Below are 72089 nucleotides of genomic sequence, written 5' to 3' on the forward strand. Positions count from 1 at the left end.
GCCCTTAAGTCTGAATCCTCCCAGGGTCTCTAGCACAGGGCAAACTAGGACCCTCGCACTTTGCCGAAGAAGGCCAGAAATAACTTTGGCAAAGCAAGGTAGTGAGAGACGGGTTTTTCTGGACCATAAGGAAGTTCAGTTAGGGAGACGTCCCTAATACTTATAACTCAGAAGGGAGCTTCTCTCTCAACAGTATTGCCAGGTTCACCACTAGCCTGCATACTGCTAAATTGCAAGTGATCAAGAAAAGTGCCTTTCATATGTTACCATGCTTGACAGCAATAATCTCTACCATGAGAGAAAAAAAAGCCTTGAGGAATCGCCCACTAAGGGAGGAAAATTAAGGGAACCCTCCCAACTTAAGATAGGCAAAAATAAATTTAAGGAGGCTTTTGGAGGATCCTAATAAATATTGAGATGTTTCAAAACTTATGACAGGTATTTGACCTCACCTGGAAAATTATGCTATTAACCATCTAGAGAACAGGCAGTTCCCAGAAACCATCTTAACTAGGATTTAAATAATAAGTAAGATGCCTAAAAAAAAAAAAAAAAAAAAAAAAAAAACTATTATGCAGCCTTCAGGAAAGTCCTGCTATTTTTATGGAGAAACTTAGGAAAGCAATAAGAAAACACACCACTCTGAATCCTTAATCCATAAAGGGCCACCTACTTTTAAAGTATAAATTTATCATTTAGTCAGCCCCAAATATTTAGAGGAAATTTCAAAATTGGCACATGGCCCTGATCAATCCTCAGATGATCTTCTCTAGCTTGCATCTTCCATTTTTAATAGACATAAAAAAAAAAGAAAAGGGAACATATAGGCAAGAAAAAAAAAGACTTATTAAAGATCATTCAAACTAATAGAAACTTTTAATGCCTTGCAATAGTCCATGCAATTTGCCCATTTTAGGAGTTAAAAAGCAAATTGCCTAGTCCAAGACCTTAGAATAATGAAGCAGTAATTTCCTCCACCCTGTAGTTCTTAATTCATACACTTTTATCTTGGATTCCAACTGCTGCTTGGTTTACTAAGTTAGATTTAAAAATGACTTTTCCTGTCTATGCTAGACTCTGAATGGCAATTTGTTTGCCTTTGAGGAACCAGATACTGTATCTTAACTAACCTAGACAGTATTGCCTCAGGAGTTAAATGGTCCTCACGTGTTCTGGACAAACCTTAGCTAAGGAATTAACAAAATTCAGAGATAAAACTTAACTTAGCAAAGTAGCTTCATTCTCAAAAGTAATGGAAAATAAGGTCTCATAATTTTCTTTGACATCCAACCTGTTCTGATGAAATGGCTAAAGTGCCTTAGGCACAAGGTTTCTGTTAAAACCTGTTAGATCCTTCCAGATCTCAGTCAAGGCTTACATTGAAATGTAAATAGAAAGCCTAAAGGCTCAGTAAAAGACCGGTCTCAAACCCAAGAAAAAAAAAAAAAAGGTAAAAAAGAGCCTTACCTAAACTCCAACAAAAGTGAGTTTTATGGTGCTTTACTAAAGTAATTAATGGCTGTATCATTTTTCCAGGACTCTTGTTTTTTTTTTAATTCTATATTTTTTTAGCTCATGATTTTTTGATCAGTTCTATTTTATTCAACTAGAGTTTTTGAACATCTGTTACATTGCAATGGAGATTCACCTATAAAGTTACAAGGCCTTTGATTTTGTGTTATTTGTATGTCGTGCTGTGTGGTGTCATGTTTTGTCTGTATCAAAACTGAGCGCTCTTAAAATTAAAATTTAAAAATGGATCCAAATACTTTTTATTCACATGATTTAAAGGTTCAATTCAAATTGGGTAAACTAATGAAAGTAAAAAGTCTTTGAAAATAACTCACAAGTCTCTAGGTGGTCAAGCAAATAAAATATTAATGTTAATAAAATATCTAATATCAATTGTTCCTAGGACTTTTCTTCAACAGGAAAGAGACAGCTAATACTGTTCAGGACACTTGTCTGCTTTCTTGGTTTTTACAGAATAAGTGAATTAGAGTTAACATATATGGGATTACTCAAATGTGTTTGTAGAGACATCTGATTAATTTGCAAAGTTAAAATGCTAATTGTTAAATAACATCAAGTACTCTTAACTCCTTAAATTACATGGGGTAACATACTTAAACATTATTGGTGTTTTCATAGGTTAGGTTGGTAAATAAAAGGGTTTAAACTTGCTTTGTGTCATCATTGCTAACCTAAAAACAAGGTTACTAAGAGTTATGTCCTAACAAGTGCAATTCTATATACAAAGGGTCCCAAAAGTTTCAACTGTGTTTCCATAAAAGTTGTTTCAGAATGTGAACAAAAAGGGGTCAATAGATAGAAAAAACAAAATAAAAGGTTCTAGGTATGGAAATATATTTAGTAAAAGGAAAAAGGAAATGTTTCTGGGTAAGAAAGTGCTTATGTAATGAAATACATGAGGGTCTAAGTAAGTGCTAAGAAAGTCTGTGTGTAAGTAAAGGGCAAGTTTCAACAAGTTTGCGTGTAACTAAGTTGGTTGTATGTATGTGAGACAGTTAAAGCTATTTAAGGTTTTTCCTAAGGTGAAATACTAATGTTCTGATATAAACCAAAGTTTAATCTATATGGTAAAAATAACATGGTAAAATGACAAGGATTTCTTAGAAACACTAATTTACTCTTAACTTTATGTCTATCAAGTTTTATTCTTTAGAACAATTAGTCTTAAAAATTGAGGTTTATACAATTATGGTTAAACAACTGTTAGAGTATTGTACTATGTTACAGAGTCTACATTTTTCTTTAAAAACTAAATTTGGTAAGATAAAAGTGTCAAGGTAATTGTGAAATAGTCACTAGTTGTATATTAAATGTGTTCATATTTTCCAGGTATGCAAGTTTTTAAAGCAGGGAATTTATCAAGCTGCTATTCTCCAGATTAAACTTGTCTGTAATGGTAATCTTAAACTTATAAAGAGTAAATTTTATTGAGGATTTATTTCTATCATTTAATGTTCTATTATGGGACATATTATCAGTAAGGTATATGTAAAATTGGTTACTTATTTAACTGAAATAAAAATTTAAATGTAAATATATATCTAAGAGTTAGTAACAGCCTGATTTGTTTAAAGGTTCATATTGTAGAAGGTAAAAGCATTTTGCTACACAAAAGAAAAGTTAAAAGCTCTCTCAGCCTTTCTTTGATTGATTCCTGTTTTGGATATAATGTTAGACTGTGTTAACTAATGTTTATATGGACTCAGAAATCAATATATATAAACTTCTTAAAATGACATTTAAGAAAAAGTATAATGCATTATAGCAAAAATGGGACAACAATGACTGAGATTGGGGTCCCTGACTTCATGACTGTAGCATGCCTGGTGCCTGGAAGTATTCCTGTGTAGGAGCACAAGATGCCTAACTGCTGTGGCAGTAACCTCCCTGGGGAGGCTCTGTACAGGAGTCCTATCAGCTCTTACATTGATATCAGGCACACAGCTCTTGGGCAGAAAGAAATTGTTTTGCTAGATAACCAGTGTTTCATCAGTTCCCTTCTCTAGTTCCTGCCCACCTTACAGTAACTTTGAACAGTGGACTTCTTTGAGAGCTACACAGAGTTCCTAACATTGCACTTTGCAGTTGTGGAAAAAAGTTATGTAGATGGTCTAGTCTCTGTAACTCTCCTGAAAACAAAGAATAATGCTTACATAGTCTTTTAACTTAATAATAAGACATGTATAAATGTTGCTAACATAACTCTTTAGATCTACATTTCCATCAGAGAACAGAGCTCCATCTGATCTCAGCTTAATCTTCAAAATCTGTGTTTATAAACCTTTATTTTCTAATACTCCTTTGACCCTCACTGAACTTGAAAATTTGGTCATGCTAGTCATGGCAAAAGGGGCAAAAATTAGTTGTAGGATTAGAACACTTAAGATCTGTAAAGAGTCACGCCTTACCTGAGATAAGGCTCTGCCTCCCACCTTACTGCATGTTAGAGTGACTCCAAAATAAGTCAGACTTCAGCTTATTTAAAGTTATATTCAAAAGATTGGTTTTTGTTGTAAAATTACTATGATCTCAAATAGGGGATATAATGAGGTTCTCAGTCAAAATTCAAGATAGCTGTTATACAAGCAGAATATATATTTTTACTCTTGCTAATTTCATTTTGTAAAACTGTTACCTGTTAATGTTTTGCAGAAGTAGTTGCTTCAGGAACACGCAACCTAGGTAACTTGTGATAATAAGCCATCACCTAACAGATAGTGGTAACAGATACCAGAACATATAGTGGTAACTTCCAGAACTAATGCAGACTCCAGTTAGATAAAAGGGTAAATAACCGTAAAGTTATAGACATTAAAGTTAAAGCCCAGTACTCTTACTTTATAACTGGTAAGACTGGCTTGCTGAATGGTTAAGATCAAACTTAGAAATTGGAATTAAATACAGAAGGCAAGATAGACCAGTATTTGGATCTTTTGCCCTCAGTCAGCCTGAACCCAGGGAATAAGAGGACTTCTCTAAGGAGTGCTGCAACTCTGGGTCACACAACCTCCTGATCAAGGAGATTGTTGAGACTAGAGGATGAAAAATCACTCAGTGCATCTGCTGCAGAGGAGAGTCATGGAAAAAGGGAGACATCCCTTAATGCTTCCAAAGAAAGTCACCTCATCAAGGAGACCCTGCCTAACCAGTGGCACTGGTGGAGCTAAGAAGCTGCCCTTAAGTTCTCTACAAGTGGCCCCTGTGGGAACTCAGCTGACTCTTTAACAAGAGAGGAACCAGGTCAATTTGACCAACTTGATCTTAGACACCCAGCAAAACAGTTAAAACCAAAATATAACCATTCTTGGGCATTTAAAAGAAATAATAATTAAATGTAACTTAAGATGTACACTTGTATTAGCCCACTAGAATAAAGACTGGAAGCTACAAATAAAAGAAAGATTCTTCAGCAAATGTGCCTAATAACTATCAAGAGAAACTGCCAGAGTCAGAAGTTTTTAGTCAGTTTAAGGCCTGCAGACCTTCCTAAGCTACACAGGTAAACTTAATCTATGTTTGCTCGTATGATTACCTAGCCCTAAGTAACAGAAGTATAGAGCTCTCTACTAAACACAGGTTATACCAATAAAGGGATATTTTACAAAATCAGATGACTTAAGTAGCTTAACTATATTTTCTGGGGACATCTATAACATTAAGAGTTAAATGTTGTGTTTACATTCCTGATAACCTGGACAATGTTAAAGTTCCCAAATAAAGGCCTTGTCCTCTCCAGCCTTTTGCTAGGCCTAGTTATGGGAACAATTTCTCAGTTCTTCCACCTCCTGGTGAGAGATTGACTTCTGTCATTTTCATGATACTCAGTGGCATGTTCCAGATGCTGCAACATTTACTTTGTACTAATCTCATTTCAGTACTCATGTCTTTGTGTTCTTCTATCATAGAAGCACCCACCCCCAGATGACTTTACAACCTGCTCTTCCCCAACCAGACTTCTACCTTGGACCCCTCGATTGACCCGATTTAAAAAAAAAAAAAAAAAAAAAAAAGAACTCCAAACTGCTTGCCCCTCACTGCCCCCTTTCAGCTTCGAAGCAGCCAGAACAACCGACGCCCCCTTTTCCTTAAAGCAGTTAGGAGTTCCTATAGCTAAAGGGGGGAATGAAGCCAGAATTAAGGACAGGTAGTTTGTGTAGAAATAGGGAATCGGGTCAATTCGAGGAAATGAAGCCATGAAGCCATCTGCCTTTGGAAGTTGGAGACTGTCTCTGAAAGAATGGAATGTCAAGGATCTCCGGAGCCCATTGATTACCAAATTTACCTGCCTTTATCAAGGAGTGCAAGCATGGAGCTGCTAATTAATGCCCCCTGGGCCCTTACCTGCCTGAATCACCTTGGCCCTCCCCCTGCCCATGGTTTCTCACTTAATGCAAAACCAGGCCTAGTCACGTAGGCAGGAAGAAGAAAAAAGTAAAAGAAAAAAAAAAAAACTGAAGAACAAAAGAAAAAATATCAGCCATGGCCCCCTTCTCCCTGCCGGGAGAAGTCTGTATTATTCCCTTTAAACAATCCAGACTATGGTCCTTACTTTAACCTATAAAAGATGTAGGGTGCGCTCACTTCTTGGAACTGAGGCAGGATGGACAAATGGATATAGGATTCTATCCATGATAAAGAAAAAGGGGGGAATGAAAGGCCCCAGCTCCATGCCTTGAACCCTGAGTCGGGGCTAAGCCCCGCTCCCGTCCTTGACAGATAAGGTCTCCAGGCAACCGCACATTCCTCGGACTAATATCTCTTAACCTTGGTAAGCACAGGGGCCCAGCAGTCCTGTTTGTTCTTGAGACAGTTAGCAGCACAGATACCACCCTGCTCTCAACAGCACGCCCTGCCCGGAGGCCGTTACACTGATAAACGGGAACTGAGAAAGAACAGGACGGTTGGGAAAGTAAAATAGCCAATAAGAAACCTGTTGCTTACCGCGCTCGAGAAACCTGCCCCCTCACCCTATAAAAACCCTGTGCCCCAAAGTCCGGTGTGCCAGTTCACCGAAGCTCCGGCTGAGGTTTTGCTGAGCACCCGCAGGCGCCTGTGTATCAATAAACAGCCTCTTGCTATTGCAGCCAGTGTCTTCGCGTGATCTTCCTTGGACAGGGGGATGGAGGGTCTTTCAAAAGAATGACAGGTGTTCTGAAAAATATGGATAATAATAATTCATTGTTTCTGAAAATTGGAAGGATTTAATTAGAGCTCAGTGTACATACTTTCAGCTAGACCCTCACAATATTTCAAAATCTGTCTTAAGAAATAGTAGATTTAAAAATTACTTTTCTAATGAGAATAAACTCCAAAGGAGCTTCAACATAGACACTAAGCTACGATTACTGAGAAACTCAAAGATACCTTCAGGAGAATCGTTTTACTTGATGAACTCAATAATGACATTAGTCGAGTCCAGTTTGCTTAAAGAAAAAGAAAAAAAGATAGGTCCAAAATCTTCCACAAATGCATTTTCATGAAAAGTTGTACTTCAAAAAATTAACAGAAGTATACACACCTGAACAGCATGAGGTTTTTCACCTCTTGATATTCTAAGAATGCCTTTTGGACACATTCATTACTAGGGAAATGGAAAAGAAAATCTATAAATGAATAATGAAAAGGGACAAGATTAATGGACACAAATAATCTTCCTACCCAGATACTGGAAATTATATTCCTGAGCATTTAGGGATAAGAAAAAGAAAACCATCATAATGTTCACTTGTCTTTTCACCTAAGGATGTCACAGGACTACTGCCCTGTTCCTTGAAATTTTCTAATGGGCAGAAAATACAGTATGGATGCAACCATTCATTTTTAATTTGTGAGATTAAGATAAGAAAGATTTCATGAGCAACTCCAATAGGTGCTTGTGGTAATGTGTGGTTATACTTGTTACATTCTGGAGTATGTAAAATTACTGTTAATTCCTCAAAATTCACAAGTCAAATATCAACAGTAGTTTTATATATTCAGGAATATGGGAAGCATAGCTGAATATATTTAATAAAAATAAAGCAGGTAAATTTATTACTTCCTGATTATTTGTATAAAACTAAGAAACATATAAAACATGACAGAGCATGAATAGCATATGTAACTTGAGTACTGCTATAGCTGTCTGAAGAAAATTAAATAGAAACCTGAAATAATGAACATTTCTATACTATATAAAACACTGGCAAATTTTCTAGGTTTCAAAATTAAAGGATGGCATATCCTAGGAAGACTTCCTTCTTTGCATTTTAGAAAACACAATTGTCAGGTTGAGTGTAGTGGTTACAGCTGTATATCTCTTCTAATGCTAATAAAAATCTCAATAAGAGTACCAATTTGCCCCCTGTCGACCCTATCCATAAGACCCATGTCCTCCTCATTCACTATATTTGTGGAACAGATAGGCACTTACCTAGACAGATGAGGGACACTTGTTGTACCTGAGAATAACTTGCATAGTTTTAAGGAAAAGGGTGCTGTGAGCTCATCTCTATGTGCAGCCTATAATTGTAGTGTCTTTAATAAGGTGAAAAGATCCCACTGGGGAGCACAGAACTAAGGAGTCCCCAATGGAATATTTCAATGGTCTGTTGATTGGATTCTGTTCTGGATAATAGCCATGTGAGGTGAGTGAAACACAAAACCTTCTCTAAGTTCCCTTGACAAAAATAGTATGTGCCAATCATGTAGACAAACCACCTTCTCTCACTTTGACCCGAAGTTCAAATTAGCTCATAACCATTACATATGTTTTGATGCCTAAATCCAGGGGTGAGAAATTACTAGTGCCTCCTGTGGCTCTGAAAGTTCTCTCTCTACAATATATGATGGGTGTCCTCTTTCCCAATCCATTTTCACATGGATCACCTAAATCTCTGATATTACTGTTGATATGCTCCATAATTTCCATATGGAAAATTTCTGGATTCAAGTTGTGCATCACATGGAAGTGCACAAGGAACAAAATAGAAAAACAGAGGCAGATCTGGAACTGAGGTTGAGGTAATGATGGGCAGATGGAACATACATGAAGCTTAGACAGAGTCTGAGCTAGATTCCATTCCAATAGGGAACGTGAGGGATCACCCTCATCCTCATTAATGGAGAAATTAAAGGCATACATTTATTCAGAAAGGAACAAAAACCATGTTTGTTTCCTAAGCAATTTGTACAGATTTATACAAAGATTTATGAGGTCTATTATAGAAATAAAGCCTGTGACCAAAAAGCCTTTGAGATGTAATGTAAAGTTATGTATTTGGTAATTTTCTATTCTTTTAATAAAAGAGTTCAATGCAATAAAGTTTCCCCTTAGAACTGCCTTCACAGTATTCCAGAGATTTTGATGTCATGTGGACATTTTCATTTACCTCTAAGTATTTGTTAATTAACTCCTGATTTCTTCTGATGTTCATTGGTCATTCAATAGCATATTATTTTTTCTCCAGATGTTAGTGTAGCTTCTATCTTTATTTTTTGTAGGGTTTTAATTTTATTCCACTGTGATCTGATAGAATGCAAGGTGTCATCCCTCTATTTTTGTATTTGCTTTGAGTTGCTTGTGGCCCAAGTAATGATCTATTTTAGAGAAGGGTCTGTGTGCTGCTGAGAAGAAAGTGTATTCAATCATAGATGGATAAAATATTCTACATATACCTGTTCGGTCTTTTATTGATTGTAATATTTAATTCTGTACTGTGTTATGGCTGTGGCAGACACTATACAGTTTCTCTCAGCTGGGGTGAGTGACCATTATCATTTCTTAGGTTGCCAGAGGGTGGAGGGTCCAGTTGATGGGCAATGGTTGCCAGGACAACAGTTCCCAGCTGAGTGTCTGCTGTTTAGTTTTTGTTGGAGTACCAATCCAGTGGTTAAAGAGATCTGTTATAGTCACCCAGGATTATTCTCTTGTGGTCAATTTTATTCTTGAATTTGAGAAAATGTTTATTTGATGAACATAGATGTTCCATTATTTACAACATAAATATTTGTGATTGTTACATCTTGTTGACGTATAATTCCTTTAAGCAGCATAAACTGTCCTTCATTGTCCCTCCTGATGAACTTTGGCTTGAAGTCTATTTTATCTGATAGGAGGATAGAAAACACTACTTACTAGAGTCATGTAAGTGATAAGTGTCTCTCACTCTCTCACCTATAGACTGTGACTTTCTTTGCCTATGAGGTGAAACTCTTGGAGAGAGCATATTGGTGGATTTGGAGTTTAATCCAATCTGCCAATCTGTGTCTTTTGCTTCATGAATTTAGACCATTTACATTCAAAGTTATTGAGATATTATTTGTATTTCCATCATTTTGTTTTATTTCTGGTTGTTCATTTGAATTAGTTTCACTTTAATTTTTCTATTCATTTAGTGTAGTTACACCCTTTGATTGTTTTCACTTATATTTTTCACGTCTTCATCATATTTTATTGAAGGATTTTTATGCAGGTTTTCTAGTTTTGAGGTTTATTTAAATTTTGTTTAACATGGAAGGTTTTGATTTCATCATCAGTACTGAGGTTTTGTTTTGCTGGGTTCAGTATTCTTGGCTGGCAGTCATTTTCTTTCAGAGTTCTATATATATTATTCCAAAACATTCTAGTTTTCAGGGTCTTGGTTGAAAAATCAGCTGAGATACAGATTGAATTCCCTCTCAATGTCTCCTGTCATTTTTTTCTTGGAAGCCTTTAAAATTCTATCATTTTTTATGTTAGTTATTTTCATAATAATGTGCCTTGGTGTGGGTGTGGTGTCATTTTGTACATATGGGATCCTGGTTGCCCCTTGTATATGATTTTCCATTTCATTCTTCAATTTTGCAAAATTTTCTGATATTATTTCATTGAAAAATTGTGCATGGCTTTGATTTGTATCTCCATGCCTTCATCTATCCCATTAAAACTTGAATCTGATCTTTTATGTTTTCCCATATTTCTTGGAAGTTCTGTTCATGCCTCTAACATGTTTTCTTCATTGTTGACTTTAGTTTTAAGATCATATATTTTGTCTTCATGGCCTGAACATCTGTCTTCCACAGGATGTAATCTTTTGGTCATGCTTTCCATTTAATTTTTGTATTGGTTTGTTGATTTCATCATTTTGAATATTTCTGCTTGATTTTTTCAGAATTTCTATCTTTTTATTTAAGTGAGCTTTTGTGTCTTATTTTCTCTCTGGTATCACTTTTTACATCATCATTTACCTTACAGAATAGTTCATGTACATTCTAAATTTATTCACTGACATTTCTTCCACTGTAGTGTCAATGGATTCTATTATTAGAGCATCTTGGTTTGTTTGGGATGATATTCCTTTGCTTTTGAACATTGTTTTTTTGTCTACCCATCTCACAGTATGGATATAATGCACTACAATTTCTACCCTGTAGACTTGTAGTGGTCCTGGAAATTTTTAGTACCTTGCCATCAAGGGTTAGAAAAATAATATAAGCAACCAATGTATACAATATACAGACATAAACCAAGTAACTTCTGATATGACATCTACAGATTTCTTGCAATAAAGAGATGATATGTTGATTTACTGCCTATGATGAAAACAGGAAGTTTTCAAAAGGGTTTACAATTTCAAATGGCCAACAAGAAGACAATGGAATGGGTGTAGGGTGTGATAATTATGACAAAGGGGGAGTGAAATTAGAAATAAAAAATTAAAGGACTTGTAAAAGAGGGAACAATAAAGATTAGTTATTAGCAGGAGACAAGGGAGAAAGAATCAAGAAAAACATGTGAGAGAAATATATATATATATATATATATATGTGTGTGTGTGTGTGTGTGTTTGTGTGTGTGTGTGTGCATGTGTATGTGTGTGTGTATGTAACTATATAGTAGAAATGTAAAAATTAAAAATGTTAAGAAAAAAGTAAAAAGAATACAAAAAACCTGAAATATACTAATCAGACATTATAGTCCTCAAAAAACTTGTCATTGAAAAATAAATGGCTTCAAAAATGGTAAAAACATGAGAAAAAAAAGAAAAACTAAAAAGAAAAATCTCAATGAAAAATTGAACAATTTTTTTCTGCTAAAAAAATCAAAAGATTCTCACCTTCTTTTCTCAGCAGTGTTATGTGGAGTTGTCTGGGGTATGATGTTTACTCCACCCTCAGGGTGGAGTTCCTAGTGTGTGGTTATCCTGGAGGTGGCAGTTCTGGAGGTGGCAGTCCTGGAGGTGGAAGTCCTGGAGGAGGAAGTCCTGGAGGTGGAAGTCCTGGAGGAGGAAGTCCTGGAGGTGGAAGTCCTGGTGGTGGAAGTCCTGGTGGTAGAACTCCTGGAGGTGTAAGTCCTGGAGCTCTAGTGTAGACTTAGGATGGCTCCAGCCTCTTTGATGAAAGCCAATTGGTCTGGAAATTTTAAATTAGCACACTTTCAATGACCAGCAGTTTCTGGTCCCTACTGTAGGACTGCACCCCAGGAATCTCCCTTGGGTTACACTCATGTGTTGTAGGAGCCAAGTCTTAGTCCACTATTTGACTGTCAACCCAAAATTCCTGGTTTTAAGTTGAGTCTCCAAATTTAATATCTCCTGCTCCTGCACTTTGAAGTTCCCAGTCTGGAACATCTCTCCCAGCAAGTCTTGCAAGCAGCTGGATTGGATGAGGGAGGGGGGAGCCAAGTGGGTCTCCAGAACCAGTATTTGTCTGTGTAAGCCAATGTCCATGCTTGGTTTTCTCCTGGTAACTTAGGCAGAATCACTGTCATGCTGAATGGATTTTCCAGACTTGTTTATTGGGTCAGAAATGGGTATTCCAGAAATCAGCTTCCTCAGTTGTCAGTCCCCCTCCTGCAGGTACAAAATGATTCCTTTCTCTAACCTCTGCATGCTGCTTGAAGAGATGTGATTTCTTTCCCATGTAAGAATATTGTGCAGTGCACCTTACAATTTAGTTCTGCAGTGTCTCTGATCTCTAAACTCTCTGTACCCAGGCATGCTTCAGTTCTCCCCTACATGTGAGTTCCTTTAGTTAGCTTATCACTTTACTGCATACCAAGCAAAAACATTCACAATTTAAACACTATGGGAAGCAAACTACCCTCAAAAAGACAGGACTTTTCATAGAGATGGACATAAATCACAGGGAAATTAACACTAACTAGGTGCAGTGGTACATACCTATGATCCCAGCAGCTTTAGAGACTGAGGCAAGAGGATTGCAATTTCAAGACCAGCCTCAGCAATTTAGTGGGAGACTAAGAATCTTAGTGAGGCCCTATCTTTGAATAAAATATAAAAAGTTCTGTGGACTTGATTTAGTTGTTAAGCCCTCCTGTGATCAATCCCTGTTAACAAAATAATAGTAGTAATAATAATGACAAAATAACAGCAACAGTAATAATAGCAGAAGCAGGAGCATCCTTTGGTTTCTCATTACCATATGTTTAAACCTCACCTCTGCTGCATTCATCTTCTGTATCCTGAAGTAAAGATGGACAGATGAGATATGGGAGGTGGGACTGGTCCTGCTTCATGTGGGTTTGGGAGTGAGGAAAAAATCATGCAGCAAACTCTACTTTGTGGAAAGGTTCTAATGGGAAATAATGAAGAGCACTAGGGAGAAACAACTGCTTCATCATGGAGGATATGACCATCACCACAAATTGCCACACTGTGTGCAGAGCCACTGTGAAATATACATGCTACAGAAATATGGAGGAGAAAACCCTGGACAAGATTTGGGCAAAGAAAAGCAGATATTTCTGAAAAATCTTACTGATACTAATTTATCATTTCCTTAATTAGAAGGATTTAAGTACAGCTTATGGTTCACACTTCCACCTAGACCATAATATTTTAACTTCTCTCTTTAGAAAGAGTAGGAGAAAAATTACCTTTCTAACAACATAAAGCAACTCCAAAGAAGCTTCATCAGAGGCACTAATTTGTCATTACTGGTAAACCCAAACATGCATGCAGGAGAATCTGTTTCCCTGATGAACTTAATAAAGACTTGAGTCAAGTCTTTTTTTCTGCAAGGAAAAGATGGACATAAAATAAAGGAAACCTGAGTACACATACCTGAACAGATTGAGGTTCTACTTCTCTAAATATTCTTCCTAAGAAACTGCCTTTCACACAAATTCATTATTAGGGAAATGGAAATTAAATTTTTTAAATGAATAATGAAAAGAGATAAGATTACTGGACACAAATATTTTTCTTGTCCAACTATTGAAAATTATATTCCCAGGTCTTTTGGGGCAAGGTAAAGGAAACCACAATCAGATTCACTACTGTTTTCATTTAGAGGTCCCACAGGACCCTCTTACTTGAAATTTGATAATGGGCAGATCATACACTATGGATGACACCATTCATTTTAATTTGTGAGAATAAATGTAGGAAAGGAAAGATTTCATGTAAAGGACATTAAATTTGTGTTCTAATATGAGATTACACCCATTACATACTGGATTGTGTAAAATTATTTTGTAATTCCTCAATATTTAGAAGTCACATATCAATAGCACTTCTATTCGTTCAGGAAGATGAGGGAAGGGGGGTTGATTATATTTAGTAGAAAGCAGACAGGGAAACTCATTACTTTCCTGATTATTTGGATAGGATTAAATAGCATATAAAACAAGAGAGAGAGTATAGATAGCATATGGAACTTGAGTATAGCTATAGCTGTCTGATGGAAATTAAATAGGAAACTGAAATAACTGATATTTGTGATGGAAAACACTGACTAATATTCTATGACTCAAAATTAATGTATAGCATATCCTAGGAAGATTTCCTTCATTGCATTTTACAGAGCATAGGTGTCTTATTGTGCTTCATGATTAGAGCTGGATGTCTTTTCTACACCTATTAGAAACCTCACTAGGAGACCCACTTTTCTTCCTTCCCACTTCTTCCTAGAAGCCCCATGACCTCATTCACAACATCTGTGGAATAGAGGAACACTTACATGGATGGATGCTGGACACTTGGTGCACCTATAAATAACCTGCAAAGTTTTAAGGAAATGGTGCTGTGAGATAATCTCTCTGCAGAACATAACTTTAATGTCTCTAGTAAGGTAACAGGACCCCACTGGGGAACACAGAACTGTGGAGTCCCCAAAGAAACTTTCAGGTGCACTTTGATGGCTTTCTCTTCACTATTTTCTGTAAGTTCCCTTGATAAAAAAATAAAAGTGTTACCCAGAACTCTTTTTCTTCCCCACTGCATTGACTAAAGAGAGAGTCTCTTTCCACTTAAATTTGTTTAGAAAATTTCAGGGAAGCTCCTGAGTGGCCCTAGTTGTATCTAACTTACCATACAAGTTTGCGAGAACATAGCAGAAATTGAGCTCCTTAGAATTGAGAACACTCTCTGTTCCTTGCTTATGCCGGTTAGTACCAGTCACATCTAATGATCAGAAGTGAATCATCTCCTTAGGCAGGTAATGACATTAGAAAAATTGAGACACATTGTGGAGCCCTCAGAAAACAGCAAATGTCTACTGTTCCTCCTATCAGCAAGTCTATGCTTCACAATGTTAGTCAGAACTTACTTACATTATTGTATATCAATGCATCTGTTTACCTGGATTATCTTGATTTATTCCAACCAGAATTTTGTCAGGTAAACAAAAATACCGTATTCTCTTTTTACATCTAACATGGTAGAAATAGGATGGCATGTCCCATCATGTCTGGAAGGGTGGGCTTTTTAGGAAACCATCTCTCCAAGAATGAATGTAGTAAATTTGCTTTGGAGCACATGTTCCTTAGTGTTTATGGAATCAGTAGTTATGGAAAAGGGATAAATAGTTGTTATTTGATGTATGAATATGCTTGTGGACTTCAGATGTTGGTTTCCCCTCTAAATATTTTGCTACTTTGATCTCAAAGAGAATGAAATATATAAGATGGACTTGTTTGTACTATGTATAGGAAAATCTCACAGGTAAATATCCTTAAAAAAACAACATTGTTGTATGTCATAAACTCTCAGTAGAAAGTAAGATATATTCATTGTTGAAGGCCAGTACTAAGGCAGGGTGTGGTGGAGGTTAGAAAAAGCCCAGAGCCCCTTCTGTTTTTTTTAATTAATAGACTTTATTTTTCTTTAAGAAACCGTTGTGTATTTATCAAAAAGTGCAGCGCTGGTAGTGAGTTCAGGTAAGCCCATCCCCCACATTCTTCCCTTAATTATCTACATCTCAATTTACGATGGTGCATTTGACATAAACATGGAATCAATGCAATTATATTATATTGGAGTACCATTATTTGCTAAATGACTTTTGGGCAATTTTTAAATTTTGAGAAGTGTTAATGTTGAACTTCTTCATTGTGAAATCGTACAGAATAGATTCACAACACCTAATGACCCCATTTTTTACCTCCTCATCCTCTCCCACTCCCCCTGACTTCCTGGCAACTTTTAAGGTTTTTATGGACTGTTGTTTTGACTTCTTAAATGTCACATTCTTTTGTTTTAATTTATTTTTATTGTAAACAAATGGGATAAATGTTGTTTCTGTTTGTACATGGAGTAAGAGCATACAATTTGCATAACCATGCATTTGCATAGGGTAAGGATGCTTGATTCATTGTTATTTTTTACTTCCCCCAACCCTCCCACACCTCTTTTCCCTTTATACAGTCCTTCCTTCCTCCATTCTTGCCCCCCTCCCACCCCCCATTATGTGTCATCATCCGCTTATCAGTAAGATCATTTGTCTTGGATTTTTGATATTGGCTTAACTCACTTAGCATGATATTCTCCAATTTTATCCATTTGCCTGCAAATGCCATAATTTTATCATTCTTTATGGCTGAGTAATATTCCATTGTATATATATATATATATATATATATATATATATATATATACATACATATACACCACAGTTTCTTTATCCATTCATTATTTGAAGGACATCTAGGTTGGTTCCACAGTCTGGCTATTGTGAATTGAGCAGCTATGAACATTGATGTGGCTGTATCTTTGTAGTATGCTGATTTTAAGTCCTTTGGGTATAGGCCAAGGAGTAGGATACCTGAGTCAAATGGTGGGTCCATTCCAAGGTTTCTAAGGCATCTCCACACTGCTTTCCAGAGTGGCTGCACTAATTTACATACCCACCAGCAATGTATGAGTGTACCTTTTTCCCCAAATCCTCGCCAACACCTGTTGTTGATTGTATTCTTGATAATCACCATTCTAATTGGTGTCAGATGGAATCTTAGGGTGGTTTTGATTTGCATTTCTCTTATTACTAGAGATGTTGAACATTTTTCCAAATGTTTGTTGATTGCTTGTAGATCTTCTTCTATGAAACATCTGTTCATATCCTTAGCCCATTTGTTGATTGGATTATTTCTATTCTTCGTGTAGAGTTTTATGAGTTCTTTATATATTCTGGAAATTAGTGCTCTATCGGAAGTATGAGTGGCAAAGATATTCTCCCACTTTGTAGGTTCTCTCTGATAGCTTCCTTTGCTGAGAGAAATCTATTTAGTTTGAGACTATCCCAGTTATTGATTCTTGCTTTTATTTCTTGTGCTATGGGTGTCTGGTTAAGGAAGTCTGATACTAAGCCAACAATTTGAAGATTTGGTCCTACTTTTTCTTCTATAAGATGCAGAGTCTCTGGTCTGATTTCAAGGTCCTCGATCCATTGTGAGTTGATTTTTGTGCAGAGCGAGAGATAGGAGTTTAGTTTTATTCTGTTGCATATGGATTTCCAGTTTTCCCAGCACCATTTGTTGAAGAGGCTATATTTTCTCCATTGCATAGTTTTGGCTCCTTTGTCTAGTATGAGAAAATTGTATTTATTTGGCTTTGTGTCCTTGTCCTCTATTCTGTACCATTGATCTACCTGTCTATTGTGGTGCCAATACCATGCCGTTTTTGTTACTATTGCTCTGTACTATAGTTGAAGTTCTTGTATTGCGGTACCCCCTGTTTCATTCGTCCTGCTAAGGATTGCTTTAGCTATTCTGGGTTTCTTATTCTTCCAGATTAATTTCATGATTGCTTGCTCTATTTCTGTAAGGTACATCACTGGGATTTTAATTGGAATTGCATTGAACCTGTATAGCACTTTTGGTAGTATGGCCATTTTGACAATATTAATTCTGCCTATCCAAGAACATGGGAGATCTTTCCATCTTCTAAGGTCTTCCTCAATTTCTTTCTTCAATGTTTTGTAGTTTTCATTGTAGAGATCTTTTATCTCTTTGGTTAGATTGATTCCCAAGTATTAAATTTTTTTGAGGCTATTGCAAATGGAGTTGTTTTCCTCATTTCCCTTTCAGATGTTTCATCACTTGTGTGTAAAAATGCTTAGATTTATGCATGCTGATTTTATAGCCTGCTACTTTGCTGAATTCATTGATGAGGTCTAGAAGTTTTCTGGAGGATTTTTTCTATCCTCTAAATATTGAATCATGTCATCAGCAAATAGTGACAGTTTAAGTTCCTCTTTTCCTATTTATATCCCTTTAATTTCTTTTGTGTGTCCAATTGCTCTGGCTATAATTTTGAGGACAATGTTGAGTAGAAGTGGTGAAAGAGGACATCCCTGTCTTGTTCCCATTTATAAATGGAATGGTTTTAGTTTTTCTCCATTAAGAATGATGTTGGTCATGGGTTTAGCATAAATAGCTTTTACAATGTTCAGGTATGTTCCTACTATCCCTATTTTTCTAGTGTTTTGAGCATGAAGGGGTGTTTTATTTTGTTGAACACTTTTTCTGCATCAAATTAAATAACCATATGTTTCTTATTCTTAAGTCTATTGACATGATGGATTACATTTATTGATTTATGTATATTAAACCATCCTTGCATTCTAGGGATGAACCCCACTTGATCATGGTGCACAATTTTCTTAATATGTTTTTGGATACAGTTTGCAAATATTTTGTTAAGAATCTTTCCATCTATATTCATCAAGGATATTGGTCTAAAATTTTCTTTCTTTGGTGTGTCTTTTCCTGGTTTGTGTATGAGGGTGATAATAGCTTCATAGAATGAGTTTGGTAGGGTATCCGTTTTTTCTATATCCTGGAATACTTTGAGAAGTATTGGAATGAGTTCTTCTTTTAAGGTCTTATAGAACTTGAATGAGAATCCATGTGGTCCTGGGCTTTTCTTGGTTGGTAGCTTTTTAATGGCTTCTTCTATTTCATTGCTTGATATTGACCTGTTTATATTGTGTATGTCCTCCTCATTCACTTTGGGAGGAGCATATGTCTCTAGAAAATTGTCAATGTCTTTGGTAGTTTCTATATTCTTGGAACAGATTTTCAAAGTAGCTTCTCATTATGTTATGTATATCGGTGGTGTCTGTTGTGATTTTTTTTTTACATTACAAATTTTAGTACTTTGAGTTTTCTCTCTCCTCATTTTAGTGTGACTAAGTGTTTGTCTATTTTGTTGACTTTTTCAAAGAACCAACTTTTTGTTTTGTCAATTTTTTGAATTGTTTCTTTTGTCTCAATTTCATTGATTTCAGCTCTGATTTTAATTATTTTCTGCCTTCTACTATTTTTAATGTTATTCTGTTCCTCTTTTTCTAGTGCTTTGAGCTGTAATGTTAGGTCATTTAGTTGTTGACTTTTCATTTTTTTCTGGAATGTGCTGCATTTCAGAAAATGCAGCATGCAATGAAATTTCCTCTTAATACCGCTTTCCTAGTGTCCCAGAGATTTTGATATGTTGTATGGTCGTTCTCATTGACCTCTAAGAATTTTTTTATCTCCTCCCTGATGTTTTCTGTTATCCATGTTTCATTCAATAGCATATTATTTAGTCTCCAGGTGTTGGAGTAATTTCTGTTCTTTATTTTGTCATTGATTTGGACTCTCATTTCATTATGATCTTATGGAACACAAGGCAGTATCTCTATCTTTTTGCATTTCCTGAGGACTTTGTGGCATAACATATGGTCTATTTTTGTGAAGTTCCATGTGCTGCTGAGAAGAAAGTGAATCCACTCCTTGATGGATGGAATATTCTATATATGTCTATTAAGTCTCGGTTATTGATTGTGTTACTGAGTTCTAAGGTTTCTTTGGTAATTTTTTGTTTGGAAGATCTATCTAGTTGTGACAGTGGTGTGTTAAAATCAACAAGAATTATTGTGTTGTGGTCTATGTGATTCCTGAAACTGAGAAGAATTTGTCTGATGTACAGGGATGCAGCATTGTTTGGGGCACAAATATTTACTATCATTATGTCTTCCTGATTTATGGTTCCCTTAGGCAGTATGAAATTTCCTTCTTTATCACTTCTGACTAACTTTGGTTTAAAGTCCATTTTATTTGATATAAGGTTGGAAACCCCCAATTTTTTACTGAGTCCATGTGCATTGTAGGTTTTTTTCATCCTTTCACCTTTAGTCTGTGCATGTCTTTTTCTATGAGATGAGTCTCTTGAAGGCAGCCTATTGTTGGGTCTTTCTTTTTAATCCATTCTGTCAGTCTCTGTCTTTTGATTGATGACCTTAGGCCATTAACGTTCAGGGTTATTATTTTATTATTGAGATATGTTTTGTTTTCCCAATCATTTGGGCTTGTTTTTGGTTCTTAAGTTGGCTTGGTTTCTCCTTTGAGTGTTTTTTCTCTAAGGTAGTTCCTCCCTTTGCTGACCTACACTGTTGTTTTTCATTTCTTCCTCATGGAATATTTTGTTGAGAACATTCTGTAGTGCAGACTTTCTATTTGTAAATTCTTTTAATTTTGTATATCATGGAAGGATTTTATTTCATCTTCTGAAGGTTATTTTTGCTGGGTAAAGGATTCATGGTTGTCAACTATGTTCTTTCAGAGCTTGAAATATGTTGTTCCATGCCCTTCTAGCTTTTAGAGTCTGGGTTGAGAAGTCAGCTGCTATCCATATTGGTCTCCCCCATATGTAATCTGATGCTTTTCTCTCGCTGCCTTCAAATCTTATCTATCTTGAATGTTAGGCATTTTCATTATAATGTGCTTTGGTGTGGATCTGTTGTGATTTTGTGCATTTGGTGTTCTGTAAGCCTCTTGTATTTGATTTTCCATTTCATTCTTCTGGTTTGGGAAATTTTCTGATATTATTTCATTGAATAGGTTGTTCATTCCTTTGGTTTGTATCTCTGTGCCTTCCTCAATCCCAATAATTCTTAAATTTGGTCTTTTCACGATGTCCCATGGTTCTTGGAGATTCTGTTCATGATTTCTACCATCTTCTCTGTTTGGGCAACTTTATTTTCAAGATTAAATATTTTGTCTTCATTGTCTGAGATTCTGTCTTCCAAGTGGTCTAGTCTTTTGGTAATGCTTTCCATTAAGTTTTTTATTTGGTTTATTGTTTCCTTCATTTCAAGGAGATCTGTTTATTTGTTTGTTTGTTTGTTTTTTGAGAATCTCTACCTCTTTGTCAAAATGATCTTTTGCTTCCTGCAGTTGCTCTGTCGGCTTGTTGGTATTATCACTCAGTGCCTGCATTTGCTCTCTTATCTCATCCTTTGCTTCATAAATCATCTTAATTATGTACAATCTGAAGTCCTTTTCTGACATTTCTTCTAACATACTGTCATTGGATTCTATTAATATAGAACCTAGATTTGTTTGGATCATTGTCTTCCCTTATTTTTTCTTATTATTTATGTATCTTCCCCTCTAGCAGTGCAGATCTGGGGTATTGCAGATTCCCCCCTATAGTCTTATAGTGGCCCTATAGGTTTCCAAAACCTTTTCTTTAAAGGGAGATCAGTATTAGCAGTGCCCAATTCAGACACTATGCAATCCTAGACCAAATAGCCCCTATGAGGACAATAACAAAATTGTCATAATAAACAGAATGAGTTCAAATATTATCTTCAGTAAAACAAACAGATTTGCAATAAGGTCTGCAGTTTCTAGTGGAAGACAAAGAGGATGCAGAGGGATGTAGAATTTGGCTGTTAATGGGATAAGAAAAGAATATACAGAAGTTCTAGATTAAAGAAAGGGTGAGAGTGTAATTAAAAGAAATTGGATGTTAGCATGCAACAAAGTGAGAAAGAGACTCTGAGAGAACAATTAAACAAAAGGAAAAGAGAGCAAGAAAAGCAAAGAAATAAAAACTGAAAGTATTTCAATAGGGAGAAAAAAGAAAATCTATAGGATAACAGTAATATTGTAATAAAACCTCCCAGTCTTTAGTAGCCTGATGCATGAGAGGTACCTGACATTGAGCTTCTCATCTCCAGCAGAGGTCTCAGGATGTGATTTGCCTCACTTAAAGATAAGAGCTCCAGCTTCCAGGATAACCCAAGATGGCCACTCTGGCTTCCAAATGTTTGGCAACTGGGGAGCTGCAGCTCAGGGTGTGGACATGGTCAGCTGGAGATCCTGGAGGCAGGAGATGGTTGGTCAGGCAGCGGTCCTGGATATCGGGTGTGTTTGGTGTGTTTGTGGGATCCTGGAGGCTGGGTGCAGTCAGTCTGGGTTCCCGGTGATAAGGCGCCGTTAGTTGGTCTGGGGATCCTGGTGGCCAGGAGCAGTCAGTCGATGTGAGGGCCCCAGAGGCAGGGAGTGATGGATCAGGCTGTGGGATCCTGGAGATTGGGCTCAATCAGTCCAGCCAGGGATTCTATGGGGCCTGGCTGTTGTCTCAAAATGGCGGCAGGCAAGTGTAATCAAACCTGTTACTGTGACTGAGAACTTCCAGGCAACAGCAGGCAGCTGGTGCTCCACTGGTGGTTGGTGATCAGTTTGCTGACTGTTGTCTGATGATCGGGAGGTGAACCTCATGCGGTGGGTGATGGATAGGTGTAAGGCAGGTGATAGACAGGTGAGAGGCAGGCAAATGGTGCATGATAGGTGCCTGACAGTGAGCAATCTGCACTCAAAAGGCATCAATATGCCAATCAACTGCAGGTCATCACAGCAGAAAAATGGGGTAAACAGCAGGGGATCGATAAGCAGCAAACACTGTCTCACCAAGAACAGATATCCTCTGCTTGAAACCGGAGTTACAGAGCAACATGGAACACAGTCTCCCTCTAGTCCACCATCTTGGATCCCCCTGAATGTCACATTCTTGGTATCACAGAGATGTGACATTTTCAGATAAGCTGTTTCCTTAAGCAATATGATTTAGGGTGCCTCCCTGTATTTTCTGTTTGTTATCCCATTTCTCTTCTATTGCTGGATGACCCTCCAAGGAATGACTGTGTCAATACTTTCATTAATAATATGTAAATAACTCCTGAGTCTCTCTCGGTCACTTCTGGTTCTTGTCAGTCATGAATGAATAATGTATCAGCATTTGAGTGTAAGATTTTCATGGACATATGTTTCAGCTCCACTGAATTTATATGCAGTAATGTGATTGCCAGACCATAAGAATGAGTGTCTTCAGTTTTGTAAGAAACTTCCAAGCCATCTTCCATGATGGCCATACAGTTTTGTGACCTCACCTTCAATTTATGGGGGATTCAGGTGTTCATTGTCCTTGTCAGCACTTGGGGTTGTCAGGTTTTATCCTTTGTCAATTTCAACACATATGCTCAATTCAGAGTTCCCTAATGGCATGTGGTGTTGAGCATGTTTTCCTATGCTTATTGGCCATTTGCGTATCTTCTTTGTTGAGGTGTATTATTTCCTTTCAACAATTTCTTTTGTAGGGGAAGAATACCAGCAATTGAATGCAGGGACACTCAAACACTGAGTCCATCCCTATTTATATTTTTATTTTTTCTTTAGAGATAGGGTCTTATTGAGTTGCTTTGAACCTTGCCATTTCTGAGGCTGGCTTTGAATTTGTGATCATTCTGTCTCAGCCTCACAAGCTCCTGAGATTACAGGTGTGTGCCATTGCACCTGGCCACTCATTTATTGTTAAAAACAACTTTATTCAGATAAAACTGATATGCAATGAACTGCACATATTTAATGAACAGTTTTCCAAATTTTGACAGAAGTACTCACCTATGAAGCCATCACCACACTGAAGATTGGGGACATTGAGATCACACCTAAAATACGCCTGTTGTCTCTTTGTCACACCTTTCTCTTGCCTCATCTTCTGTGCAGGAAAACTGCTGACTGCCTCTTTGTCATAGTCTAATCAGCAGCATGGGCTTCAGCAAAGCAGTAATCAGAGCCCTGGTTTGCATGGTTGGTGAACTTGGATGGAAAATTTTGTCTCTCTGCCTTAGTTTAGTCATCTGTAAATCAGATTTCTTCCAACCAGGTCACAAAACCACTAGGAAGACTAGGGTCTAAGTTCATAAAGAATGTAGAAAAAATCATGACAAATAATACGTTCTCTATTACTAGAATCCAGTATTACCAGTCATTCATTGAGTTGGATATCCACAGAACATTAGGGAGTGTGAAGTTCCACAGGATTTTTCTCTAACCTAGAACTGGTATCCCCTTCAATTGAGTAGATTTTCAGAGTTTACTCTGCATGTGTTTGAGGATAAATTTCCATAATAATGGCCATTTTAAAAGTGCAATCTAGTGACATTTATAATGTCATAACTTCCTTTATCTTGTTCTAAATATTTTTAATTACCACAAAATAAACCATGTGTCCATTAGAAAACCACTTAAATTCATGCCTTCCCAGGTCATGATAAAAATGACTTCCTCTCATTTGAACTTTAATATTCAGAATATTTGACATGAGTATAATTGTACAATAAGTGTACAATTTTTGTACAGCCACTTTTGTTTACTTAGGTGAATATTTTTCAAATGTATCCATGTTGTAGCTTGTATCAACATTTCATTCCTTCTTTTGGCAGTATATGCTACCACACACACACACACACACACACACACACACATCATATTTTTTACCCATTCATCTGATGATGGATATTTGGGCTGTTTTAACCCCTTTGCTAGCATAAATAATGCTGCTATGAACATTCTTGTGCAAGTGTTTGAGTATCTGTTTTCATTTCATATGGATACCTAGCTAGGAGTGGAATGGACATGTCATATAGTAATTCTATATTTAACATTTTAAAGAATTATCAAACTATTTTGTCTAACTACTGTATCATTTGAAGCTTCCCAGAAATATACAAAGATTTAAATTTCTCTATAATCCTTCCCTACTGTAATTCTTTTCTTTCTTTCTTTCTTTCTTTTTTGCCATCCTAGTGGCTATGAAGTGAAGTTTTGATTTTTCTTATTTATTTATTTTTGGTGAAGTGAATTAAATTCAGCATGGTCTAGTATTGAACTTTATCCGTTGGCCCTTTTCACTTTTTTTTTTTTTTTTTTTTTTTTTTTTGGTACTGGGGATCAAACTCAAGGCCTTGTGCTTACGAGGCAAGCACTCTACCAGCTGAGCTATCTCCCCAGCCCCCTTTTCACTTTTTATTGAGATAGGGTCACATTAAGCTTTGCAGGGTGGCCTCAAATTTGTCATCTACCCATCACACACTCCCAAGTAGTGGGGACTACAGGTGAGCACCACTATATCCAACTGCTATATTTTTCACAAAGAGTACAATATTAATATTTTTAGACAAAAGAGAGTGTACCTGTAGTAGAACTTCACTGAAATCATTGTTAAGAAACACAGTGCATGGAAAGAAACTAATCTCAGAATAAAGATGAGAGATACCAAAAAAACAAAACAAAATGAAACAAAACAAAAATGAAACTGAAGAATTTATAAGGATGCAAAAGAAGACATTGACAGATATTAGGCAAAATTACCCAGAGGATTCTGCTAAACAGATTACTTTGTTATGACAGGATATTTGGAAACTGACTTAGTATTTTTCAGAGGCATAATTCTGCAAAACATTAAAATTGTTCTAGTGAGTGGAAAAATGCTTAGATAAATTTTCTCACATGCTGACATTTCTTACCCCATATGGTTTGAATAATTTTTATTTTTTGTGTATCAGCACCGATTATCACAAAAGGACTGACTGTGGCATAGCCATTGGCCACAAGCATCTAGATACATAGAAAGTTGTGGTCATTTCTCCATGTTATGCCTTTGACCAATGAAATGATGATGTCTACACAGTACAGAAAGGCAAAGCAGCAGATCAACTGCAGAATGTTGTGAGTGGCCCTCTGTTCTGGGGAGCTATTTGTGGAGAACCTAAAACTGTGAAGAGACATAGACTGCTGTTTATGTCTGTACAAAAAAATGACCATGTAACCACTTGAAAGAACCATAAGGCCCACAAAGAAGACATCTCTACATGCCATGAGGGTGATCAGGACTTTCCTCTGCATGAAGCTAATGGGCAGAAAGGAACAGTGTTCAGTGATAAAAAGAAGGCCCGCCTGGGTCCTATTGGGTGTGGCCAGTGAAGAAAAACTGGTCACTGTAGGTGGACATGATGAGGACCCATAATAAGAGAAATAACCCTAGAATACTATTTGTGGATTTAGATTTGAAGTTGGCCAACCAGGAGCCACTGGGGCTGATGGTGACAGCCTGAAGCACACTCAGGACACAGGTCATGCAGATGGAGAGCTCCCTCATGACCTTGTACAGATAGAGAAGTACTCTGCATTTCAAGTCACTTGTGATGTCCTGTGCTTCCCAGACATCTTTAGATATCAGAAGTTCAGTAGTGAGGAGCAAGAGGATGTGTGTCAGAGCCAAATGGGTGATGGGGAGGTCAGTGAGCCTGGGCTTGAGACCCATAAGGAAAACTGCAATCTGGAGGAAAAGCAGGGTCATGTTTGCTGAGATCCCAATGCCAGCCTGGGGATAAAAGATCTTTTTTACATCAATATCTCTGACATGTTGGTTCATATTTCCAGAGATGTTGAAGCAAATAATATTTCTGGAAAGAAAAAGGGCAGAACTTGTTAGCAGCAGAATTTTCATTGAGATGCTTCTAGTCATCTCACTCTTTACAATCTCTAGAGTCATCATTTTACCAAAATAGCTTTGTGGTTCTTATTCCCCATTTTAATTTGAACTGAAAAGCTTAGAGTGTAGCACAGTGGTAGAGTGCTTGCCTAGAATGCACAAAGCCCTGAGTTTCTTTGCGAACACTGAGAAAAAATCCACTAAAGTTTTACAAAAAATTCAACTCACGCATCACTCCTGTGACTAATGAATTTTTTTCAATCTCACATTCACCACCTGGAGACTTACATATCATGCCCTTCTCTGTGAGTCTATGAAACCAATTATTCATTTTTTATACCAGAATTTACCTTATTTAATGACAGTTTATGTTTACTTTTCTGCCTTTCCTCAGACTTCCTAAGGGTGGATATGCCACCTTATTTGTGTTTGGCTCTGCAGTATGCCATGCATAATGGTTGAATAAAACATGTTTACCAAGCCTGTTGATGTCAATTTTGGACCAATATAAACAAGAATCTTCCAGGTACACTCTCTCAAAAGCCCATTCTCATGATTTACTTAAAAAGTGTAGGATGCTGAGGAATTCAGTAATATCCTAGACCCATGCAGCCTTTGTTTAAGGCAGGGTCCACCACCTGTGAGCATAGTCAACTCTTCTAACTGCTTTGACTGAAATAACATTTTGAGAATAAGAATAATTAGACTACATTGGGAAAAATAAGGAAAGCCTTTAGAAAGTTCTTGATATGCTGAAATCATTTTTTTTTCATTTAAAGTTCAACAAATTGTCACTTCTAACATTTTATTTTAAAATTATGATGGAATGGGGGCGATCCAAGATGGCGGCCTAGAGGGAGACTGCACCTCCGGTCGCTCCACAACCCAGGAGTTAAGAAGGGGAGGCATTGAGAGACTCGGACTGAAGTGGAGCCACGGGTGAGTCTGCCCACTGGGTAAAGCTCGGCCCGGGTGGCAGGCCCAGATAGAGGTGGCTTATCGGAGCCGGGCAGGGCAGCTAGAGTCATCCACAGGCAGTCCTGCGCACTCCGGCGGTGGGCCCCGCCCACACAGCCAGCTTCTCCAGGTTCTCAGAACGGAACTGGCCCCCTAGTGAGAGCCTGTCTGAACAGAGCACGCTCCGAGTCCCGGAGCCCCTGCAGTGCAGTGTACTCCTGCAAAGAACCAGCGGAGAGCCTCGATCTGCAGTCAGCCTCAGGGATAAGGGCAGGGCAGCCGGAGACCTCTTCAGGCGGCTCTGCCCACTCCGGCTGCGGGCTCTCTTCACGGGGCGATCCAAGATGGCGGCCTAGAGGGAGACTGCACCTCCGGTCGTTCCACAACCCAGGAGTTAAGAAGGGGAGGCATTGAGAGACTCGGACTGAAGTGGAGCCACGGGTGAGTCTGCCCACTGGGTAAAGCTCGGCCCGGGTGGCAGGCCCAGATAGAGGTGGCTTAGCAGAGCCGGGCAGGGCAGCTTGAGTCTTCCCAAGGTAGTCTTCCACACTCCGGCAGTGGGCTCTTCCCACACGGCCAGCTACACGGTGCAGGCCCACAGTGAGAGCATTTCCGCACAGAGCCAGTTCCAAAACGTGGAACCAGTAGGGGGCTAGGGGCAGTATTCTTCGAATGAGCTGCTTTATCAGATTCCTCCAAGACATCAGGCTACTGAAGGCTGGGAGGTGATACACTGGAAATCTACTGGGACACTATAAGCCAATAGTGGAAAACTGCAACATCTCAGGGTCCCACTGACAACTGACCATTATGAGAAAACAAGGGAAGAAAATGTCCCAAACAAACCTAGATACTACATCAATAAAACCCAATGACAGCACAGCAGAAGAAATGTCAGAAAGGGAGTTCAGAATGTACGTAATTAAAACGATCAGGGAAGCTAATGAGGAGATGAAAGAGCAAATGCAGGCATTGAAGGAGGAGATGAAAGAGCAAATGCAGGCATTAAATGATCGCACCAATCAACAGTTAAAAGACCAAATACGGGAAGCAAGAGATCATTTCAATAAAGAGTTAGAGATACTGAAAAAAAACCAAACTGAAATCCTTGAAATGAAGGAAACAATAAACCAAGTTAAAAACTCCATAGAAAGCATAACCAATAGGATAGAACACCTGGAAGACAGAACCTCAGACATTGAAGACAAAATATTTAACCTTGAAAACAAAGTGGAACAAACAGAGAAGATGGTAAGAAATCATGAACAGAATCTCCAAGAACTATGGGATATCATGAAAAGGCCAAATTTGAGAATTATTGGGATTGAGGAAGGCTTAGAGAAACAAACCAAAGGAATGAACAATCTATTCAATGAAATAATAACAGAAAATTTCCCAAATCTGAAGAACGAAATGGAAAACCAAGTACAAGAGGCTTATAGAACTCCAAACATACAAAATTACAACAGACCCACACCAAGGCACATTATTATGAAAATACCTAACATACAAAATAAAGACAGAATTTTAAAGGCCGCGAGAGAAAAGAATCAAATTACATTCAGAGGGAAACCAATAAGAATATCAGCAGATTTTTCAATCCAGACCCTAAAAGCTAGAAGGGCCTGGAACAACATATACCAAGCCCTGAAAGAAAATGGATGCCAACCAAGAATCTTATACCCAGCAAAACTTACCTTCAAATTTGACGATGAAATAAGATCCTTCCATGATAAACAAAAGCTAAAGGAATTTACAAAAAGAAAGCCAGCATTACAGAACATTCTCAGCAAAATATTCCATGAGGAAGAGATGAAAAACAACGATGCAAATCAGCAACAGGAGGCGCTAGCCTAAAGGAATAGCCAAATAAAGGAGAAACCAAATCATGTCAAAAACAAATATGAGTCAATTGACTGGGAATACAAATCATATCACAATAATAACCCTGAATGTTAATGGCCTGAATTCATCAATCAAAAGACACAGACTGGCAGATTGGATTAAAAAGAAAAATCCAACAATATGCTGCCTGCAAGAGACACATCTCATAGAAAAAGACACCCATAGACTAAAGGTGAAAGGATGGGGAAAAACATACCATGCACACGGACACAGCAAAAAAGCTGGAGTATCCATCCTCATCTCAGATAATGTGAACTTCAAACCAAAACTAGTCAGAAGGGATAAAGAAGGACATTACATGCTGCTTAAGGGAAGCATAAATCAGCAAGACATAACAATCATAAATATCTATGCCCCGAACATTGGCTCATCCACGTACGTCAAACAAATCCTTCTCAATTCCAGAAATCAAATAGACCACAACACAATAATACTAGGCGATTTTAACACACCTCTCTCATCACTGGATAGATCGTCCAAACAAAAATTGAATAAAGAAACTATAGATCTCAACAACACAATCAGCAATTTAGACTTAACGGACATATATAGAATATACCATCCAAAAAAGAATGAATACACTTTCTTCTCAGCAGCACATGGATCCTTCTCTAAAATAGACCATATTTTATGCCACAAAGCTACTGTTAGTAAATACAAGAAGATAGAGATACTACCTTGTACTCTATCAGATCATAATGGATTGAAATTAGAAATAAATGACAGAATAAAAAACAGAAACTTCTCCAATACCTGGAGACTAAATAATACACTATTATATGATGAATGGATAACAGAAGACATCAGGAGGGAAATAAAAAAATTCTTAGAAGTAAACGAGAACAAAGACATATCATATCAAAATCTCTGGGACACTATGAAAGCAGTACTTAGAGGAAGATTTATTTCATGGGGTGCATTCAAAAAAAGAAGTAGAAATCAACAAATAAACGAGTTAACACTACAGCTCAAAGCACTAGAAAAAGAAGAGCAGACCAATACCAAAAGTAGTAGAAGACAGGAAATAGTTAAAATCAGAGCCGAAATCAACGAAATCGAAACAAAAGAAACAATCGGAAAAATTAATAAAATAAATAGTTGGTTCTTTGAAAAAATAAATAAAATTGATAAACCCTTAGCCACACTAACAAAGAGAAAGAGGGAGAAAACTCAAATTACTAAAATTCGGAATGAACAAGGAAACATCACAACAGACACGAGTGAAATACAAAACATAATTAGAAGCTATTTCGAAAATCTATACTCCAACAAAACAGAAAACCTTGAAGACATCAACAAATTTCTAGAGACATATGAACTACCTAAACTGAACGAGGAGGACATACACAACTTAAATAAACCAATTTCAAGCAATGAAATAGAAGAGGTCATCAAAAGCCTACCAACAAAGAAAAGTCCAGGACCAGATGGGTTCTCAGCCGAGTTCTATAAAACCTTTAAAGAAGAGCTCATTCCAATACTCCTCAAACTATTCCATGAGATAGAAGAGGAGGGAACCCTACCAAACTCGTTCTATGAAGCCAATATCACCCTGATACCTAAACCAGACAGAGACACATCAAGGAAAGAAAATTTCAGACCAATATCCTTAATGAACATCGATGCAAAAATTCTCAACAAAATTTTAGCAAATCGCATACAAATATATATTAAAAAGATAGTGCACCACGATCAAGTGGGTTTTATCCCAGGGATGCAAGGTTGGTTCAACATTCGGAAATCAATAAATGTCATTCACCATATCAACAGACTTAAAGTTAAGAATCACATGATTATTTCAATAGATGCAGAAAAAGCATTTGATAAAATACAGCATCCCTTCATGCTCAAAACACTAGAAAAAATTGGGGTAATGGGAACATTCCTAAACATTATAAAGGCCATCTACGCTAAGCCCATGGCTAATATCATTCTAAATGGTGAAAAACTGAAAGCGTTCCCCCTAAAAACTGGAACAAGGCAGGGATGCCCTCTTTCACCGCTTCTATTCAACATCGTCCTTGAGACTCTAGCCAGAGCAATTAGACAAACCAAAGAAATTAAAGGGATACGAATAGGAAAAGAAGAACTCAAACTATCCCTGTTCGCTGATGACATGATTATATATTTAGAGGAACCTGGAAATTCCACCAGAAAACTTTTAGAACTCATAAGTGAATTCAGTAAAGTAGCAGGTTACAAGATCAATGCTCATAAATCCAACGCATTTTTATACATAAGTGATAAATCTTCAGAAAGAGAAATTAGGAAAACTACTCCATTCACAATAGCATCGAAAAAAATAAAATACTTGGGAATCAATCTCACAAAAGAGGTGAAAGACCTCTACAATGAGAACTACAGAACACTAAAGAAAGAAATTCAAGAAAACCTTAGAAGATGGAAAGATCTCCCATGTTCCTGGATAGGCAGAATTAATATCGTCAAAATGGCTATACTACCTAAAGTTCTATACAGATTCAATGCAATTCCAATTAAAATCCCAATGATGTACCTCGCAGAAATAGAGCAAGCAATTATGAAATTCATCTGGAAGAATAAAAAACCTAGAATAGCTAAAGCAATCCTCAGTAGCAAGAGCGAAGCAGGGGGTATTGCAATACCAGATCTTGAACTCTACTACAAAGCAATAGTAACAAAAACGGCATGGTATTGGTACCAAAATAGACAGGTAGATCAATGGTACAGAATAGAGGACATGGACACAAACCCAAATAAATACAATTTTCTCATACTAGACAAAGGTTCCAACAATATGCAATGGAGAAAAGATAGCCTCTTCAACAAATGGTGCTGGGAAAACTGGAAAACTATATGCAATAGAATGAAACTAAACCCCTATCTCTCACCCTACACAAAACTCAACTCAAAATGGATCAAGGACCTCGGAATCAGACCAGAGACCCTGCATCTTATAGAAGAAAAAGTAGGTCCAAATCTTCAACTTGTTGGCTCAGGATCAGATTTCCTTAACAGGACTCCCATAGCACAAGAAATAAAAGCAAGAATCAACAACTGGGATAGATTCAAACTAAAAAGCTTTCTCTCAGCAAAGGAAACTATCAGAAATGTGAAGAGAGAGCCTACAGAGTGGGAGAATATCTTTGCCAACCATACCTCAGATAGAGCGCTAATTTCCAGAATCTATAAAGAACTCAAAAAACTCTACACGAAGAATACAAATAATCCAATCAACAAATGGGCTAAGGAAATGAACAGACACTTCACAGAAGAAGATGTACAAGTAATCACCAGATATATGAAAAAATGTTCAACATCCCTAGTAATAAGGGAAATGCAAATCAAAACTACCCTAAGATTTCATCTCACCCCAATTAGAATGGCGATTATCAAGAATACAAGCAACAATAGGTGTTGGCGAGGATGTGGTGAAAAAGGAACACTCATACATTGCTGGTGGGGTTGCAAATTAGTGCAACCACTCTGGAAAGCAGTGTGGAGATTCCTCAGAAAGCTTGGAATGGAAACACCATTTGACCCAGCTATCCCACTCCTTGGCCTATACCCAAAGGACTTAAAATCAGCATACTACAGAGATACAGCCACATCAATGTTCATTGCTGCTCAATTCACCATAGCCAGATTGTGGAACCAACCTAGATGCCCTTCAGTTGATGAATGGATAAAGAAACTGTGGCATATTTATACAATGGAATATTACTCCGCAATGAAGAATGATAAAATTATGGCATTTGTAGGCAAATGGTCGAAATTGGAGAATATCATGCTAAGTGAGATAAGCCAATCTCAAAAAACTAAAGGACGAATGATCTCGCTGATAAGCGGATGAGGACATATAATGGGGGGTGGGAGGGGCTAGCATTAGGTTTAGGGTTAGGTTTAGAGTTAGGCTAAGGAGAGCAGTAAGAATGAAGGAAAGAAGGACTGTGTAGAGGGAAAAGAGGGGTGGGAGGGGTGGGAGGGGTGGGAGGGGTGGGGGGGAGGGGAAAAATATAATAAACATCATTACCCTATGTAAACGTAAAAAAAATAAAATAAAAAAAAATTAAAAAAAAAAAAAAAAAAAAAAAAAAAAAAAAAAAAAAAAAAAAAAAAAAAAAAAAATTATGATGGAATGATCTGTCATGGAGGAAAATATAAAATATCAAGTGCTGGTTATACTTGTGATAGGAAATAAAAGATTCAGTTTGTTGCTATTTTTACTACACAGGTAAACCTTCAATATCTTTTATACTTAATGACAATATTTCAAGGTTTTTATGAAAGAAGCATTGCTCAGAAATGATATAATGGAAACTGGCAATTCAGGTGTTGGAAGCAGGACCTGTCACAATCAACGTGTCACACTGTAGCAAGCTTCCACCTCCATTTCCAAGAAAATAAAAAGGGACTTTCCTCCAAGAATAACATTAAAAGCACTTGGAAATTTTCTCAGATACTTACTCTTCTTAGCATAATGCCAGAATATTCCTTAGTTGTGACAACCCTGGGAGCATATTCATTCAGGCCCTAGTCTCCTTATGGCTCTGAAGTAGGTACCTAAGTCTTTGAATATCCTTCAGAAAATCCGTTCATGTGTCCCAAGCTCAGGTCATTCTGCTTCTGATACCTAGATGTCAATATCTGGGAACCAGGTCAAGAAACATCTCATTTATCATGATTTAGTTACCATATTCTTCTTCAAAATCATTAATTCTCTGAGCATATGCTTAACTTACTTTCATAAACACTGAGAGATGAAGTCTGTGATCATCTAGTGAGTAGATTGAAACTGAACCTGGAAAATACTTTTGTGAAGAAAATTTTCAATTGAGAACATCAGCATTTGAAACTTGGGAGTTAGGAATAGCTAACATACTTCACATCATAAAGTATATCTGATGAAAGATAAAGTACTGTTTCTCTAGTGTATTATAAACTACTTCTATGACAAAACATAATGTGAAAGTGAAGGAATGTGTAGTTTTAGTTCCAGGGGCATTGGTTATTTAACCATGAGCCAATAATCCTCAGTATTTATGGAATGATGAGTTATGAAAAAGTTTGGTGTTAATTTCTCTGTCTTTGCTCAGTGGTTATATATTGATAAGGAGGAACTCAGAAGCTAATTGATCACCTGAGACAAGATGGAAATTACAGCAATATGTACATATGAAGGAATAGTGTTTAATGACATCAGAAGATGTAAAATATCACCAGATAAATGAGGTGTGTGTTCATCTATAGCAATATCACTATGCCAACCTATGAAAATTGCACTATATTTACTTTTATCATGTATTTATTCTATTCTACATCTATTTGCATCAGTAGGATAGTTTTAAAGCCTAGAATATGTATAAATTCAAAATCAAATCTCTGTTGTAGTGAAGAGGAAAATAAATTCATTCAAATTTGTGAAGACAGAACATATCATTAAATTCATTTCAGTACACACTATATATGTAATTTGATGTTGCGATTTAAAATAAGATTATCAGCTAGAATTTTTAATAGGTATATGTTTGAGTGCATAAATTGCCAAAAGAAAATTTTAACATGCTAAGCTCTAGCTATTTATGGAAGCCTAGATATTAATGACCTTCTGATTTATTATTACTGTGAGTCATTTTGCTGGAAAAGTCCTGTAAGATAACATAATTATGTATTATAATAGTATGGTGATATAAATCATTGCAATAATATAGGAAAATAATACTATAAAAATTCTATTGTAGTTCAAATAAGCTCTGTAGCACACTGGGAATAAATACCTGTGATCTGCATATAAGGTACTAAGTCAAACTTCTAAATGCCATCCTCCAGCAGCTATGGAGAAGAATCGTCTGCTTTGTCTTCCATCACCATTTGAGCTGAGGCTTTCAAGATGATCTGATATATTGCAGACAGTTTTAGGTAATCTCTCAGTAGAGTGGTAATCATGGTGTTACAGCTGAAGTCTGACAGTACCTGTCTTGTAGGCAGAGAGGGAGTCCCCAGTGGAAAAGAGAAGTCTTTTTCCATTCTCACACAATGATAAACAAGGGCCATCTGGATAAAAACTTTTTGATTGAACATTCCATTTTACAAGGTATGTGAACCTGAGTTTTTAATTGGGTACCAGCATCACAACAAATCAACTGATGGCCTCACATATATTCCAAATGGGTAGGACCTATCATAAAATAAAGTGAAGTAAGAAAGCTATTTAATGTTTTGGTGGATGTATGTATATTTAGAAAATATATTTCTGTGGTCTGTCTACTGAAAATAGTTTAAAGTAATGACACCCTTATCAATTTGTGCAGCTCATGGTGAAGTTTCAGTTTTAATTGCCTTGGTAGTGAGAAAATATGGAGGTGAACTGGGACAACTAGTCCTGGAATGAATGGAAGGAAGGGAGTGAATAAGTGTTGCAGAAGATAGATTAAATAAAGGAAGTTAGGAAGGAAGGAAGCATGGAAGGAAGGATAGAAGGAAGGAATTTATGATTAATGGTATTTCTGTAATTGGACTTGAAGACTTGTTAAAGAGGCCTCCTATCTGCATGAGCCAATTTTCTCTACATTAATGTCATTTTAACTTCCTTCAACAACTGTGAGTCCTCAGTTAATCTTCCATTTTTGTACATTTTTTCAGTTCTTTCAAGTCAAGCATAAATTTACAGCAGATCTGTACTCTTCATTGAACATAAATCCACCATGAACACTATATGGGTCATGGCTCTTCCTGGAGATAATTTCTTTAGCTTCTGTGTATCATATCTTACCCAAGAGCATGTGCTATGAGAACCATGAATATCAGTCCCTCAGGACTTTCCCATATTAGTACCTGCAAAGGGAACATCTTGACTGTTATCTTTGACTGAGGAATGCAGGGGAAGCTCATGACTACCCCTGGTTGTGTGCACCTATTTTGAGGACACAGAGAAACTGAGATGGCCAGAATTGATTCATAGGCCCTGATCCCACTTCCGATTGACAGTGTCAGTCACACCCAAGCCAATAAATAGATTACCTTCAGGGGAAGTGTTATGTTATTAGAAAACTGGAGAAACAATGTGAGGCTACCCAAATAGCCAAATACCAGTTACTGTTATTATCAAAAACCTGTTCATAATATCAGACAAAATTATTTGTTTTTAATGTGTCCCAGCAACTTTGTTTACATGAATTATCTTGCTGAATTTCTATCAAAATTTGTCAAGTATCTAAAAGAACAGTATTTTCATTTCATATGTTACATGGTGGAATTGAGGTGGATGTGTTTTCATGTTATAAAAGGAACTGGACCCAGGGGCACTTAACCACTGAGTCACATCCTCAGTCAGTTTTTATATTTTATTTAAAGACAGGGCTTGGCTCAATTGCTTAGGGCCTCATTAAATTAGTGAGACTGGTTTTGAACTCAAGATTCTCCTGCCTCAGGCTTGCAAGCTGCTGAGTTTTCAGGTGTTGACACCACACCTGGCTCTGAGATGGACTTTTCAAAAAACCAATTCAAATCATATCCTCTTCAGTATGAATATAGTAAAATGACACAGGATTAAATGTTCCTGAGTGCTTCAGGGAGTACTGGCTATAGTAAGGGAGGTGACTTTTCATTCATGTTTGAGTGAAGGTTGAATCAACTTCCTTGGGCACATAAGATACTGGTTTCCTCTACAGGACCTTTACTTCATTCTTCTCTGTAAAGAGATTGAAAATTGTAGCAAGGTTTTGGTTTACCTACTGGTAGGAAAGTGTGAGAAATAAGCTGAAGTACTCAATTCCAAAGGATGAACTAAGAGACACAAAGTATTGCATAAAAGGGAGACTGTCACTTATAGTCTTGTAATATTGTGTATCTAGGTGAGCAGGCCCACCCAATGCAGAAACTATCAACCTTTATTTTCTAGTGCCCTTTCCCCTTCACCTCCTATTTTTCAAGAGGTTGTGAATCTGTAACATTCAGGTTTTAACTGCTGGCAATCATTTGTTCTATTTTTCTTTGGCTGATATTCTTATATAAGCGATTTTACAATTTAAGCTAAAATTTTGTACTTTAAAAATGGATTAATGGACTTTTTATTTCTCACAAAAAGTCCACCAAAACCTCATAGGGAAATGGAGATAAAAGAAAACAAGTTTGTTGTGGGTCATTAATTCTTAGGACCAAGGCACTTTTGTCACTGTGTGAGGGCCATCCAGGCACAACTTATGGCTGAGGTCTGAGAACAGCTGAGTGTGTTCTGTTTGTTGTAGTACATAAGCATTGCTTTTCTGAAACAGGGTTACATTTACAGTTTAATTTAGCATGTAGAAGAGAGTTCCCATGTGCTTACTCCCTACAAAGTTATTCCTTTTGTTTACATCTTGTATATCTGTGTGAGGTTTGTTATCAGTAGAGAATCAATAAAACAATACCAAGATATTATTACTAACTGAATTACTTGTGTATTTTTGAAAGTATTGACAGATGTATAGTTTTGAGTATCCACCATTATACTACCTAGCAAATTGAGAATGTGAAAGATCCCTGTTCTTCACCTCTTCACTGTCTTGTTTTGCCCCTGGATCTCTGGCAATACTTTATTGCCTATTGTTTGGACTTTTCCAGAATGTCACGTAGTTGAAGACACACAGGGTGGCATTTCAAACTACCTCTTCCTTCAGCAGCATGCATTAAAGCTGCCTCCATGTCCTCTCATGTGTGTTAGCCCATTGACTTTGATAGGTTTGAACCAATTTACAATCCTATTAACACTGTAAAAATGTTTCTTCACATCCTCTCCAGCATTTATTGTGAATTTTATTCTTTCAAATTCTTTGTCCTTTTTAGTTACACATGACAGTAGAATGTATTTTGATTTATATATACACGGAGAATAACTTTCCATTTTTTTGCTTTTACATGGTGTGCAGCTACATTGGTCACATATTCATATGTGAATATACAAAATTATATCCATTTCATTCTACTATCATTCCCATTCCCATTGCACTCCCTTTCCCCATGGACCCTATTCAGTCCAGTGAACCTCAAAGCATCCATTACCCATGCCACCTATTCTGAGTCAGCATCCTCATATCAGAGAGGATATTTGGCTTTTGGTGTTTTGGGACTGGCTTATTTCATTTAGCACAATCGTCTCCAGTTCCATCCATTTTTGGCAACTGTTATAATTTCATTTTTTATGTCTGGGTAGTGCTCCATTGTGTATATGTACTACATTTTCTTCATCCATGTGTCTGTTGAAGGGCACCTGAGGTATTATGAATTGAGCTGCTATAAATAATGAAGAGCCTGCATCATATAGTATACTGATTTTAAGTCTTCGTGGATATGCCAAGAATGACTGTGTCAAATGTTTGTTCCATTAAGTTTTCTATGAAATCTCCATACTGCTTTTAGAGTGCTTGCAGTGATTTGCAGTCCTACCGCTCAGCAATGTATAAATACCTTTCCCCAGCATCTGTTCCAACATTTATCATTACTTGTATGCTTGAGAATTGCCATTCTGACTGGAGTGAGATGAAATTTCAGTGCAGCTTTAATATGTATTTCTCTAATAATGTTGACCATTTTTCCTTGTATTTGTTGACTGATCATATTTCTTCTGTGAAGTGTCTGTTCAGTTCCTTTGCCCATTTATTGGTTTGTTTATTTATTTATTTATTCATTTTTTTAGTGTTAAGTGTTTGGAATTCTTTATAGATCCTGGAGAGATTAGTGCTCTATCTGAGGTACCAGTGGAAAAGATTTTCTCCCATTCGGTAGGCTCTCATCACCTTACAGATTGTTTCCTTTACTAGAAGAAGACTTTTGGCTTGAATTTATCCCATTTATTGATTCTTGATTTCATCGTTTGTGCTTTAGGAGTTTTGATAAGGAAATCAGGTCCTGAGCTGTCATGATAAAGATTTGGAACTCCTTTTTGCTGTATTAGGTGCAGGGTCTGTGATCTAATTCCTAGGTCATTAATCCACTTTGAGTTGGGTTTTGAGAAGGGTGAGAGATAGGAGTTTAATTTTATTTTGCTGCATATGGATTTACAGTTTTTCCAACACCAAATGTTGAAGAAGCTACCTTTTCTCCAATGTGTGCTTTGGTGCTTCTGTCTAGTATAACATAAGTGTATTTATGTGGGTCTTTCTGTGTGACTTCTATTGTGTCTACATGTCTGTTTTGTTGCCAATGTAATGCTGTTTTGTTTTTGTTTTTGTTTTTTTATTATCACTCTGTAGTATAGTTTAAATTCTGGTATTGTGATGCTTACTACTTAACTTCCTTGCTAAGGATTTCTTTGATTATTGTACTTCTCTTATATTTTGAAATAATTTCACAATTGCTTTTTCTATTTCTATGAAGACTGTCATTAGGATTTTAATAGGAATTGCACTAAATATATAATGCTTTTGGTAGGATGTCCATTTTGACAATGTAATTCTGCCTATCCAGGAGCATGGGAGATCTTAACATTTTCAAATGTCTTCTTCAATTTCTTTTTTTAGTGTTTTTTAGTTTTCATTGTAGAGGTCTTTCACTACTTTTGTTAGATCAATTCTAATTTTTTTGAGGTTTCTGTAAGTGGGGTAGTTTTGCTGATTTCTCTCAGTGGATTCATGACTGATGTACACAAATGCATTTGACTTATGGGTGTTAATTTTATATCCTGCTACATTGCTGAATTCATTTCTTAGTTCTAGAAGTTTTCTGGTGGAATTTGTTGAATCTTCTCATCATTAAATCATGTCATCAACAAATAGTGGTAGTTTGAGTCCTTCTTTTCCTATTCTTATCCCTTTAACTTAGTTCTTCTAATTGCTCGTAAGAGTTTCAAGGATGATATTGAATAAAAGTGAAACAGGGTATACTTATTATGTTCCAGTTGTTAGAAAGGATACTTTCAATTTTTCTCCATTTGGAATGATGTTGATCTTGGGTTTAGCATATATCATTTTTATAGTACTGAGGTATATTCCTACTATTGCTAATTTTTCTAGTGTTTTGAGCATAAAGGGGTGGTGTATTTTGTCATCTGTTGAGATGATCATATGATTTTTGTCTTTAAGTCTATTGATGTGATGGATTATGTTTACTGATTTCCATATGCTGAACCAACCTTGCGTTCCTGGGATGAACCCAATTTTATCATGGTGCACTATCTTTTTAATATGTTTTTGCATATGATTGTCAGAATGTATTGAGAATTTTTGCATTTGAATTCATCAGGGATATTGGTGTGTAGTTTTCTTGAGGTGTCTTTGTATGATCTTCATATCATGGAGAAACTACCCTCATAGAATGACTTTGGAAAGTATTGCTTCTTTTCTATATCATGGAAATTTTTGAGAAATGTTGTTGTAATGTCGTATTTTATAATTTATTTATTTTGATTCATTGTAAACAAATGGGGTAAAACTTGTTTCTCTGGATGTACATGAAGTAGAGTCATACCATTTGTGTAATCATACATGTACATAGGGTAATGATGTTCAACTAAATCTGTTATTTTCCCCTTCTGCCCAACCCTCCCACCACTCTTTCCTCTATACAATCTCTCCTTCTTCCATTATTGCCTTCCTCCCACTCCCATTATATATCAACGTCCACTTATAAGAGAGCTTATTTGTCCTTTTGGATTTGGGGATTGGCTTATCTCACTCAGCCTGATATTCTCCAACTTTATCCATTGGCCTGCAAATACCATAATTTTATTCTTCTTATGATGGAGTAATATTCTATTGTGTATATATAACACAGTTTCTTTATCTGTTCATCAATTGAAGGGCATCTAGGTTTGTTACACAATCTAGCTATTGTGAATTGAGCAGCTATGAACATTGATGTGGCTGCATCAGTGTAGTATGCTCCTTTTAAGTCCTTTGGGTATAGGCCAAGGAGTGGGATAGCTGTTTCAAATGGTGGTTCCATTCCAAGTTTCTAAGGAATCTCCATTGTGCTTTCCAGAGTGGCTGTACTAATTTGCAACCCCACCAACAATGTTTGACTGTACCTTTTTCTCCACATCCCTGTCAACACCTATTGTTGCCTGTATTCTTGATAATTGCCATTCCAATTGTGGTGAGATGGAATCTTAGGGTAGTTTTGATTTGTATTTCTCTTATTACTAGAGATGTTGAACATTTTTCATATATCTGTTGATTGCTTGTAGATATTCTTCTGTGAAATATCTGTTCATTTCCTTAGCCCATTTGTTGATTGGGTTATTTGTACTCTTGGTGGAAAGTTTTTTGTGATCTTTGTAGATTCTGGAAATTAGTGCTCTATCTGAAGTATGTGTGGCAAACATTTTCTTCCACTTTGTAGGCTCTCTGTTCACATTGCTGACATTTCCTTTCCTGAGAAAAAGTTTTTAGTTTGAATCTATCCCAATTATTTATTCCTGCTTTTATTTCTTGAGCTTTGGATGTCATGTTAAGGAAGTCTGATCCTAAGCTGACATGATGAAGAATTGGACCTACTTTTTCTTCTATAGCTTGTGTGATCTCTGGTCTGATTCCAGGGTCCTTGATCCATGTTAAGCTGAGTTTTGTGCAGGGTGAGAGATAGGGGTTTGCTTTCATTTTACTGCAGTTTTCCCAGCACCATTTGTTCAACTGGCTACCTTTTTTCCATTGTAAGTTTTTGGCACCTTTGTCTAGTATGAGAACACTGTATTTTTTGGGGTTTGTGTCTGTGTCCTCTATTCTGTACCATTGATCTACCTGTCTATTTTGGTGCCAATATCATGACGTTTTGATCCTATTGCTCTGTAGTGTAGTTGAATGTCTGGTATTGTGATGCCCCCTGCTTCACTTTTCCTCGTAGGGATTGCTTTAGCTATTCTGGGTCTCTTATTTTCCAAATGAATTTCATGATTGCTTGCTCTATTTCTGTGAGATGTGTCATTGGAATTTTAATTGGAATTGCATTGAATCTGTATAGAACTTTTGGTAGTATGGCCATTTTGACAATATTAATTCTGCCTATCCAAGAACATGGGAGATCTTTCCATTTTCTAAAATTTTCTCTTTAGTGTTCTGTAGTTCTCTTTTAGACGTCTTTACCTCCTTCATTAGATTGATTCCAAAGAATTTTATTTATTTTTTGAGACTATTTTTAATGGGGTAGTTTCCTTACTTTCTCTTTCTCAGGATTCATCACTTATGAAGAAAAATGCATTAGATTTATGAGTTTTGATTTTATATCCTGCTACTTTACTGAATTATTTATGAGTTCTAGATGTTTTCTGATGAAAATTTCCATCTCCTCTAAATATAGAATAATGTCATCAGCAAATAGGGATATTTTGAGTTCTTATTTTTCTTTTTTTATCCCTTTAATTTCTTTGGTATGTCTAATTGCTCTGGCTAGAGATTCAAAGATGATGTTGAATTGATGTGGTAAAAAAGGGCATTCCAACCTTTTTCCAGTTTATAGGGAAAATGCTTTCAGTGTTTCAACATTTAGAAATGATGTTGGCCATGGGTTTAGCATAGATAGCTTTAACAATGTTGATGAATGTTCCTACTATTCCTGTTTTTTCTAGTGTTTTGATCATGAAGTGGTGCTGCATTTTATCAAATTCTTTTTCTGCATCTATCAAAATAATCATGTGATTCTGTTTTTTTTTCTTTCTGTGAGATGAATCTGTTGAAAGTAGCATATTGTTCAGTCTGTCTTTTTAATTCAATCTTCCAGTCTATATCTTTTAACTGATGGGTTCAGGCCATTAACATTCAGGATTATTATTGAGATATGATTATGTATTCCTGGTATTTTGACTTACTTTTGTTTTTTAACATGATTGGTTTCTCCTTTATTTGAGTATTCCTTTAAGGTAGTTCCTCACTTTGCTGATTTACATGGCTGTTTTTTATCTCTTCCTCATGGACTATTTTGCTGAGAATGTTCTGCAGTGCCAGCTTTCTATTTGTAAGTTCTTATAGCTTTTGTTTATCATGGAAGGATTTTATCATAAAATCTGGAGGTAAGTTTTGCCAGATATATGATTCTTGATTGGTGTCTAATTTCTGACAGAGCTTGAAAAATGCTCTTCCAGGCCCTTTTAAAAAAGCTTTTAGGGTCTGGGTTGGAAAATGTGTTGATATCCATATTGCTTTCCCCCTGAATGTAATTTGATTTTTTTCTCTCACAGTCTTTAAAAATCTATCTTTATTTTGTATGTTAGGTATTTTCATTATAATGTGCCTTGGTGTGGGTATGTTGTAATTTTGTATATTGGGAGTCCTATAAGCCTCTCATACTTGATATTCCATTTCATTCTTCATATTTGGGAAATTTTCTGATATTATTTCATTGAACAGATTGTTCATTACTTTGATTTGTTTCTCTAAGCCTTCCTCAATCTCAATAATTCTTAAGTATGTCCTTTTCATGATATCCCATAATTCTTGGAGATTCTGCTTATGATTTCTTACCATCTTCTCTGTTTGGTCAACTTTGTTTTCAAGATTAAATAATTTATCTTTAGTGTCTGAGCTTCTGTCTTCCAGGTGTACAATCCTATTGGTTATGCTTTCTATGGAGTTTTAAATTTGGTTTATTTTTTCCTTCAAGGATTTCTGTTTTTTTTTTTCTCAGAATCTCTATCTCTTTATTAAAATGATCTTTTGCTTCTTGCATTTGCTCTTTTAACTGTGATTGGTGCAGTCATTCAATGCCTGTCTTTGCTCTCTCTTCTTATCATTTGCCTCTCTGATCATTTTCATTGTATACATTCTGAAATGTCTTTCTGACATTTCTTCTGTCATGCTGTCATTGGATATTATTGATGTAGCATCTAGGTTTGTTTGGGACTTTTTTTCCTTGTTTTCTCATATTGTTTAGGTATCTTCCCCTCTAGTACTGAAACTCTGAGATATTGCAGTTTTCCCCCTATTGACTTATAGTGTCCCTGTAGTTTTCCAATTACTCACGTCCTAGCCTTCAGTAGCCTGAAGTCTTGGAGGAACTTGATAATGCAGTGAACACAAAGGAAGCTGCCCCTCTAGGTGCAGTGGCCTCCACATTGGGTATATTCACTGCTAGTAGGCAGAGGCACCTACACGTGTTGACTGATGGTCAGCTGAAGGGGCACTAGACTGAGGGCAGAAATACAGCTGGTCTGGGCCTTGGTCTCTGGTTCTATCTCCCCAGCAAGGAAGCCTTACCTGGCAGGAAAGATTCACCCAGTGGGGAAGACTCACCTGGCAGGGAAGCCTCGCCAGGCAGCTCTCATCCACGACATTTCCTGCTGTCCAGATCCACCACACTGGCAGGGATGATTCACTAAGCACCTCTGCTCCTCCATGTTTCCTGCCATCTGGAACTACCACCCAGGCCATGGAACATCGCCCACCAGGGAAGACTGACCCCGAAGCACTGAGGTAGTCCTGAGGCTCTCAATATCTCCTCTTCTTGAATTCTGAGTCCTGGAGCGACATGGAATGCAGTCACCCTCTAGTTCACCATCTTGAAACTCATCCTGCCAGATCTTAAAAGGGAGACTATTTTGTTGCCAGGTGATAATTTAATAGTAGATTATTAGAGTAAAACATCATCTTTTTCTTAGGTTTGCATCTGTTGGTGGTCCATTCAGCCAAGATCTTTCCCAAGAAAGAATTTATAGGATTGACACAATATTGCCTGTCTTAAGGAGCCAGAAAAACATACCAACAAAAAAACTGGAGACAGAATTCCCAAGCCATGCCTGACAGATGGGAACATTTAAAACTGACCACATAGGGAAAAATCTTCCCAAGTCCCCAACTCCCCTTGACTTCAAAATGAGTGGCACCACAGATGTCTCAATGAAGAGAGGTCAGATGTTCCCACAAACAAGAACTAATTCTGTAGAATCAAGGGTGTTAGTGTGCACACTTGGGAAACTTACAAAATGGACAAGGTGTCACAAATTTATTGCTTTCCATTTCCTTTTTCTTAAAGTAGACCATGAAGGTGAAAGTCATATAGTTCATGGAAGAAAGGTGGCTGTTCCCTGAAGCAAAACAGGTTTTGGCAACAGCTTAGACAAGGCCTCAGTCCCGCCTGAGAGGAAACATCTTCTTTTGTTTGACCTGAGTCACACTCACCTGGCTTATAACTTTCTATCAGTCAGCTACCAAAAAATATTGGCCTTACATCCTCAGCATGGAAATGAGATTGCTTGGAGTGTCAGCCCATCCCAAGAAACCAGAGTGGGTGCTGCTATTGTATCCCTGTGTATCCCAAGAAACCAGAGTGGGTGCTGCTATTGTGTCCCTGTGTAGTCACAAATTTCATTACCAAATACTCAGTAGATATCCCTGATGCCAATTTATGCCAATTTAATAATGAGGACACAGTTATGAGGAACAGGAAAATGAAGTTTTATTGCTTTGCTAGCCAACAAGAAACATATGGGACTCCTGTCACAGAGACTGTGATTCTGCCCATCAGAGAAAACAGAGGGTTTTAAAGAAGATATTTAAAGACTATATTCTAGGTGTGACCTGACAGGGGGTCCAGGTGTGTCCTGAAGGTATATTGAAGTTAACTTTTTAATTTGGGTGATAGTCACTTCCTAGATCTTCTGGTGACATCTTCCTGTGGAGCACAGATTACTCAAAGTAATGTTCTCTGCCCCCACAGAGGAGGCGGAGAAGAGAAGGAAGAGGAAATGAAAAACATGTCCCTATAAAAATAAGTAGTGAGGCCTATATTTAAAAGGAAAAGTGGACCACTGTTACACCTAAGGTAATATACCCTTGAAAGGCTCAGTCACACAGAGTGCTGCTTATGTTAATCCTAACAAGAATTTCTCCTCCTCCTTTGGGTAGCTTTCAAGGTGGCACACACCTGTATCACCAGTGAATTAGGAGGCTGGGCAGGAAGATTGCAAATTGAGACCAACTTCAAACAATTCAGCACGTGATTGAGACCATGTCTCAAAATGAAAACTAAAAACTACTGGGAATGTGACTCAGTCATTAAGCAGTGCTGAGTTCCTTCTCTGGCCAAAAAAAAATGATTAAATAAATAAAAAGGTTTTTGACAAAATTCAATAAAATGCCTTAAAACTGTTAGAAAATGTATTTTGGCATCTTGGAATCATGACATGTAAGTTTCTTTTTATTTTCTTTTTATTTTAGAAAATTTGTTTTCAGAGACGTTTATAAGGTCACTGGAAACTCTTTTTAAAGATTTTATATATTAATTTATTTTTAATAAAATATTATTTACATTATATTTTTATGAGCATTTTAGGGTGTACATTATGGTAATTTAGTACATATATAATTTGTAGTATTCGGATCAGAGTAATAAGTATTTCTATCTCATCAACTGTTAATTATTTTTAAGTATCAGGAATTTCATTTTGAAACACAATTTTAGGTCATCTTGACCCATAGTTACCTTCATGTGCTAAAGAATTAACAGAAGTGATCCCTCCACTCTGTTTTTTGGGCCCCCTCACTTAACTCTTTGATTCAATGCTCTCCCTGCTCTTCCCCTTCTGTAGTGACCACTATTCCATTTGTTCTACTATATCTACTTATTGCTTTCTACAAATGAATGAGAACATGTGGTATTTGCCCTTCTGTCATATTTCTGTAATATATTGTAGGTCACTGGGCATGTTTATATCATGACAAGGTTCATATAACAGAAAATTCACCAGTTTGATCCTTTCTAAGACTACAGATCAGAGGCAGAAAACACATTCATCCTTTTGTGAAAACAATTTTCATCCACCTCCAATACTTTTTCTTCTACCCACACTATTCCTGTGCAGCTCTCAAATATGAACTCCTCACTAGCCCCCTTTCTCATCCCCTTGTATCTGCTATTTTATTTTCAGTCTGTAAAAGTTTCTATTCTCATTTTAAACTTCTACATTAGAGTCTTACATTGTGGGTTCTTTCTTAAAAATATTTTTTGTTGTAGATGGACACATATCTTTATTTTATTTATTTTTATGTGGTAGGCAAGTGCTGTACCACTGAGCCACAAACACAGCCCCAACATTGGTTCTTTTGTGACTAACAAGTTAGTTGCAGTAATGTCTTCAAGGTTTAGGAGTTACTCCCTCAATCATTTAATTTTCTGTTACAGGCTGAGTAATATTCCATGGTGTGATCAGACCACATGTTGTGTATACATTCATAGGCTTTTGGGCATTGAGCTGTTTCCAACATGGGCTATTTTTAGTAATGCTACTATAAGCACTGGTGTACATAAGATAACTTGAGTCCCTGCATTTGATTATTTTTACCAGATCAATATAAATGACATTTGATGGATCAGGTGGCAATTTATGGCAATAAAAATTGACATATTTAGCTGCATATAATACATATCATTGAAGCACTTATTTAAAAGTGCTGTACACTCTCAAAGTGTTTTTAAGTGGTTAATCCATGCCTTAAAAGTGACACCCACTTCATAGAAATCACTGGTTATCACCAAGAAGATATGTTGTGTCCTTGTGTTAAACAAAAATGTACATGATTGACATTTTTCTGACATAATTATTATTCACATCTCACGGTAAACAGTTTTAACAAAACATGCATATCTCCATATTGACTTTCCAGAGAGCATATATTCTATGCTGTGATTCAGAAGCCAGCGCTCAGTAGTTAAATATGTGCTATCTTCCCCCCAAAAGGTTTCAATAAGTTAAGAATTTGTTTTTTATTAAAAATGATTAGGAAGACAGTTATCATGGCATAGCCATTGGCCACCATCATCTGGATAGAATTACAAAGAGGGTTGTTGTTCCACATAGCTCTTGAAGAGGAGAAGATGCAGTCCAAACAGTACATGAGCACAAAGAAACTCATGAGCAGCAGATGGTCCATGCGGCCCTCTGCAGGGGATGCTTTTGAAGAAAGGCAAGTACTCTTAAGTTGCTGGCACTTCCTCATGCCTGGTTAAGAGGGTCAACATGTACCCAATCTAGAGGCCCATTGCCCTATGAGAAAGACATCCTGCAATGCACCTGATATGGAAAATAAATGCCTGAGGAAGTAAGTCACTGGTAAAATCATTCAGGATTCAGTAATAAATACAAGACCATGTGAAGCCACATTGTGGATGGCAGTAGAAGAGAATGAGAAGTGAGCACTAAAGGACTTGTAGAAGACCCACAGGAACAAAAGGGAACACAGGATCTGATGTGGAGATTTGTGTTTAAGCTTTGTCAAGCAGGAGCTTCTAGGGCTAAGGGTGATGGCCTGGAAGACACTCAGTATGCAGGTGGCACAAATAGAGAGGCCTTTCAAAAACTTGTGCAAGTAGATTAGTGATTTACATTTTATGCCATCCCAAACATTCTGAGACACAAAAACATCTGTAGCTATGAACCCCATAAATAGCAGCATCACTATGTGAATTAGGGACAAGAGACCAATGAAGAGGTCAGTGGGCTTCAGCTTGTGCTGAAGAAGGAATGTGAAGATGTGAAGAAAAGGAGGATGGTATTGGCTGAGATCCCAATGCCCACTTCAGAGAAAAATACATTTCTCATGCTAATAAAATTATATCATTTTTTGGTCTTTTTCATTGTTTGGGCAAGAAATCACATATATCTTTTAGGAGAAAATGAACAAAAGTCTTTATTTCAAATAGTATCATATTCATCAATCTCAGTCTCTAGTCTTACCATCAGGAAATGTGTGGATTCACCCTGACACAACCTTTCCTCACTTCAGCACTCAAGGCTCTCTGATACTCTTGAGTTGCCACTTACCTAATATCACCAACTCATGTCTGGAGGATGTAATGCTTGTTGGGCTCTCACTGTGCATCAGCTTTCCTATTCACTCAGAATGACCATTTACCATTGAAAACAGTTCTCTAGTATAATCTTATCTTGAGGTTATCTTCGGTAGTGTCTTACTAGTTTTTCATCTTTCTCTTCTTTATTAAGCACCAAGTACATATTGAAAACTCTACAATTTTTGGTGAATGTAATAGGGAGAATTGTACATTTGCAGAGAATTCTAACCCTCTCAAGAAATGGATCTCAATGATGTAGGTGTACACATAGATGTATTATTTCAGTACTCTCTTTATTCTTGTTTATATCCAGATGTAATATCTTTAATACATCAATTGATCCAGCATTGAGAAGCATGCCTCTCAGACATTTTTTGAAATTTCCTTTGTGATCTTCCATTGAGTTCAAATTTGACCTTGATGCTAAATCTGATCATCTTATCTCTGAAATATGGGCAATCATAATACCTATCTTGTAGACCTATTATGTGTGAAAGATATATGGAAGTGATTTTGGCATATAAGAACATCTGTAGACAGGTTGTCCATTATGTTTAAATTATACAGTTCATACCTTTGACTTGGGAGATTTAATTTAATTATTTTAATAATGACTTCCTCTGTTGCTGCTCTAATACATCTCCATAATGTTAGAACATCTTACCAATATGTGCAGAAAGTCCTTTGGTGGTATTTTGGGACTGTTTTTAAATCACTGCAGCTTTACCTCTTAGATTCCTGTTATTATGTTCACCACAATAACTATCCTAATTGAGCCAAGTCCAGTTATCTAATATTCCAAGGAATATATCCTAATCTTTTGTCCTCAGTCATCTGGAATCAGAGTGGTAATTAAAGTCACAGTTAAAATAGATTCAGAATCACTCTATTGTAAAGTTTTCATGAAAGAAAAATCATTTGATCAAAGACTAAAAGATTAACTTCCTAAAGAGTCCCAATTTTCTCCTTCTTTAAATAAGCAGTTCTCCAGTTAGTGGCCCAAGAACAAACTTGATGTAGAATTTTTGATGTTGATATAGTGATGAAATATTTCCTCAGAGAGGCCTTTTCATGCTTTAATTCAAGTGTCTGAAATAGTAGACAAATATTTTAAATTACTTACAATCACATATTGAAAAATAATAGTAATCAGGGAATCATGCATGAGAGGCTGTATCATTTCATGACTCTGGAACATATACATCTATAAGGCAAGTTATTAAGGGAAACCAGATAATTTAAATATTCAAGAACATGAGATATGTTTCAAAAATCTGAGGTGATACTTGATTAAAACACTGAATTGTTCATTTTTGTTTATTTTAATTTTTACTTGGAATTTACTAACTGTACTTGGATATGGGCCCAGCATTATAATTTAACATGGGTATACAATATGTAGTGATCAAATCAGGGAAATTTCCATTTTCTAAAACATTATCATTTTTATACTTGCATTCTGAAAACTCTGCTGTGGTTATTATGAATTGTGTTAGTAATTCTTATACACAGCAATCATCCTATTATGCTATAACACCTAAGAGTTGCTTTCCTCTCTAAACTCTTTTTGCACTCCTTACACACCATTTATCTCATTCCTTTTCTAATCATATATCTAGGAAGCTTTTCTGTTCTCAACTTCTGTGATCAATTTTTTCAGTTTCAATGCATGAGTGCCAACATGCATTTTTTCTGGAAAATGAAAAATTTCTATCAACACTCAGTGGTAGCAATGTCATAAAATAAGTTTATTTGCTCAGAAGTGAGAACTTACATCAAGGGTCCTTCAGTTAATCTTTGATGAATCCAGAGTTCTGTGGATACCTGGTAAATATCACATAAAATAACATGGTCATGGCTCTAATTCTGGCATTTTCCTGAATCTCTTTAACTCAGGACTTCATATTTTTGATCCATATAACACTGTGAAAGTGGTTGTAACTCCCTCCTGAATCTCCATATCAATTCTAAGAATGATATAATAAATGATTTAGTGATTTATTATACTCTCAAATTTTATTCAAATACCTTTCTGATGGAAGGCAGAATTATTAAGTTCATAACCTTAACATATTCTTATAAAGCCAAGGCAAAAATCATAAAAATCAATACTGAGAAACACAGTAGGGCTGAGGACATAGCTCAGATGGCAAAGTGCTTGCATTACATGTACAAGGCTCTGGGTTTAATGCCCAGCATCAAAAAACAAAAACAAAAAAAAACCCAAAAAACAAAAAAGACAAACAAAGAAATCAAAAACAAAAATAAAAACACAAGAATTTCTGTTCGGGGAATCCAAATAGCCTATTTTGGAGTGTACCAATAAAATATCATCAGGATGAATCCTTCAGATATTTTCATTGAAGTTAAATCCAAAGACAGGTGGAGCCAACATTATTTTTTGCTATTTGGATATTTACTACCCAGGAAGTTTGTGTGTTTTTTGGAGTAAATAATATTGATCAGAAAATCATGCATCATGGTGCAGAGAACAGTGTTGGAGGGTTAGAAGATGAGAAACTAGGAGGGGCACTGTGAAAACAGCAGCCTGAAATTAGCTGGAAAATCAATGTGAAATGTAGGTCAATTCATTCAGAAAGCAGGAAAGTGGGATTTTAACTAACCAGTTATCTGACCTCTCAGGGGACACACACACTTATGTTAAATACAATGAAATGTTTACTTTGAGGTTAACTAAGTATTATAAGTCTATAAGCAATGCTTTTGTACCAGGACCTGTCAAATACAACCTGCCAAACTGCAACTAAATATCCATGACCAAGGGGAAAATGGCCTGACCCCATGAACAAGGTTAAGAACTAGTGGAGGACTTCTGTTTAGGGGATATTGGAGTAGTCTTCATATAATATCCCTTATGTGACTCCTGTTACAGTATATACAATGAGACCCAGAAACACCCAGGTCTCTGAGTCTCCTGTAGGATATATCCTCATGTTTCCAAACTTAAAGTCATCCTCCTGTCAATGGTTGTATTTAGATATTTTCAAACCAGGGCACAGAACATTCCACTATTGTGATCTAGTTAAAAGTTTCTCCTCCTTGTAAATCACACAGATTACTGGAGACTTTGCTTTATTTACCTTAATAAACATGCAAATGTGATCTCTGTGATCATCCATTGACTTGATTGATACTACTTGCCAAATGTTTTTGTGATGTAAATTTTCAATTCATAACATTATCATTAAAGATTTGGGTGGAAGGAGTGTTTGAAAATATTGTAGAATATATTTCTTATGAAAAAACAAACACATTTTTCTCTAGATTATTGTAAACTGCTCTTATTTACTGCAGAAAATTCAGTGAACTTAAAACAAAGGAACTTCTCACATTAGAAGCATAAATATATTTAAGCAAAAAATGTTATTATTAGCTCTTTATAGACATACATAACAGTAGAATCCATTCTGATACAGTTAAAGCATGGAATATAACATTAAAATTAGGACCCCATTCTTTTGGATATACTCAATCGTGAAATTTATTGTGGTGTTTTCATACATGTATGAGGAAAGTTATGTCAGATACATTCTACTTATTGAAAATTCTCAAATTCTATGCAATTTCACTGTGATTATGTATTACCAAAAAAATAATTGTAATGCTCATAGAATAGCTGAAAGAAGTACAGAGTTCTAAAGAATTTTTAGGTTTCAAAGAACAATGGTGTATAACAGAGGTGGATGTGAACTGTGTCCATTTAAATGAGTCTACAGTTGTGTATAAGACTCAGCCATGTCAAGAAAAAGTATTTTTTACTTGATAACAAATTTAAACTTATTCTACTAGTTCACTGATGCTTAGCCTCAGTTATATATTTTTAAAATTGCAAAATAGTGAGTCTACATAAAAGAAGAAACTAGTTATGGGTAATTCTGGTGCTGTAGTGCTAAATTCTTTGTGATTTCTCAATGATTATGATTAAAGAACTCTAAAGTTACAAAATCAGCTAGGAGAATATTGAAATTCCAGATCCTTCAGATATCAAGAAAAATTGTTTTCTGACATAAGAAGTAATAAACTGTCACCAGAAAAATGATCCTGTGTTTGTGTATTCTAATATCACTATGCCAACACATGAAAAATAGTATGTTTTATTTTATTACAAACTTAATTTTGTTTTACTAGTTTCTGTTCTCCCTGCATCCTTAGGATATTTAAAAAAGCATAAATGTACCTGCATTGAATATCTATGCTGTAGTAAAGAGGAAGATAAAGAAAATCTGATACAGTGTGCCAAGGATCGTTTGAAAGAATGCAATATCTTTACTTTCATATAAATACACACTACACATTATATTTGAAGTTACTTCTTAAAATTAGATAATATTAGAACTTCTATTGGGTGAGTCTGTGAGTTTAGGAGTTTCAAAAGAGGTTTGAAACTTTTTAAGTTTTGGAAAATAATGTACAGCTAGAAATTGCTGACCTTTTAAATTATTATAACTTGTGAGTCTTTAAGCTGGAAAATCACACATGTAATATAATATTTGTAATATAAATTATTATACTTTGAATTTAAAATGATTCAATAAAAATTTACATGAATCCTAGTAGAAGTTCAAAGAAGCCCTGTAGGACCTTAGTAATAAATACCTGTGTTCAGGTTTTGAGGTAATAAGAGTTAGATTTCAAAATGCCTTCCTCTAGCACCTACCTAGGAGATTCCTCTGCCTCCACTGCTGCTCAGATTTTGAGCTGATATTTCCAAGATGAGGTTATATGGGACACACTACTACTTTAGCTCATCTCTCAGTAGACTGGTAATCATGGTGTTGCATCTGAAGTCTGACAGTACCTGTCTGGCTGTAGGCAGGGAGGGTATCCCCAGGGGAAAAGAAAAGTACTTCATCCCTTCTCAGACAGTGCTAAACAATAAGCATCTGGATGAAAACTCTTTGTGTGCAGCTCTCATTTTCCAAAGTCAGAGAAGCCTGGGTTGTTATTTGCATAGGATTCATACCAAATTAATCTAGATGTCCTCCTATTGACCCCAAATAATCATGACCTATCACAAAATAAAGCAAACTAACAAAACTAACTAATGTTATATTTACATCTTCAGATCTGCCTAATGAAATAGCTCTGAGTAATGATACCCCAATATCAGTGAACATGCCTAACAGTATATTTTTAGTTTTAAAAGGCTTGGTTTTTGAGAAGAAAATATGGAGAATGATGTGGGACATGTTCTCCTAGGCAGAAATCCACACATGGAGCAATGGTGGGAGGTAAGGAGGAAGGAGGAAAGGAAATGGAATAATTCATGACTAATGGAGTTGGTGTGGTTGGTCATGAATATGGGTTAAAAGTCTTCTTCCTGAGGGAGGCAGTTTTCTCTTTGTGATAATTTTTACCCTATCAAAATCAGTGGGTCTTCAATTAGGCCCCTTTAGAGTCCATGTCTTTATGTGTCTCTCCTAAGGTATGCTTGAATATGAAGCAATATGTTGTCATTAAACACAAAATCCATCATGGAAGGTACATGAGCCACATCTGTGTTTGAAGGTGTCTTCTTCAACTACTGCAGATTCCAGCTTAAACACAGTTAGTGTGAGATCCTTGGATTTCAGTCATGCAGGGCCCTCACCATTCCACCCTAGCAACCAAAATGGGAACCTCTTTCTTCCAAAATTTGGTTGAGAAATATAAAGGAAACTTCCAACTGTCCTTGGTCATGTCCGCCTCTACTAAACATGGCTGTGAGGACATTGAGGAATGTGAGTTGGTTAGAATTGATTCACAGGTCCTGATCTTGGCTTCTGGTAGGTTAATGTCACTCACAAAGCCCAGGAATGGATTGTCCAAACAGGAAAGATGTTATGTTGTTATAAAAATAAACAGTGTGGAGCTGTCCATAATACCACATATCTACTAAAATTCTGATTAATGACTTTGTGTTCATGATAACATGAGCCACCATTTATTAATCCTTCAATGCATATCAGCACACCTCTTTACCTCTGTCATCTTGAATTCCCATCAAACATTGCTCATGTAAGAAGTGGACAGTACTCTCATTTTATAGGTAACATTGTGGAAGTGAGGTGGACATTTAAATAAAATATCTAAAATACTTTACTCTTCAATCATGAGTATATAAAACTCACTTGGGAACAAATATATCTTAGTATTGAAGGAAACACTCATTATGGAACAGAGGGAAATATTGTCACTGTTCTTTGATGGAAAGTGGTAGGAAAACCTTTTGGATCTAAGGTTCCAGTTTTCTTCTGAAGTCCTTTGTTCACTGTTATGGCAACAGAAAATAAAATTGCAAAAATGAATTTGGCTGACCAAATGATAAGAGAGGACCAGTAAAACCTCACAGGGAAATAGAATCAAATGAAGATACTGTTTCTGTGTGTCATTAATTCTCAGAACAAAGACACATTTGTTGATTTTCAAGGGTCAGTCCTAGATTAGGTATGGTTGAGGAAGGAAAAACATAACCCTGTTCCATTTGTCATAATAGATTTATTTTTTAGTATATTTTTAGCTTATTATATTGTGCCTATATGCCTGCTCCCCACACAGTTTCCCCTAGTTTTTATATCTTGCATATCTATAATGTGTGGGTACAACACATTTGGTGTAAATAAGTATATCAGTATAGATGTACATTTTATCAAATGCTTAACCACTGAGCCACATCCCCACCTCTTTTTATATTTCATTTAGAGACAAGGCCTCACTGAGTTGTTCAGGACCTCAATAAATTGACATGGCTGGAATTAAAATTGTGATCCTCATTTCTCAGCCTTCCAAGCCTCTGCAATTATAGATGTGTACCACCATGCTTGGCTATGCTGTTGTTTAAAGTACTTGGAAAAGCACAGTCTTAAACAATCACCATTATTGTATCTTATAGATACATTAAGAATTCAAAGACCCCAAATCATTACCTCTCCTTCCTTTCCTATTCCATCTGAATCCCTGGTAATCATTGATCTTGTTATTGTCTGTTATTTAGCCTTATCCATGGTGTCAGAGACTCAGAATCACTCATATTTGACATTTCATCCCAACTCTTTCCCCAAGCAAGATGCATGTAAGAGACCTCCTTGTATTTTCATGTGTGTTAGCCCATTACTTTTTTATGGGTGCCCAGTAATTATGAATAAAAAAGCTAGAAAGATTTGTGTGTGTGTGTGATACTGGGTATGAAACCTGAGGCCTCATGCTTGCTAAGTGGGTGATCTACCACTGAACCATGTCCCCAGTCCAAGAAGTAATCATTCAACATTGCATGCAGGATTTTATGTGGAGATCAGTTTTCAACTCCATTAGATAAAGACCTAGGATGTGGTCAGTAGATATATGATAAGATGACAGCTTAGTGAGAAATTGCCAAATTCTCTTCCCAAGTGGGCTACACACTTTTGAGATCTAACCAGTCATGAAGAAGAGTTCCTGTTGTTCCTCTTTTATTACCAGTCATTGGTTGGAAAATTGTCCAATTTTTGGATTCTAGCTATTCTTATGGATGCATTAATTCCAATTCACTATGATCCATGATGTTGAGCATCTTTTCCTGTGTTTTATATTATCTATTTATTTCCTTATTTGAGATTTTCTCCTCAGATCATTCATTAATTTTAAGAAAACAACTTTATTCAGTTAAAATAAATTACACATACTGAATGAACAATGTATTGTGTTTTGCTATATTTATATCTTCATAAAACCATCACCATGATCAAGAGAGTGAATACTGACATCACACTCAATAGGTTCCTGGTGCCCCTTTGTAACTCCTGCTTCTTGCCTCCTCCTTCTAGAAACAACTACTAACAGGCTTATTATCATCATAGATGAAAGAATAATTTGGTATTCAAAAGAGTAGTCATATCCCTGGTCTGTGTGGTGGGTGAGCTTGGAACACTCTGTCACTGAGCCTTAATTTAGTCACGTGTAAAATCAGATTCATCAGTTGTGTTGGCACAGGTTTGTAATCACAGTGGTTCAGAAGGCTGAGGCAGGAATATTGCAAGTTAAAGCCCGCCTTGTTAACTGAATGAGACCCTAAACAACTTAGGAAGACTCTGTATCAAAATAAAAATAAAATAAAATAAAATAAAATAAAAATAGCTGGGAATGTAACTCTGTGGTTAAACTCCCCTGCATCAATCATTTGTACCAAAATGAAATTTAAAAAATCAAATCAAATCAGGATTTCTTCACACAGGCTGTAAGCCTTGGGGAAATGTAAGGATTAAAGTATATAAAGAATCTGGAATAGGGCTCAAGAAATAAAAATTTCAAAACTCCTAGAAGCCAGAGTTACCACTCAAGGTTTGAGTCTGGAGTGCAGAATACATGGGGAAATCTCTAACTCCCCATTTCCTGTCATTCACCATGATGAGTTGGTATCCATTGCAATTAAGTATACTTTCAGTGTTGTGTGTGGTCATATTTCTGATTATTTTTAGGTTAAGCTCTGATAATAGTGAACATTTAAAATGCACAATCTAGTGACACAATATTGCTGTGTAATTGCATTTATCTTCTTCCTAATCTTTTAGTCACTACAAAAGAAATCCAAGTATCCATGAAACAAACATTTTCTCACATGTCCTCTCAGGCCCTTGTGACCACAACTTCACTTTCAGTTGCTGAGTTTCCATGTCCTGGATATTACACATAAGTAGAATTATACTTAATATGATTTTTTTTTCATTCTGGTTTTGCTTACTTAGTTTAATATTTTGAGATTTTTCTACATTGTGGCATGTATCAGCATTGTTTGATTTTCTGTCATGTGTGCACACACAGCACATTTGGTCTATGCACTCATTTGTTGATGGACTTTTGTGTTGTCCTTACCTTTTTGCTTGTGTAAATGAAGCTGCTATGAACATTTATATACAAGTGTTTGAGTGTCTGTTTTCAGGTCATCTCGGTATAGAGCTGGGAGTACAGTTGGTGGTCATGTACATCTGTATGTCATTTCACATTCCTAGCAGAAATGTACGGGAATGCCAATTTCTTTACTTCATCACCAACTGTTGCCATTTTTCTTGTTTTGTTTTCAGTTGCTTTTAATTTGAGCTGCCCTGCTAGACTTGAACTGGTATCTCTTTTTATTTATTTAAAAAACATTGCTACATGGGGAGGTGAGGATGTAGTTCAGTGGCAAAGCACTTGCTTAGCATGCTGCTGGCCCTTTGAGTTCTACTACACATGCACACACATACACAAACACACACACACAAAAGCACAGTTGTACAGGGATGTGACCCCAGCAATACTCTACTACTGAGTTAATCCACATCCTTTTTTTTATTTTATGTATTTACTACATGCATTCCCTCAAAATTTGGAACACTAGCCTCCAACTTGCAATTCTTCCACTATAGCCTCTCAAGTACCTGTAATTGCAAGTGGGGCACCACACACCTGGCTGCTAAAATATTTGTGAAAAGAGGACATTATATAGCAATATTTTGAAAATAAAAGGGACAATTTAGTTGAAATAGATTTTTCACTAAAAGATTTTCAGTGATTATAATATGGGAACATAAAAGCACTAGGTGTCACTGCTCTGGATCATCTCAACAGAACTGGGTGCCAAATATGTATGATTACTAGCTATGGCATTTAGACACTTGCATCTTTTTTTCTGTATATCATTATCAAGCTATGGAAGTTCACCTTGTTGCTGTTTTTGACCATGATGCAGTGCAGCAGGCTCAGTCTAGCCTTCCTTTCTGACATTTTTTTGCTGTCCAACAGCACAAAACATAGTGCCCACTACATACCAGATCCATATTTATTTCATTCTAAGAGCAGTTTATGAATTCTTAATCAATATTTCTGGAACAAACTTGCTTACATATTAGCGTACAGTGTTGGTATGTTTTACCTCAGATGCTATCTGTAGTCTTATAATTTCCACTTCAAATTGCATTTGTCAAAGTGCCAAAGTTACTAACATCACTTCCATTTTAAAGCTTTTCATTTCACCATGTTAGAGGTCAGTCTTTGTAAAATGAATTCCATGGTTTTGAAAAACAGCAGGCTTTCATTGATGTGTCATCAAGCACAGTTCGGAAAAATTCCTTCACCTTGAAAGTGCCCTCAGTATTTTTTGTTTGTTGTTGTTGGAACTTTTTTGTTTGTTTTTGAGACAGAGTCTTGCTGAGATATCCAGTCTTGTCTCACACTTGTGGGTTTATGCTTCGTGCCTCAGCTTCCTGGGAAACTGGGACTGTAGGCACAGAATGCCATGCCACTTCTTATCCAAGATCTGTTCTGTCCAACCCTGAAAACCAGTAGTCTCTCACCTACTCTATATTTTCTCCTCAGAATTTCTCTTAATTAGAATTAAAAAAGTACCTTTTGCATCCTGAATGCTTTCACTTAGTATGATGCATTTGTTTCATTTTTGTTGTTGAGGTAATCAATATGTTACTCATTTTTTTGTATGAAAATTTCTTGGAAGTGCATATGCTTCTCCATTAATTTCCAAAAGAATATCTGTATTCCTTACAACTTACAGTGTCAGTGAATGAAGCTGCTCTCAACATCTGCATATGTAGTAGTGGTTCACCTCATGCTTTGAATATAGCCCATACCACTGTGCAACTGAAACTTCTTTTAAAATGGACATATTTTCTTTTTCTCTTCTCCCTCTCCACTCCTTAATCTTGGGCAGGGAACAAGATTAACTTTTCCCATCCAGATGCAGACAGTTTTGAGCACACACCCACCAAAGGAACAATGTAATTCAGACTTCAGGGATGGCACCAGAAGATCTAGGGAATGGCTGTCTCCAAAACTAATAAGTGAATCAAAATTCCCCTACAAGGGGTATCTGGCAGGCAGCCTTTGAATAGTTTCTTACAGAAACCCTTGCTCCTCAAGGTTTAGTGACACATGCCTGTGATCCCAGAGACTTGGAAGACTGAGGCAGGAGGGTCCTGAATTCAAAAGCAGCCTCAGCAAAAGCAAGGTGCTAAGCCACTCAGACTTTTCTAAACTCTTTCTAAATAAAAATAAAAAATAGGGCTAGGGATATATTTCAGTGGTTGAGTGACTCTAAGTTCAATACCCAGTACCAAACGAAACAAACAAAAAAATTGAAAAGCAAAAGAAGCAACAACAAAAACTGTTGGGGGCTAAGCCATGTGAACTGTGCCAGGATGGTGCCTGGCAGCCAGCCAGAGTTTGCTTTGATCAAATCCGCAGTGAGGAGGTTGATTAACATAAGCACACCCAGGTGATTTGTCATTGGCCATATCCAATTAAGTTCACACACACACACACACACACACACACACACACACCGCATGCACAGGTGTTCCCGAGTGCTCTTGATCGTGCCTGCTCATTTTGACCTTTACCATGATTGGGCAGCTAGCTCCTTGCCTAATCTTTGCATAATTGGTGTCAGTCCTACCCTTCACCTCCTAGAGGGGATATAAGCAGGTTCTCCTCAAGCACCAGGATTTGAGGTTCGAGGCCCCATGTTCGAGGTTCAAGGTTGGAGGTTCCAGGTTTGAGGTTTCAGTTCCCGGGTTTTCTGATTCATCAATAAACCTGTCCAAATTCAAGAGCCTTTTGTCTTTTGTCCCCCGCGCCAAGTTGACTCTGCTGGACGGCATCAAAAAACAAAAACCTTTTCCCTCTTGATGAGTAGAATCACAGCCTGTCATACTAGAGTCCCCTGTGCTTCTACTTTCTTAGTAAAGCAAAAATATACCTGCTTTTCACTTTTTCCCAAAACTATGTCCCCAGGGCTGGGGTTTGATTCAGTGGTAGAGGACTTTCCTAGCATGTGCGAGGTACTGGCTTTGATTCTCAGCACCACATATAAATAAATAAAGTTTCATTCATAACCATATATATATATATATATATATATATATATATATATATATATAAACTAAAATTATGTCCTCATTATTAAATTGGCATTAGGGACAAGACTCAGCTTTCAATAACATACACCATTTCTGTGGGCATCAATTTACAAACAATGTGGGCAAAAATCTGGAAGTGTGATTGCTGGATCATATGGTAACTTTATTAAGCATAAAAAACTGTTTTCCTTCCCCAGAAGACAGTATTTGGCATCCCAGCAACAATCAAGGAGAGTACCTGGCTCTGCAACCAAAGAGTATTTGTCACTATTAAGTTTTCTGTGTGTGTGAGCATTGTATGAGTGGTTAGTGGGGTTTTCTGTTACTTTGAATTTTATTTCTTCAGTAACATGTGTGAAGCATGTTTTCAGATGTCTTCGTACTGTTTGTAGAGTTTATTTTGTGAAGGGTCTTTTCAGGTCTCCTTTTCTCCTCCACTTGTCAATTTTTGCAACTTGTGTGGCCCAGTATCCCATCATTTTTAAAAAATTTTATTCATTTTTTATTGTAAACAAATGGGTTACAACTTGTTTCTCTGTACATGAAGTAGAGGCATGCAATTTGTGTAATTATACATTTAAATAGGGTAATGATGTCTGATTTATTCTGTAAATTTTACTTCCTTCCACTTCTCCCACCCCTCTATTCCCTCTACACAGTCCCTCCTTCCTGCATTCTTGCCCCCCTGTTATGTATCATCATCTGATTATCAGCGAGATCACTAACTCCTGGTGAAAACAAGTCAATGTCCAAAAGCATATAAATGTATAAGCAAAACATGGCCTGGACATACCATGGAATATTATTTAGCCTGGAACAAAAATAAATAAATTCCTGAAGGAGTAATTCGTGAACTTGAATACATTATTGCAAGTGACATATCACTTCAAATTATCCAAAGCTGTAAGGCACTAATTTTGAGGGTGGATCTGAGAATTAAAATTCATACACACAGAAAACAGAATGAGAGCTACCCGAAGCTGAGGAAGGGGTTAGGGAAGAGTTTTTATTTGATAGCCACAGAGGGATAGTTTAAGAAGAAGAAAAAGTGGTAGAGATGGATGGTAAATATTTTCACAATAGTATGAATGTGCTTACTGTCTCTGACCTGCATACTTAGGAAGCATCAAACTTTTGAACCAGAAGAGTGAAACCAGATCTGGCCTCTAACATAATGTATTGCACCTCATGTATGCATAATATGTCAAAATACATGCTGCCATAATGTGTATCTAAAAAAGTCAATAAAACTATGCTGTTGAAATAAAAATAAATGATCAAAATTGTTAATTTTCTGTGATATGCACATTACCATAACAAAATTTCCCAGTAACTGTCTTTATGTTAAGTGAAATATGCCTAGTACAAAGGGAGAAACACCACATGTTCTCATTTATTTGTAGAAAACACTAAGGAAATCTAGTAGAAAAGAATGTACTGTTGATCCTCAGAGAATGGGAAGAAGAGTGAGAGCACAGATGGTAAGGGGCACCAAGAACCAAGTGGAGAAATCACTTCTGATACTTCTTTAGCACAGGAAGGAAACTACTAGTGTAGCAACTTAAAATATGTTTGAAAATGAAATTTCTGATAAATAAAATCAATTAACAGTTGAAGAGATGAAAATGCTTATTATAGTCTGATTAGTACAACTTATACACATGTACTGAATTAGCATAATGTACCTGACAAAATGTATATATATCTTTAAAAAGAGTTTCCAGTAAGCTTTTAAACAGCTGTGAACAAATTCTCTATAATAGAATGATTTTTACATGTCATGATTCTAAAAATGCCAAAATATAGTTTTTAAAATTTTCTAGCAGTTTTAATACATTTTAGTGAGTTGGGTCTAAATATTATTTGGCTGGCCTTTAAACCCCCAGCCCTTTTCTGTATTTAGTTTGAGACAGGGTCTCAATATGTTGCTTAGACCCTTGCTAAATTACTCAAGATTGGCCTTAAATTTGCAATCCTCCAACCTCAGTGGTCCAAGTGACTGGGGTTATATGTGTGTGCCACCTTGCAATTGATCTAAAGAAGGAGGTGTTCTTGTTATGGATTCAGTTAAGGAGTAGTGTGTTCTGCTCAATCTTTCAATGATACATTTTTTAGAACAGTTTCTTAGTTTTCTGGGTATTATATTTCACATTAGGTCAAAACGTCAAATGCAGATTGCAGAGGAATACATGGAAAATTACTGGTCTTGAAACTTGTGCATGAAAATTGTGTATCCAGAATATACAAAAAACTCAAAAATTTGTACACCAAGAATACAAATAACCCAATCAACAAATGGGCTAATGAATTGAACAGACACTTCATGGAAGAAGATCTACAAGCAATCAACAGATATATGAAAAAATGTTCAACCTCTCTAGTATTAAGACAAATGCAAATTAAAACTACCCTAAGATTCAATCTCACCCCAATTAGAATGACAATTATCAAGAATACAAGGAACAATAGGAGATGGCCAGGATATGGGGAAAAAGGTACACTCATACATTGCTGGTGTGTTGCAAATTAGGGCAGCCACTCTGGAAAGCAGTGTGGAGATTCCTCAGAAAATTTGGAATGAAACCACCATTTGACCCAGCTTTCCCACTCCTTGGCCTATACCCAAAGGACTTAAAATCATCATACTATAGAGATACAGCCACATCAATGTTCATAGTTGCTCAATTCACAATAGCCACATTGTGGAACCAACCTAGATGTTCTTCAATTGATGAATGGATAAAGAAACTGTGGTATATATATACAATGGAATATTACTCAGCTATAAAGAATAATAAAATTATGGCTTTTGCAGGCAAGTGTATTAAATAAGAGAATATCATGCTACGTGAGATAAGCCAATCTCAAAAATCTAAAGATGAATGATCTTGCTGATAAGCAGATGATGATATATATTGGGGAATGGGAGGGGGGCAAGAATGGAGGAAGGAGGGACTGTATAGAGGGAAAAGAGGGGTGGGAGGGGTGGGGGGAAGGAAAAAATAACAGAATGAATCAAACGCCACTACCCTATGTAAATGTATGATTACACAAATGGTACGCCTTTACTTCATGTACAAACAGAAACAACATGTATCCCATTTGTTTACAATAAAATAAATTTTAAAAAATTATTGACCTTTTGGTGTAGATTTTTGAACAATGCCCCAAATGTATCTTTGTTCTTATTGACATGATGATGTAGATTTATCAATATCTACCAGTTGTGTAAATTCACTGATATCATCTTGAAGGTGTAGATTTGTCAACTTTGACCCACTGGTGTAGCTTGATGGATTTTGACCTATTGGATGAGATTCTTTGATACTAATTTGTCAGGGTAGGTACATCAATATTAATCTATCAGGGTAGATTCATTGATATTGACACATTGGGTAGATTCTTCAGTATTGACCTGAAGGGGTAGATTCATATATATTGACCCATAGGAATCCATTAATCAATATTGACACATTGGAGTAGATTCACATATATAGACTCATCAAAAAATATTCATTGATAACCACCTTTTTGTATAGACTCATCTATATTGACCCTTCAGTATAGATTAATTGATATCCACTTGCCAGTGTAGATTTGTCAATGTCCACCCATCATGTTAGATGCATCATTATCAACCTGTCAATTCAGATTGGTCAATATTGACACATCAGGGTAGATTCTTCGATATCAACTCTGGTTGTTAGATTTATCAATATTGACACCTTGGTGTAGATTTTTCAAAATTGTCTTGTCAGTGTAGATTGGTCAATATTGACTCTTCAGGATAGATTCCCTGGTATTGATGTATTGATATCAGATTGTCAATATAGATTTGTCAATATTCACTTGATGGGGTAGATTAGTCAATGTTGACTCATCATGGTAGATTCATCGATATCAACTCAGTGGTGTAGATTCATCAACATCCACCCATCATGGTAGAATTGATTATATCAGATCAACTGGGACAATTTGTCAATATCTATTCATGAGTGGAGATTCATAGATTTCAACTTTTCAGGATACAGTTGTCAATTTTGACTTCTTTATGTAGATTCATTGATATCAACCCATTGATGTAGATTCATCAATGTCAGACCATAGGGGTAAATTTGATTGGGGTAAATTTGTCAATATTGACTGAGATAAATTCATCAATACCAATTCAACTGTTTAGATTGGTCGAAACCTACTCAACAGTGTAGATTCATCAATATCAACTTGTTGAGGTATATTTATTGATATTGTATCATTATTGGTTTGTCTATGTAGGTTTATCAATATCAACCCATCAGTGTAGATTCATCGATATGGACCTGTAGGGGTAGATTCATTGATATCTACCTGTTGGGGTAGATTTATTGATATTGACCCTTTGGTGTAGTTTCATCTATATTGATTCATTTGGGTAGATTTGTTCATATTGACCCAACTTGATAGATTCCTCAATATCAACTTGGATGGTTTGATTCATTGATATCAATTTGATTGCTTAGATTTGTCAAAATTTATTTGGTGTGGATTCAGCAACAACGCCACATTGGGGTAGGTTCATCAATACAAATTCATCATGGTAGATTTCTCAATATTGACCTCTTGGTGTAGGTTCATAGATATTCAATCTTCAGAGTAGATTGGTTGATATAGGCTCAACAGGGTAAATTTGTCAATATTGACCAATCAGTAGGTTCATCAATAGATTCAGTAGATTCAACAATATTGATGCTTAGTGTATATTTGTTAATGTCAACCTGTTACTTCAATTTGTCAATGTAAACTTGATGGAGAAGATTCCTTTATATTCACTCATGACATATATTCAATGATACAAATTCATCAGGATAGAATTATCAATATTGATATGTCAATATCAATTCAACAATGTAGATTTGTTGATATTGACACATTGGAATAGATCCTTCAAAATCAACTCCTCTGAGTATATACATTGATATTGACCCATTATGATAGATTCATCAATATTGGCTCTTCAGTATAGATTTGTCAATATAGAATAGTCAGAACAGATTTGTTGATATCAACACATTGGGATAGATTAATCAATATTGACTCTTCAGTGCATATCCATCAATATTGACTTGTATCTGTAGATTTGTCCATACTGACCCATTGGGCTAGATTCATTGATTATTACTTGATGAGGTATATACATCAATATCAACTGTAGGTGTTCATTGATATTTATGATTCTTTGATCCTTTGATATTAACCTGTCAGGGTATATTAAACAATATTGACTCTTCAGTATAGGTTTGTCTATATCAATTCAGTGTTTTAGATTTGTTGATATCAACTGGATGGGGTAGATTGATATTAACCCATAGGTGTTGACTCATCCATATCAACTTATTGGTGTAGAATCATTGATATTAAAATTTCAGGGTTGATTCATCAGAAATGAATTGTCAGTATCAATTAATAGATGTAGTTTCATGAGTACCAAACACTTGGGATTTATTCATAAATACTGACTCTGCCAGGTAGATTTGTCAATACCGATCTGTGGGGTAGATTTACTGATATTGACCTTTGTTGTAGATTTGTTGATATTGAATAATTGATGTAGATATTTTCATATCAACTCATCAGGATAGATTCATTGAAATTGACTCAACTGTGCAAATCCATCAACTTTGACTCATCATTGTCAACTCTTCAGTGTCGAACCATTGGTCTAGATTTGTCAATATTGACTCAAATATATAAATTCATTGAAATAATCTTGAAGGTATAGATTCATCATTATCTACCCATCAGGGTAGATTGCCTAGTGTTGATTTGTTAATATCAATTCTTCAATGTAGATGTCAATATTGATGGGGTAGATTTGTCAATATCTTCTCACCTGCATACTTATGTTGACATCAACCCATCAGTGTAGATTCATCAATTATGATTTCTTGGGTTATAGTTCTTGATATCTACTTGCAAGTGTAGATTTCATGATATCGATATGTTGAGGTAGATTTGTCAATATCTACTTGACAGGGTATGTTAGTTGATATCAACTTGTAAAAGTTCATCAGTTTTAATGTTTTGATATAAATTTATCATTATAAGTTTGTCAATTCCAACTCAACTGTGTACATTTGCCAATATTAAGTGGTCATTGTAGGATCTTCAATATTCACAAGTTCATGTAGATTCATCAATATCAAGCAGTCATTGTGAATTCTCTGCTACTGACTAAACTGGGTATAATCATTGATGTCAACTCATCTATGTAGATTCATAAATATTAACTAGTCAGTGTAGATTTATCAGTATTGATTTGTTGGAATCAAATCATCAATGTAGATTCATTGATATCAACTGGTGCAGTTTGATTCATTGATATGGATCCATCCAAGTAGTTTCATTTATATTGACCCACTGGAGTAGATTTATCAATATCAACTTTTGAAAACTATTTAACAATGTAGATTCATTGATATTGACTGATCTGGATACATTAGTTAATATCAACCTGTCTGGGTATTTATTGATATCAGTTCATCTGTGTAGATTTGTCAGTATTGACACATCAGGTTTGATTCTTTGATATCAGTTTGTCAATATAAATTCTTCATATTAGATTGGTTTGTATCAACTCAACAGAGAACATTTATCATATCAATTTGCTGGTATAGATTCATCAATATTGGCATGTTGGTTGATTCATCAATATCAAGCAATTGATGTCAATTCACTGACATTGACCCATGAGGGTTGTTTTGTTTTTATTGACCTATTGGGGTATATTCATCAATATTGATGAGATAGATTCATTGACATTGATCCACAGGTGTTAACTCATTAATATGGACCCATCATGGTAAATTTGTCAAATTTGACTCTTGTGAACATTTGTTGATATTGGCTCAACAGAGTAGATTCATCCATAATGACCTATCAGGTATATTTGGCAATATCAACTTGATTGGGTAAATTCATCAATATGAATTTGTCTTTGTATGTATATCAATTTTGATATGTCAATATTGACTCATTGATGAAGATTCATCAACTTTGACACATCAGTGAAGATTCATCGATATTGACCCACAGGGTAGATTCATAGACATCGACTCAATGGTGTAGATTCATCAATATTAACTTAAATGTGTAGATTCATCAATATTGACCCATCAGTGTAGATTAATTGATATTGACTCAAAGTTGTAGATTAAATGATGTTTACCTGTAGGGGCAGATTCATCAAAATTGACTGGTTGAGGTACATTTGTCAATATCCACACATTGGATAGATTTGTCAATATCCACTCATCAGTGTAGATTCATCAATAATGCCTTGTCAGGGAAGGTTGTTTAATATTGATTTGTCCATATTGATTCTTTGATAAAAATTTGTCAAAATTAACTCTTTGGGGTAGATTTGTCATTATCAACCCATTGCGGTAGATTTGTCAATATCAACTTGGCTGGTTAGATTTGTCAAAATTGACTTGGTGGTGTAGATTCATCAACATTGACTTGTGAGAGATCCAAGATGGTGGACTAGAGGGAGGTTGCATTCCTTGTAGCTCCATAACTCAGTATTCAATAAGAGAAAAGTCAGTTTCTCTGTGAGGCAGTCTCTGCTGCTCATTGATCCCCTGCTATTTACTCCATTTGTCCACTGTTATCACCTGCCATCTGCCAGCATATTGCCTACATTTGAGGGTAAATTTCCCACTGACTGCTGCCCATCATCCACCATTTGCCTATTTGCCTGGCTCTTGCCTGCCTTTCACCTACCCATCACCCACCTCCTGATGGCCACCTGCCAATCATTCATTGTTAGTCTTTGGTCTGCCTGCAGACCACCAGTGGATAGCCTGCTGACCACTGTTGCCTGGAAGTTCATGTCACAATACCCACAGGTTTGGTTACATGTGGCTGCCACCATTTTGGAACAAGGAAAAGACCTATGGTACCACCAGCCTTACTGAACACACCAAGCCTCCAGGACCTAACTTCCCCACTGAAACTTGGCATCTGCACCCTGCACTGCAGCTCTCCACTTACCAACACATTTGGAAGCCAGTGCAGCTATCTTGGATTATCCTGGAAGTGAAAGCCACCATCTTTAGGTGGGGTATTACCACACTGAGACAGCTGCTGGAGACTGGAAGCTCATTGTCAGGTACCTCTCTTTCATCAGGCTACTGAAGACAGAGAGGTGTGAATAGTATATGATTGTTATAGTGTAGAATTTTCTGTCTCCTTTTAAAAATTTTCAAATTTTTATTTCTTTATTTTTCTCTCTCTATTTCCTTTTGTTTATCTGTTTCCTCAGAGTCTCTTTCTTCCTTTTCTCATGCTAACATCCAACATCTTTTGATTCCACTTTCACTATTCCTATGATCTAGTACTTCTATATACTCTAATTTATTCCATTAACAGTTACATCCTACACACCTCCCCATCCTCTTTGTCTACCATTAGAAATTGCAGATCTCATTGCAAATCTACTTGACATATTGTAGATAATAATCAAACTCATTCTCTGCTTATTATAACACTTTTTATGCCTTCATAGGGGGTATTTGTTATAGTGTTATGTATTATCTGTACTGAGGGTTGCTAATATTGATTTCCCCCTTAAAGAAGAGGTTTTGGAAAACTACACAGTCACTGTAAGTCTATAGGGGGAAAAGTGCTATACCCCAGATCTGCATTGCTAGAGAGGAAGATACATGACCAACATGAAAAAACAAGGGATGAAAGTATTCCAAACAAACCAGATTCTATATTAATAGAATCCAATGACAGAATAGTAGAAGAAATGTCAGAGAATGAGTTCAGAACACTTTTAATTAAAATGATTTATGAAGCAAATGATGAGATAAGAGAGCAAATGTGGACAATGAATGATCACTCAAACAGTTGAAAGAGCAACTGCAGAAGGTAAAATATCATTTCAATAAAGAGATAGAGATTCTCAAAACAAACCAAACAGAAATTCTTGAAATGAATAAAACAATAAACCAAATAAAAACCTCAATGGAAAGCATTACCAACAGACTAGATCACTTGGAAGACAGAACCTGAGACAAAAATTAATTTTGAAAATAATGTTGACCAATGTTGACAGAAAAGATGGTAAGAAATTGTGAATGGAACATCCAAAATGATGGGTTATCTTTAAAAGATCAAATTTAAGAATTATCAAGATTGAGGAAGGCACAGAGATACAAACCAAAGAAATGAACAAACTATTCAATGAAATAATATCTGAAAATTTTCCAAACCTGAAGAATGAAATGGAAAATAAACAAGAGGCTTATAAAATTACAACAGATCCACACAAAAAAAGCATTATAATGAAAATGTCTAACATCCAAAATAAAGAAAGAATTTTAAAGACTTTGAGAGTAAAGAATCAAATTACATGTAGTGGGAAACCAACATGGATATCAGCAGATTTCTCAGCCCAGACTCTAAAAGCTAAAAGGGCTGCAAACAATGGATTTCAAGCTCTTAAAGAGCATGGTTGCCAACCAAGAATCTTATACCCATCAAAACTTTCAGATTTTCAATCCCCAGCACCACACACAAAAAAAAAAACTTTCAGATTTGAAGACAAAATAAAATCCTTCCACGATAAACAAAAGTTAAAAGTATTTACAAATAGAAAGCCTGCACTACAGAACATTCTCAGCAAGATATTCTATGAGGAGGAAATGAAAAACAACAATGTAGATCAGCAAAGGGAAGAACTACCCTAAAGGAAAAGTCAATCAAGGGAGAAACCAAGTCAAGTTAAAAACCAAAAATAAGCCATGATGACTGGGAATACAAATTGTATCTCAATAATAGCCCTGAATGGTAATGACCTAAACTCATCAATCAAATTTTTCTGTCTCAAAATGGTTATGATTTTGTCAATCAACATGTTAGGTTAGGAAGAATAGTCCTTTGTGATATGAACTGTAAATATCTCACTTAGTTGTCATTTTCAAAAGTTTTTTATGATGCTTCTTTCAATAAATATTGATTTTTATGTAACACAATGTAACAGTGAAATAATTTATGACTTGGGGATTTTGATTCATGCAATAGACAGTTCTTGCTAACTACAGATATGTATAGAAAAAAATGAAGATTTCTTATTACTTAATGGTTGTGTTATTTAAAAATTATCTTGTATATCTGGAATTTATCATGGTATATAAAGTAAGCCAGGGATATTACTTTATTTATCCCTATAACATTTATTGAATACTTCTTTTTCCCAGTGATTTGAGATGATGTCCTCTTTATATAATTAATTTCTATGTGTATCTTTGTGTACTTACTTCAGGGCATTCTGTTTTGCTAATAGACCAGTTTGACACTTTTAAATTATCTAGACTTTTAAAAAAATGCCTTAATGTGTTTTAGTGCTGGTATCATTTCTATGTTTATTTTTTTCACTAAAATTAAGCATCAGGTGATATAGGTTAAAACCATGAAACTTTCATTGAGGTTTTGTTAAATTTACAATTTAATTTACAAAATAATATGGCCCTTCTATTTATAGAAAGGCTTTTTTTTTGGCTTCAGAGGTATTTTAATTTTAATTTTTAATAGGTCTCACATTTTTATTGACAAACATTGATATATTTTTGTTACTGTTATATATGAAATTAAATCTTCCTAAAATCTTCCTAAATATTGTTTGAATATATGGAAACTACTGATTTTTGTATGTTGATTTTGTACTTGGTAATCTAATTGATTTATCTTACTGTTTACAATAGTTGTTAATAAAAGAAAAAAATTATATTTGCACATGAGACAGCTACCAGAATATTTAGTGCAGCATATTTATATAATAATAAATTGGAAACCCAAATAGATCAATAAGTGACTTATCAAATATTATTATAAAGCCACTACATAGTGGCCTACTGTGGAATCATTAAAATTGTATAGTGTAAGAATAGTTAATACAAAAAAATGATATATTGTTCAAAGGTAAAATCAAGTTAGAGAATACTGTAATATTGTGATTCTATGTATGTAAAAGAGAAAAATTGTGTGCATTTGTTTACATTTCTGTGTGTAACTTGCAGACTGAATAAAGATGACACATTTGAGAGAAAAATAGGGGGACCTAGCCTTGCTCATGTTAATAATGCTCTCAATATTTCCTTCTTCTCAGTAAGTGCTCTTACTGTACACTTTGAAGACAATACAAATCTCTGGTCCTCTGCCTTGGACAGACAATTTCACCTCAGGATCCACTACCAAAGATTTATGTAAAATACTGAGTTCCACTATACCTGAT

This window comes from Sciurus carolinensis, unplaced genomic scaffold, assembly GCF_902686445.1.
Source record: "Sciurus carolinensis unplaced genomic scaffold, mSciCar1.2, whole genome shotgun sequence".
NCBI classification, from domain to species: domain Eukaryota; kingdom Metazoa; phylum Chordata; class Mammalia; order Rodentia; family Sciuridae; genus Sciurus; species Sciurus carolinensis.